This window comes from Tamandua tetradactyla, chromosome 6 (genome assembly GCF_023851605.1).
Source record: "Tamandua tetradactyla isolate mTamTet1 chromosome 6, mTamTet1.pri, whole genome shotgun sequence".
Classification (NCBI taxonomy): Eukaryota; Metazoa; Chordata; class Mammalia; order Pilosa; family Myrmecophagidae; genus Tamandua; species Tamandua tetradactyla.
This window is the reverse complement of record NC_135332.1, coordinates 177,991,698-178,063,786: the sequence shown is the minus strand read 5'-3', so window position 1 is coordinate 178,063,786 and position 72,089 is coordinate 177,991,698. Positions and strand designations below refer to the sequence as shown.

At 41.9% G+C, this 72,089-nt stretch overlaps 1 long non-coding RNA gene across 1 annotated transcript; it reads left to right on the top strand.

The window, feature by feature from the left end:
• Positions 1-50,030: 50,030 nt before the first annotated feature.
• Positions 50,031-53,224, top strand: LOC143686524 (uncharacterized). Its single transcript, XR_013177235.1, has 3 exons — positions 50,031-50,162; positions 50,549-50,675; positions 52,912-53,224. It is a non-coding gene; the product is annotated as an uncharacterized LOC143686524 (long non-coding RNA).
• The last annotated feature ends 18,865 nt before the right edge of the window (positions 53,225-72,089 follow it).

Genomic DNA, 72,089 nt, shown 5'->3' with positions numbered 1-72,089 from the left:
GGGAGGTATCTTAGTTGACCAGGACTTCAAAGACTGAAGACCGCAGAGTTGTGGTAACAGGAAGGAAAATGTCCACCATGGGTCATTGGGAGTATTGGAAAGTGGGGCTACGCTTACTTTCATCCTTGTGTCCTTGGACCTATATATTCTTCCCGTCGGGACGCACCACCACATAGACGTCTTTGATTTAGTGTGGACACTTCTTCCAGAAGGGTGCCACCCCCACCTTTGCAGAACATTTTTTCCAAGTTGACCCTTCAACTATACTCTCAGTAGACTATTCCAGGTATTTATGGCCTCCTTTTTTTAAAAAAATTTATTTATTAATTGAAAAAATAAGAAACAAAATAAAACAACATACATAATCAGTAATTCACAATATCATCACTTAGTTGCATAGTCATCATTTCTTAGAACATTTGCATTAATTCAGAAAAAAATAAAAAGACAATAGAAAAAGAAATTAAACGAACACAGGAAAGAAAAAAAAAGATTATACCTATCATACCCCTTACCCCTTGCTTTCATTGATCACTAGCATTTCAAACTAAATTTATTTTAGCATTTGTTCCCCCTATTATTTATTTTTATTCCATATGTTCTGCTCCTTTGTTGACAAGGTAGATAAAAGGAGCATCAGACACAAGGTTTTCACAGTCACATTGTGACAGCTGTATCATTATTCAATCATGGTCTCCTTTTATTGGATGATAAAATATGTGATATGACCAGTGGATCCCATATACATAGGCACATCCTATGTCTCCTTTTAAAGTCACATAGATGCTCTGGTCAGGTGCTTTGTTGCATGGGATTCCACACCTGTGGATCAAGCAATCTGTAGTTCCCAGGAGGAGTGTCCTCACTGGGAATTTTTGGGCAGGAAGGGCAAATCCTCAACAAGCATGGGTATTTATCCAGGATGGAAGGATAAAATTGTAGTGGCAGTTAGTCTCTATGTTACTTATCCATTGCTATATAACAAATTATCTCCAAATTTAAAACAGCATATATATATTACTGTTTTGGTTTGCTAAAGCTGCCATAATGCAACACACTAGAAATGGATTGGCTTTTAATAAGAGATTTATTTAGTTACAAATTTATAATTCTTCAGAGGAAAGGTAGCTAGCTTTCATCTGAGTTTCTTTGCCCGTGGGAAGGCACAGGGCAATGTCTGCTGGTCTTCTCTCCTGGCTTTTGGATTCCAGTGGCTTTCCCCAGGGTGAGTCCCTTCTGTATCTTCAAACATCTGGGCTGAGCTGTGAGTGCTGAGATGAGGTATGTTGAGCTGCTTGGGCTGTGCTATGTTGAGCTCTCTTCTGACTTCTCTCTTTTAAGCCTCCAGCTAATTAAATTAAATGTCACTCATTGTGGAATGCATGCCCCGTAGCTGACTGCAGATGTAGTCAGCCATAGATGAAATTCACATGTTGATTCAAGTCCGTAGCAACAGACCTAGGCACCATCACCTCGCAAGGTTTACACCTGAACCTAGTTGTCACAATTGTGTCTAATTTTCTGAGAATAGGAATTTCGAGAGCTGTTTTGTTAAGTAGTTTTGGATCTGGAGAGTTCACTTCCAAGGTGGCAATTCACATGGCTTTTTGAAGGAGGTCTCAGTTCCTAACTAGCTGTGAAGAAGGCCTCATCTTCTTACCTTATTGGGTACAGGAGTGCCCTGACATTATGGCAGCTGGCTTCCCCAAGAGTGAGGCTCTAGGAGAGGGCAAGGCAGAAGCCACAATGCTTTATATGACCCAACCTCAGAAGTGACATACCACCACTTTTGCCATATTTTATTGGTCCCAAAGATCAACCCCATACAATGGGAATGGGGATCACACAAGGACATGAACATATGGTCACACCAAAGGCCACCTGGATGATGGCCAGCAGTCTTCTTGAGAAATAAAGCCTTATTGGGGTCCAAGGTTTGGTCTCTGTTGCTCTCACTGTGGATATTCAGAGGCAGCAGGAGCTAGACCGAACTTAGGAAGTGGCGGTCTGTGCAGTTAGGTCCGTAGAAAGGCAATGGCAAGGACATTTTGTACTTGGTTGTTGAGTGATTCATTGGTAGATGCTTTAAACATGTGATAAAGGTATCTTCACACTTGCCCACTTTCACATGTCTATCCACATGACTTCATCCCATACTTGCTTGGGTTCAATATTCTAGACCTCTTTTTTCAGGCCATTTTCCACTGCCCAGGAGCCTTTCTATATTCTCATCTCAGGCCACTTCTCCTTCTACACAAAGTACATGATCAAGCTCTTCCAGTTGGGAAGATTTTCCCTCTCCACTGTTTTCTAGGCCACCCACTGAATGTAGTTATAATGCAGCCACCAACCACTTTTGGCTTGTCACATAGCGAGTCATCTCATCCATAAACCAAGCTTTTGCTTTTGTCTTCCATTCATCTGGTTGTACAGAGTCCATCATACTGCATAGGGATGAGGAAGGAGGGGTGCTGGTGAACCTGGGGTGGTTATGATAGTAATCTAGGGTTACTGCTTACGCAGCCTGTGCCCAATGTGGAGTTACTTCAACTGCCAAGTCATCCAGTAAAAGTAATTTGGTTGAGACTGGAGAAATGATCATTAGGTTAGTCCATTGAAGCAGACACAGTAAGTAGGAACTTATTACTTGGTGCCCATGAAACACCTCTCTATCAGGGGGCCATGCTGATGCCTCTGGTTTCTGGGTACTAATGTCAATGCAGATTCGGTATCCATTGAATATCTTCATTATGTATCTGGATATTTTCCTTTCTCCAGTGTACAGTGACTCGAGGAAATGCTATTGGTCCCTTTGGGGAAAGACCAGTGGAAATCATTATAGTACCTACTTGTGGTGCTGTGGAAGAGTCTTTCCTCCTGAGGAGCCAGCTGCTTCTTCAGTCAATCATTTCCCCGGGTCAAAAAATTGTCCCATATTAGGGAAGGGAGTAGGGGAGCATGATTCTTTTTTTTTTGGCTGCTACCCTCAGACTCCTGCTCCTCCATTGTCTTCTACCGGATATAGGTGTTAGGGAGAACCCTGTCTAATTTTCCCCTAGAGTTGTCAAATTCTATTACTTGTCTCTATGACCTGCTGTGGGTCAAGTCCCCCTGGCTAGGCCTCCAACTATTCTGGTCATTACAGCAATTATTGTCCATGGCATCTCCTCTCGGTTATTCACGAGCCCAGCTCTGTAATCCCCTCTCCCATCATTGACCTAGACCTGCAGAGGAGTCACCTCTGACCTTAGTGATGCTGATCCCATCTTACCAGCATGTTCTGAGGGCCTAGATGAAAGCCCCCTGGGCCTTCCCAAGGAACATTTCCCTTGGTGGGTTTGCTAGACTCACACACCGTAACTGTTGCAGCTTTCTTACCTCCCTGAGGTATTTCTTCTTTAACTGTTTGCAGTGGCAACTCAAGCATTTTCACTTGACTCAGAATGGGCTGTCAGTTTCTCCAGGCTTCTAAAATCATCATTGCAACGAGTGTGCCCCATTCCTCAATGTCGTTGTCAGGGTGTTAAATTTGTTGTCCTGAGAAGGTGATGCCAATTCAATGAATTTTTGCTTTTCCGCATTATGTTCCAGCACCCTTTATTAAGCAGCTGAAAATCTAGTCCTAGGTCTCCCTGTGCCTGCCATCATAGGTTGGCAAATCCTTGCAGCATCTGTGTTATAAGACCTCTTTCTTCCTTTATCAAACCCAGAATGTTTTCTGCTGGATTATGCTGAGATTTAACCCTAATTGTTTTCCTGGCAGCCAGAAAAGTAGGAGAAGGCAGCTCCCAAAAAGGGTGCCGATTACTCAGTGGGGGAGAAGACTCTGCAACATCTTCCTCTCCTGGGGAAGTACTAGCTATTAATAGGGAAGAGTAGGCCATGCTTTCTGGCTGTGATGGTTCCTTGGGTGCAGGGTCAGTGGAGTTAAAACTGTCAGGATCATCGACCCAGATATCCTCATCCAATATATCAAGGTCTCAGATTTTCATAACCAGGGCCCTGGCTTTAGCATAGCAGAGCTGCCTTGCCTGAGCACTTACAAGTTTCTGGAGCTCTGGGACTCCCTGCTTCTCAGTTCTGACCATTCCCACGTTAGGAGATAAGCATCCTTTGTAAACTCCCAAATAGACACTTTGGCTCTCACACTGAACCTTTAGCTCCTCATTAACAGCTCTTCAGTATCTCATTAACCTGCAGGGCTTAGACAGAGCAGTTATAACCCTAGCAACACTCTTCTTGCTGGTCTTTTTCTTCCTACATCTTTCAGAAGTTTGAATGGTTGCACCAGCAGGGGTGTTACTCCCCCAGGACGTTTTCTCAGACCACTACTGACAAAGTCTTCAGCCGATAGGCACCACTGTAAGCCAGGTGCTCTCTGGAACCCCCTTTCCACATAGGGTAAGGCAGCCTTGCAGCTCAGGATGTGGTGATCCAGTTCCCAAACCTATCTCTCCCCCATTTTCTCATTCCCCTCCGTTCCAGTCCTCCAAGACACATGAACCAATGTGGAATTAAACATGCAAAAGATATGTTGAGGGAAATGCCTGTGAGAGATAACAGGTGTAGGGATGGGCAGGGGGACTCTTCAGCCATGCCACAGTCCTGAGATCTGCAGAAGGAAGTGGGGAAGGAGAAGTGAATCTTGGGGTCCAGCACATTCTGAGAAAGACTCAGACTGAAGAGAATTCTCCAGCAGAGTTTGCCCATTGGGGTCACCCCATATGAAGAAATGTTGTGATTCTGGACCCCTCACCATGCTCGGTTATTGGCTGGGGCAATCCTGAGAGAAGCATGGCCTCACCTGGGACTGGCAGTGCACTGTGACCACCCTGTTCATCCAGAAAGTTCCATTAAGGATTCAAGTAGGGTGCCCCATGGCTGCTACAACAACTTAAAAATCACAGCTGGAGATACAAGAATAGCTGAGAAATATTTGAAAAATGAGAATGCAATTGACTTCTACTACAAGTTGGAAAATAGACTCCAAAGTGGTAAACATTTTAACAGCATAGATAATATGTAGGTTTGTCCTCTTGATGTTCATGTCTATATGCTCTCCCCACCCTCATTTTTTTTAACTTTTAAAATTGTATAGTATAACATATTTACAAAGCAAAGAAATAAAAAGCAATAGTTTTTGAAGCACTCTTCAAAAATATGTTACAGGATGGATACCAGAGTTTGTCAGGGGCTACCATACGATCCTCTCACATTTCTCCTTCTAGCTGCTCCAGAATATACGAGGCTAGAGGGCTTAAATACTTTATCATCACAGTCGACCTTTTTTTCCTTCTTTTTTTGTGAACATATTTACAAAAAAGCTATAAATTTCAAAGCACAGAACCACAATTAGTTGCAGAACATATTTCAGAGTTTGACATGGGTTACAATTACAAAATTTTAGGTTTTTACTTCTAGCTGCTCTAAAATACTGGAGACTAAAAGAGATATCAATTTAATGTCAGCATTTATATTCATTTGTTAAGTCCTATCTTCTATGTATAATTCCATGATCACCTTTGATCTTTCTGTACCTCTCTTTGGGGTTGTTTGGGCTATGGCAATTCTAAATTTTTTATATCGGCAGGGTCCGTCACTGATGTGGGGTAGGGAGATGGAACTAGCTGACGTTCTGGAGAGGCTGGGCTAGGTTTCAGGACTTATTTGTACTAGGGACCCATCTAGAAGTTGTACGTTTCTGACAAGTTACTCTAGTGCCTGAAACCCTTGTGGAATCTTATACATTGCCCTAGTTATTTAGGATTGGCTGGAATGGTCCTGGTTGGGGGTTGACAGGTTATGACAGGTAGCAAGGTCTGCCTGAAGTTTGCCAAGAACAACCCCCAGAGTAGCCTCTCGACTCTATTTGAACTCTCTCTGCCACTGATACTTTATTAATTTCACTTCCTTTCCCCCTTTTTGTCAGGATATAATTGCTGATCCCATGGTGCCAGGTCTGGATTCATCCCTGGGAGTCCTCTCCCATGTTATCAGGGAGACTTTCACTCCTGGATGTCATGTCCCACATAAGGGGGAGGGCAATGATTTCACTTGCGGAGTTGGGGTCAGAGAGACTGAGGCCACATCTGAGTAACAAAAGAAGTTCTCCAGAAGTAACACTTAGGCATGTCTATAGGTAGTCTAAGCTTCTCTGCTACCCACATAAGCTTCACAAAAGTAAGTCTCATGATCGAGGGCATCGCCTATTGATTTGGATGTCCCTAAGGTTTGACACAGTATCAGGGGATTCCCTGATGGTAAGGTTTAATAGTTTCATATTTTTCCTCCCCTCCCTCAGGCGACTTTGCCAATACTTTTTGATTATCTGCTTAATATACTCTGGGATGTTTCCAGGCATTGCAATAATCTATACAGGATTAAAGGACCTCTTTCTTATTCTATGTTTCCAATGTTTCAGTTGTTCAAATGAGCTATACAAATAGGTTGAATTAGATTATGCACTACAGAAAATTTCAGTTCCAGATCAAATAAAGCTTTCTTCCATTGGTCTCAAAGAGTATGTGTGGTTCTAAAATATAGACACTGTCTTCCTTACCCTGTGTTCTGAATTACTTTAACCCCAACCTGTTTGGCTTCATCCTTATCTCTAATATCAGGTTCTATATATCACACAGTCTCTTTATCATTCTCACATTCAGCTTTGTTAAGTATCCTAACATTATTGTGTTACAGTTAGGTAGTGAGAATGGTAGAGGAAGGAGGCTTGAGGGCACAAATGAAATCAGAAGGAAAGATAGATTATAAAGACTGAGATGATATAGTCTAGGAATGCCTAGTGTGCATAATGATAGTGACTAAATGTACAAATTTAAAAATGTTTTTGCATGGGGAGGAACAAAGGAATGTCAATACTGTAGGGTGTTGAAAATAGATGGTAATTAATATTTTAAAACTTTTACTTATGTGACTAAAGTAAAAAATCTTTATTTGGTACAAAATTTATATTTTGACTAGTGCATTTCCTAATATAACTTATGTGGACAGCTTAAATGAACACCGTATTACATGGGATCTTGAGTGGGGCATGAGATCTTGTTGGTTTGTCCACAGCAATGCCGTAATAAATCCCAGAGTGATTTGAACAGTGAATGAAAAAGTATTTGCAAAGCCCCCTTGGGGTAATGGTGAGAAAGGGGGAAATTTCAACTTCCCCAAGTGAGGAATTCTTGATGTTCTCACAAGCAGTGGGGACAACCAAAGCAATAGGCTGAGCCCCCAATTTTGGGGTTTGTTCATATGAAATGCAACCCCACAAAGGATAGGCTAAGCCTAATTTAAATTAGACCTAAGAGTCACCCCCAAGAGAACCTCTTTTGTTGCTCAGTTGTGGCCTCTCTCTCAGTCAATACAACAAGCAAACTCACAGCCCTCCCCTGTCTACGTGGGACATGACTCCCAGGGGTGTGACCTTCCTGGCAACATGGGACAGAAATCCTAGAATGAGCTGGGACTCAGCATAAAGGGATTGAGAAAACCTTCTGGACCAAAAGGCAGAAGAGTGAAATGAAACAAAATGAAGTGTCAGTGGCTGAGAGATTCCAAATAAAGTCGAGAGATTATCCTCGAGGTTATTCTTATGCATTATATAGATATCACCTTTTTAGTTAAGGTGTAATGGAGAGGCTGGAGGGAACTGCCTGAAAATGTAGAGCTGTGTTCCAGTAGCCATGTTTCTTGAAGATGATTGTATAACGATATAGCTTTTACAATGTGACTATGTGATTGTGAATACCTTGTGTCTGATGTTCATTTTATCTACCTATTGACAGACGAGTAAAACACATGGATTAAAAATAAGCAAATAATAGGGAGAACAAATGTTCAAATAAATTTAGTAGATTGAAATGCTAGTGATCAACGAAAGGGAGGGGTAAGGGGTATGGAATATATGAATTTTTTTCTGTTTTCTTTTTATTCCTTTTTCTGAATTGATGCAAATGTTCAAAGAAATGACCATGATGATGAATATACAACTCTGTGATGATATTGTGAGTTATTGATTATATATCAAGAATGGAATGATCATGGAAGAATGTTTGTGTTTGTATGTTATGTTTAATAAATTAAAAAAGAAAAGCAGCCTCTTAAAATCCAGAAATAATAATCACCACTCCGGACTTAATGTGTCTGCTCTAAAAGCTTAAAATCTAGGCCCCTGTTTTCTTATAAGCATTTTCTAAAGGTACTATTGTTGGTTTTTTGTTTCTGGCTTATTTTATCTCATCAAATGTCCCACCTGTCCATTCACATCGTTGCATGCCTCATGACACTATCCCTTTTTGTAGCAGCACAACCTTTGTTCATAAGTACGCACTGTTCGCCAATCGACTTCTCTGTCAGTGCACTCTTCAGCCACCTGCATTCATTGGGCATCATATAGAGGGCTCAAAGTTCACAGTCCATCAACATTCTCAATTTTGGATAATTTCATTGTTCTCAAGACACAAAAATCCAATAAACACACCCTCACCAAATAGGAAATCTAAACCTCCTCTTAACTTTTATCTCTCACTCCACTATTTACCTCTGCTGTTGCTGTGGTTATGCTGATGGCTTCCTTTTGAGTATAGCTCATGGCATGCAATAACAGTTTTACCCCTGTACCCTGGGCGTAAGCACTTTTTATACAAGAATCATATCTTTGAAGTAATTCTTACGAGGACTCATTCATATTTCTAGTGTGAGTCAGCGGGATAAGTAGGTTTATATAACCCCTTTCAAACTTGTTTATCTTCAGTATGGTAATATTATTTCTAGACCCACTAGAGAATCACTTTCACTCCTATCTATTTCCTTACTTTTGAATTCAACCTCATTGGCTACCATTAGAGATAGTTCAACCATCTCTAGCTTCTATGTATCTCTAAATCCCCTATCTTCTGTATTATAAGCCTCTGATTATATCTTTATGTTGGTCATAAAAGTGGAATCACAGTATTTGTCCTTTCGTGCCTGGTTGACTTTACTCAGCATTATGTCCTCGAGGCTCATCCATCTTGTCATGTCCTTCAGGACATCATTTTGTCTTACTGCTGCATAATATTCCATTGTATGTATACACCACATTTGATTGATTCACTCATCTGTTGATGGGCATTTGGTTTGTTTCCATCTTTTGGTGATTGTAACTAATGTTGCTATGAACATCAGTGCACAAATCTCTGTGTAGTTGCTTTCAACTCTTCTGGGTATATACAAAGTAGTGCTATTGCTGGGTCATAGGGCAACTTGATATTAGTTTCCTAAGCAACTGCCTAACAGTCTTCCATATTGGCTGCACCATTGTACATTTCCAACAGTAGTGCATGTGTCCCAGTTTCTCCACATCCTCTCCAACATTTATAGTTTCCTGTTTGTTTAATAGCAGCCATTCTTATAGGTGTTTTTATTTCTTCAGGGTCTGTGGTAATGCACCCCTTTTCATTTCTGATTTTGTTTATTGGCATCATCTCTCTTTTTTTGTTTGTCAGTTTTGCTAGTGGCCCATCAATTTTATTGACTTTTTCAAAGAACCAACTTTTGGTTTTATTGATTCTTATCTCATTGTAGTCTTGATCTGTATTTCCCTTATAGCTGGTGAAAATGAGCATCTCTTCATGTACTTTTAAGTCATCAGTATTTGCTCTTCAGAAAAATGGCTATTCATATCTCTAGCCCATTTTGTAATTGGATTGTTTGTTCTTTTGTTGTTGAGTTGCATGATTTCTTTGTATAATATAGGAAATCAAACCTTTGTCTGATATGTGATTTTCAAATATTTTCTCCCATTGAGTTGGCTGCCTCTTCACCCTTTTGACAAAGTCTTTTTAGGTGCAGAAGTATTTGATTGTGAGAAGTTGTCATTTATCTGTTTTTTCTTTTGCTGCTTCTGTTTTGGATGTAAAGTTTAGGAAGCTACCTCCCATTACTGGTCTTGAAAATGTTTCCCTACATTTTCTTCTAGAAGCTTTATGGTGCTAGCTCTTATATTTAGGTGTTTGATCCACTTTGAGTTAATTTTTGTGTAGGGCATAAGATAGGGGTCCTCCTTCATTCTTTTGGCTATTGATATCCAGTTCCTCCATGCCCAATTATTGAAAAAACTATTTTGTCCCCATTCAGAGGATTTGGGGACCTTGTCAAAAATCTGTTGACCATAGATTTGGTGGTCTATTTCTGCACTCTCAATTTGATTCTATTGGTCAATGCTTCTGTCTTTGCGCCAGTACCAGGCTATTTTGACCATTGGGCTTTACAATAGGTTTTAAAGTCAAGGAGTGTTAACCCTCTCACTTTGTTCTTCTTTTTAAGGATGCTTTTAACTATTCAGGGTCTCTTTCCCTTCCAGATGAATTTGGTAGTTAGCTTTTCCACATCTTCAAAGTAGGTTGTTGGGACTTTGAATGGTACTGTACTGAATCTGTAGATCAATTTTGGGAGAATTGACATCTTAACTATATTTAGCTTTCCTATCCATGAGCAGGGAATGTCTTTCCACCTATTTAGATCTCTTTTGATTTCTTTTAGCAATATTATGTAGTTTCTGTGTACAAGTCCTTTATGTCCCTAGTTAAGGTCATTCCTAAATATTTGATTCTTTTAGTTGCTATTTTAAATGGATTATTTTCCTTAACTGACTCCTCAGCTAGGTCATTGCTTGTGTATAGAAACATTAACTTTATATCCTGCCACCTGGCTGAATTTGTTTATTAGCTCAAGTAACTTTGCTGTAGATATCTCAGGATCTTCCAAGTATAGTATCATATCATCTGAAAATAATGAGAGTTTTACTTTTTCCTTTCCATTTGATGGGGGAGAGGAGTGAGGTGTGAAAAGGCACACAGGGTCAAAGCCATACAATAGGTTGTGGGAAACAGGGAAGATTAAGGCATTTGGAATGGAGGGCATATGGGGACAAGGGCAAGAGGTAAGATTGGAGAGTTAGGGAGGATCCAAGTGAGGTCTCAAGAGCCGTTCGGATAAGGGTCTTGCATTCATAATGCCATGAGAACCAGTGAAGAATGTGATTCAGACTGGCCAGCATCTTGGCCAGGAGGCAATATGTGAGGCAACCTGAAGGGACATCAGAGGCAGACAACATCTAGGGAGGTATATTTTTTCCTGGATGCTAAGATAAATACTGTGCAGTAGGTTGGTGTGCTGGTTTGAAATGATGTATGTACCCTAGAAAAGCCATGTTTTAATCCTAATCCCATTTTGTAAAGGCAGCCATTTCTTCTAATCCCTATTCAGTATTGTATATTTGAAACTATAATTAGATCATCTCCCTGGAGATGTGATTTAATCAAGAGTGGTTGTTAAGATGAGGTGGAGGCATGTCTCCACCCATTTGGGTGGGTCTTGATTAGTTTCTGAAGTCCTATAAAAGAGGAAACATTTTGGAGAATGAGAGACTCAGAGAGAGCAGAGAATGCTGCAGCACCATAAAGCAGAGTCCATCAGCCAGTGCTTTGGAAATGAAGAACGAAAATGCCATCATGAAACAGGAAGCCAGGAGAGAAAGCTAGCAGATGGTGCTGTGCTAACCTTGTGCCCTTCCAGCTGAGGGAGAAACCCTGACTGTGTTCACCATGTGCCTTCTCAGATGAGAGAGAAACCCTGAACTTCATCGGCCTTCTTGAACCAAGGTATCTTTCCCTGGATGCCTTTGATTGGACATTTCCATAGACTTGTTGTAATTGGGACACTTTCTCAGCCTTAGAACTGTAAACTAGCAACTCATTCAATTCCCCTTTTTAAAAGCCGTTCCGTTTCTGGTATATCACATTCCAGCAGCTAGCAGACTAGAACAGTTGTCTTAAACAATGGGGATTTATTGGCTCACAATTTTGAGGCAAAGTCCAAAATCAAGGTGTCAGTAAGGTGAGGTTTTCTTCCCAAAGACTGTGGCCCTCCGGGGTGGTCGCTGGCACTCTTAGTCCCTGACTGTTCTGTCACCATGAAACACACATGGTGGCCTCTCCTGGCTTCTCTCTTTGTCTGACTTGCACTTGGTCTAAGGACTCCAGTAATCCAGATCAAGCCTGTCCTAGTCTGCCAAAGCTGTCAGAATGTAGCACACCAGAGATGGATCGGCCTTTGATAAAAGAGGATTATTTAGTTAAAATAGTTCTTCAGAGGAAGGGCAGCTAGCTTCCCTCTGAGGTTCCCATTACTTGGTAGGCACAAGGTGACGTCTGCTGGCCTCTCTCCCAGCTTCTGGGTTCCAAGAGCATTGTCCCTTCCCCGGGACAATGCTTTTCTGCTTCTCCAAACGTCTGGGCTGAGCTGCGAGTGCTGAGATGGGGTGTTCTGAGCTGCTTGGGCTGAGCTGCGAGTGCTGAGATGGGGTGTGCTGAGCTGCCTGGGCTGTGCTGCTTCGAGCTTGCTTCTGACCTCTCTCTTTTGAGCCTCCAGCTAATTAAATCATACGTCACTCATTGTGGAAGGTGAGCCCCTTCGCTGACTGCAGATGTCATCAGCCATAGATGAGTTTGCCATGCTGAAGACTTGAGTCCACAGCAACAGAACTAGGCCCCCTCACCTGGCCAAGCTGACACCTGGACCTACGACCACTGCCCAACCTGCCTCCGTGGGCCACTCCTTAAGGGAAGTGACATCTTGAAGAGATTCTACTTTCAATGGGTCCACACCCCGCAGAATGTGGACCACGAACAGGAACTTGGCCACATGGGGTCCACGTTCAGTTCACCCCAGAGCGAAAAGAGAACCAGGCTCAGAAAGGAGTTACGGGAGGCAGAGGCAGAAGTGAGAAATAATGTTAAAGTCGGTTTTGCTGGCTCCCTCAGCGTCACACAAAGGAGAGCAGCAGGGCTGAGAGGACAGGAGTAACAACAGAAAGGAGAGCGGCAGGTAGAGAAGAGCGCAGCGCGTGTTCAGGGAACTGTGCACCGACATTTAGATACCTGACGTGCCCTCAAAATGAGAAGTAACCTTTCTGGTTACTTTTTCACATGCACAGTATAATTGGGTCTGGTTAAAATTATTCAGCCATCTGGATTTAGTGCAACTATGGAGTGTGGGAAGAGAAATGATCTTAAAATCAGACCAATTCAGAATCTAGGTGAAGATCACCTACTTTCTAGTAATGAAATGTAGGATAAGGTTCTTGACCCAGCAAAATTTCAGGAGGTTTACCTACAAAATGGGGAGAATAATAAGCATCCTGTCTGCATCATGGTGTTATTTTGAGGTTTAAGCCAAATAACATATGCAAAGCACGCTACTAAAGTGAAAATGCAATTTTAGATTTGGCTAAAGAGAAGTAAGCGATAGTATGTTTGCAATCCCTAAGAGTTGGAAGCTTGAGGTGAATCAAAATGTCTAACATCCACCCAAATGAGCACCACTGGTCCATGATCCCTCTTAGATTTTACCTTGCTCTATAATATTTCTGTCTCTAAGTAAGATAGGACAACCCTCTCTTACCTGTCCCTGCTTTTGTATCATTGCATACAGCCAAGCTCTGAGTGAGGGAGACACTTGTTTTTATTGAGCAAATACTACATACTAGGCATTGCGCTAGGTATTTTACATGTGTTACCATTGCATCTTCACCACCACTGTGTAACCTAAGGCTTGTTATTTCAGTTTCACACCCAAGGACATGCAGCTTTAGGAAGTGGAAATAATTTATTTCCATAGACCTTTGTTAAGTGGTGACGTCGGATACAAACCTGGTGTTTCTGACTCTAAAACTCACTCTCTGTGAGGGACTACAAAGGAAATTGCATTTAATTGCTGAGCTCCAGATGCCTCACAAGTGAGCTTAGGTTTATGACCTAAATTCTGTCCTATATTTTGTTGTGCCGTTTCCCAGGCTCTGCCATGCTGTCCCCTGGCCCCACTCTGTGAAAGAAGAAGAGGCTTTCTAGGGTGACCTACCCAATTAGAGGAAGAGCGGGTGCGCTATATATTAAGCTCAGAAGAGGAAAAGACCTCTTCTTAGTGTCTTCACAGTATGACGTTGTGTTTAATAATCCTGAAAGTGAAAAATCAAGACCATAAAAAGTCCTAATTAAAACTCTCCAGGCATCTATGGTCCAATAATTAGCTACTGTGTCTCAGTAAAAATGAAGAGCATTCGACCTCACGGGAAAGTAGACATTCCTTAGCACAAGAGGCTCTGCTTCCAGCTGAGAGGACTGCGCCCCGGACTGGGAGAGACCAGAGTGACGGATCAGCACACGCGGGTCAGCACAGAGCTGGGGCACAGCCCCGACCCCCGTCTCTCAGGAAACAGTCCTTTCCACACTGGGTCTTAGAAGTCCAAGAAGAAATATCAACCCAACGCAACTTTTAAAGGAATGAACAGAAACATTAACGGTTCTGTCATATTTTTTAGAAACTTCTCATTGTAATAACATATATACAGCCCACAATATCCCACTTGACTACTTTCAAGAGCAGAATTCGGTAGTATTGATAACATTCATATTTTCAACTTCTTCTGTCTCCCCATAACATTATCCTGCATGTGAAATGGGGGCTTACTATATTGTCGGATCATTTGACTAAATTACCCTATCAGAGTCTGCTCTGGGCATTTATAGAGAAAAAACAAGCCAAGTGGGTGGGGGGCAGAGTTCTGCTTACACTGTGGCTAAATAGCTCCCAGAAGATGAGACTTTCTCGCAGATACTCAGTACAGCATGGCATAGTCTCCAGAGAAGGAACAGAAGCCAGCGGACTCTAGAGGGAAGTTGGGGTAGCAGGAGGTGAGTTACCTGTTTTTCAGTGTCTGCCAGAGGTAGGCCAAAGCCAGCGGGACAACTGTAGTGGGTGCCAACACCTATGATTAAAATAACAATAACAGAAACAACAAAAACCTGGATCCTACCATCTTTCTGGTCTGTAGCACCAGAGGGCAGTGATGGGGCAAACACCAGAAACTGAGAGAAGAACCTGGGAGGAAAGTCCGGAGGTAAGGCAGAAATTCTAAGTACAAACTCTGTCCAAATCTCAGTGTCACTAATAAACTCCCTATGTGTGAGCTAATGAGAAAAAAAAGAAAACTGAAGTGGATTTGAGCTGCCACCCAAAAGCAGGAGCTAGCAGTTTGTTTCATTAAATTAAGTACTTGCTAAAACAAAACAAACAAATAAGCAATGAAAAATATTTTTCAGAAGAATAAAATAGAATCTAGAGTCTCCAAATAGGATATAACATGTCCGGGGCACAATAAAAAATTACTCATCATGAGAATGAGAAATGCCACCTGTTCTCAAGGGAAAAGACAATCAACAACAACCGATCTTGAAATGATTTAGATTTCCAAACAAAGATTTTAAAGCATTTCCTTTAATTAGCCTCAAAAACACAAGGAAAATAAGTATGCAATAAATTAAAAAATGATAGGATGTTTCAGCAGAGAAATAGGAAAAAATTTTAAAAGAACCAAATAGAATTTTTAGAAACAAAAAACTGCACTTGAAAAAAAAATAAAACTGACCCAGTTCTAAGATTTTCATATATTTATTACTAATGGGTAGGAAGAAGAGAATAAACATGGGTGAGACTCCCTGGACAGTAGAAGGATGGCGCTGGGATGGGGGCCTTGGAGAAGGGCACTGCGAGGTGGGAAGCAGACCCAAGTCCGTCATCAAAAAACATTCAATGGGGGAAACAAGGGTAGCTCAGTGCTAGAATCCTCGCCTGCCACACGGGAGACCCAGTTGCGATACCCGGCCCATGCACTTCCCAAAACAAACAAAAGAAAAAGCAAATAAACAACAAAAATTCAATAAACAGCGCTGCAATAATGGGATATTCACAAAAAAATAATGAAATGTGACCCTGCCATACAGCATACAAAACAACAACATTTAACGGTTTCCCTTTTGCACTCTTTTCTAAATCATGATCCCTGAGATGTTTAAAAAAAAAGATGTCTGAAATTAATAAAGGTTTTTAAAAGTCGCACTTTTGTTTTTACATGCAGTACTTCTCAGAGTCTGGTTAAACTGGCAAATGTGAAACTTGAGTCTCTAAAAGGAAGGCTACAGGGCAGGTTCCAAAGATATTCAATCGCAGGACATTTCCTATTTCAGGACTTGTAGAAGAACCAGTTTTCTGCAGAACAGACTTCAGCAAATGGCAGGTTAGAATACAGTCTTTCAGTAGAATTCAAAGCCCTTTGCCATCCAGTCCCAGCCATTCAGTATTATCACCTTCCATAATCCCTAAAGACTTTATGTTCTAGCAATTGTAGTGTGTGCATTCTCTGCCCCATTATACACAAGTGCTTCTACCTTGAACTTATGCAGCCTCCACCATACACTTAGAATATACTTCTATACAACTTGTTCAAATTCCATCTCAATTTTTATATTACCTCCTGAGAGATACAGGCTTAACAATAGCCATCTTTGCTCATTGTGAGATGGAATGCGTATGACACATACGGCATCTCCTCCCTGACCAAGGAGCGGTCTCGCCCCTGCCCCCCTCGGCTACCCCATCAGGCATCCTACTCTGAAATTCTCTGGAAACATGACCACTTTTAGCTGCTATAATCTTGAACATTGTCTGCCTTGAGCTCATCTTATTTAGAAAAAGGAGCACATACCCAGAGTTTTGCCCAAAACTTAGACGCACACCTCAGGCATTTAGCCACCTTTGTGCCCCAGCCCTGTGTAATCTAAGGACTGGTTGCCATAGGTATGGTCATACTCAAGTGAACTTCTTGCTGGTCTTGCTGTCCATCATGAGAGAGCTGCAGCTCTCTGTAAGTGAGTTCCCCTAATAAATGCCTAAGGCCTGATGCTGTGGCATTCAGTTCCTCCTTCTTTGGAATCTCAGCAGCCCCCAATGTAGGGTGGTTTGGGGCAGTCCTGGCCAGGTATCCCCCTATTTCTTCTCTGAGGACTCCCAGTCCAGCAGGTTGCAGAAGGGCACTATGCTGGGATTCAGGAATCCTCAGAAGACATAGCTGAGTTGAAAAGCTCTTGCTTGAATTCTAACTCAACAACAGATATTGACTTTTAAGAATCCAGCAGAGACTTGAGCTGCTCTAGCTGCCCATCCTGAGTGGCCAGGAGCATGCAGCCAAGGCCACGGGTTGGTGGGCAGTCAAGAGATGCAAAATACACTGAGGTTATTACCATACAGTTTTTGAAGAAGGAAGCTAGATTTAAGAGCCTTGTGTGTGGTCTCAGCTTTGATCTTAAAAGTCTGTGAAGACAGATGACAAGTCTTTTCCCTTCTCAAAGTATCTTCGATTATGTACCTGAATGAAAATTAGACAGACAGTGTCCTAGGTATTCTGGGCACGCAGTTCAGGACAATTGAGTGAGGTGGGGTCGAGGAGTAGAGAGAGAAGGAGCTGTCCCTGGCTTCGACCAGAGAAGATCTGCTCATTTCCTGCCTCCATGGAGATTCCACTAATGCTACTATAAAATGGCTTGCAGACCTTTGAAGGAGGTGATTTCCAGGTGGTTTCTGCCTCTGGCATCTAGAAGGATTATTTTTTAAACTACGTACTGTGAAGGGATCCTCAGAAAGGCCTGTGGTCCCTTATGCACCATAGTTTGTAATCAAAGAGAGGCAAAGCTTCTTAAACTCCAGTCACCCAGACTTCTTGTTCAAATCTATTTCAGAAAGTCTTAGATGAAGCCTGGAAGTCTGCATTTCTAACAAAGGTCAGGTAAAGCTGATGCTGCTAGTTCATAAAATCACAGCTTGGCTGGCAAGGTTCTAAGGGACACTGCATCCTCGTGAAACACTGTGGGGAAAAGGGTTCCATGGTCAAGTAAGTGTGGGAACTGCTGCATGCAGTAACTGCCCTGATAGACTTAGGAAGCACACTGAGATAACAGGGTCTCTGAGTAGGCTTTCAGAATTCTGTCTGCCTTTAACTTAGTGTTTCTCAAATTAATAGCACCACAAAATCCTTTTTTGAAGAAACACCTATTATACAACACAGGGAAGGCAATTTGGTGAGCACAATTTTGGGGAATTTTTATTGTGAGGAACTCTTAAAAGAAATGCATCAATCTGTGCTCTCACTTGCTTCCTCAAATCTCTGTTTCTGTGCTACCACTTTCAGGAAGATTTTATCTGAGAATCATTAAATATGCGGCTTCCTCAAATTCTGCTTGGAATTTCAAATGTTAAGTCTTTTGAAGCTAGAGAAAAGTATGTATATCAGGAGTTGCCTCACTTAGATGTAGTTAATCATGTCGATAGCCCCGGTCTAAATTGAAGATGCTGGGAAGTGCTTCCGCCTAGAAATACTTATTTAACTGATGCTCTAAGTACTCCACTCTTGGTGAATTATTACTGCAGGGCAGCCTCCCCCTGTCTCCTGTTTAGAATGAGCAGGGTCCGAGGAGGGCTGAACACTGGGCTGTGAACACATTCCTGGGGAAGAGTTGTGGTGATCCCCTTGCTTCCCATAAAGGCAGCCCGACAATAAAGGGAAGACAAATGATAGCACAGAGACACCACTGCGTCACACGGCTACGGCCAGCTCCTTTCCAATTAGACCCACAGAGCCCTTGACCTTCCATAACAACCAGCTGATGAAGCTGGGGCATGGATTATTATTCCTGTTGAACAGATAAGCAATTGAGGCACAGAGTGTAAGTTATTTTCTTGAAGGTGTCTGGCTAGTAGAAGAGCCACCGAGCTCATTCCTTTTCTCTCCAAAATAAAGGCTAAGGAGGCCTCCTGTGCCAGGCACCTTCTGTATTTGATTGTTTAACACCATTTTACAGATGAGAAAACTGAAATGGAAGGAGGTGAGCCACTTGTCCAAGTCCCCCAGTTAGCAGGTGGTGGGGTTCCAGCCCATCTGTTTGACTCCAGTACCTCCCGTGTAGATACCATCAGTATTTCTTCAGCTGCTTGAGGTGCTAGTAGCTGCCAGGCCCTGAATCCTCCACAAGGATAAAGAGATGGGATGTGACAGACCTGCCAAGTGAGCTTTCTTGAGTGCGCAAGTTTTCCCAAGTCCAGCCCAGCATTTCATTGCATGATTTCCTTATTTTCCTTTTAAATACATTATGCAACATATCATGCAAGATGGTGTTATTGCTGTCTCATTATTCCATAATGTTTTTTAATGAAGCAGTTTTTATACAGGATACATCTTCATATCACTCATCTGGGAAAATCTGAAGATGTTTTTAAAAAGCAAGAAACATAAAATCTCTATCCTGAACACACAACCCTCCAGACTTACCCCTACCACAACTTTGATTTTCTGAAGTTTTACAAACTTTTTTCCTAAGCAAAAATCACTTTCTAGCAGATAAAGAAAACAATAATAACAAAACAAAAACAAAAGACATAAAAAAACATTATAATGCCTTATAAAGATAAACAGGACTCTTCGACAAATCAGGCTTTGGATAAATTCAGGGGGAAAGAGCAGATTGCATCGACAGCACACACAACCCAAATTGTGGTGAAATTCCCTCTCCTGACAACACAATACAAGTATCAGAACAGAGATTGTGTTTCAGGATTAGCCATGGCTTTGCTGGGCTCATAATAACTTCAAACTTGCACACACACCTATGTGGGTCAGGCATTTTCTTGTCACTGGGTGTTTGATGGCCAATAAGACATGCAGCAGTCCTGCAAGCAATCATCTAGTAAACAAATAAGCAAAATGGATCATTTAAAATCATGATATGTGTGGATTGAGAGAGAAATAAGAGAGTAACATAATGGCAAGTGCCTCGGAAGGGAGGTTGCCCCTCGGACGTGGTGATCAGCAAGGGCCTTTCTGGGAAGGAGACATTTGAGCTCAGTTGGAGTGGCCTTGGCAAGGTGGCTCAGCTTTGGGATTTTGTTCTAACGCTATGAGGAGCCGTGGTGGGTTTTAAAAGGGGAGTGACCCTCTTCAATTTACTTCTTAGGAGCAGACAGCACAGACTGGAGGGGCGGTTAGGAGGGTGCAGACACAGCACCCACACCTTAGTCCTTCAATGTGGGACATGCCGATGAGCACATTCTGTCTCCCACAGGGCGGCGGGGCTTCCTTCCGTGGCCTGAGTCCTCCTGGTCACCTCAGCCTTTCCTCTCATCATCACGTCTCATGTTCAGCCTCGTCCACCAGGACCCCAGTGTGCCAATGTCCTCCTGAAATTGTGATGCCTGGATCTGAACAGAGCCCTCCAACTTGAGTCCACCCGCGGCAGAAAACAGTTGACGAGCACATCCCATCCCTGGAGCTGGACACTGAACTCCACGCTGCGTAGCTTCAGGAGCCATTAGGATGTTAGCAGCCAATTAAAAATGATGCATTGCATGTGTAATGGCAGGACCACCGCCTTCTGCTTGTGCACTAAACCACTTCACCCCCATTCCAGACCCCACAGTGATTTCTGCAAAGTTCTTCTAGGTGTAAGGAAGGTTCTAGAGGAGAGGTGGTGCTTATTCATGACATCATTCCCTGAGTTTTGTACATGAACTAAAATGTAAGGGTCTCCTGCTACATATTCATGAAATGAGTAAATATTTTAATTAACGTATAAATAAACGTACTTAATTTTGGGGAAAAAACAGAAAATATAGTCCAGTCAAAAGATTAAAACAATAATGACCCATAATTCTATGCTCTGACATTTTTTTCTATACATAGCCAACCTCAAGTGGTATCAAATTATTTGTATTTTTAGGTAACTTGAATTGTTTTACATAATATATTATGGCAAGAAATAATTCTACAGTCGCATTCAAAAGGCTGCAAGGTAATTTGTCACATCAACAATCTATAATATATCTAACAGGATTTATTTAAACAAACAAAACTGTTGCATCATTAGGTTATTTCCAGTGTTTAGGTTTTGTTTGTTTTTTAAAGATCTCTATACGTACATCCTCTCACATCTGTGATTATTCCCTTAGTGTAACTCTTAGAAGTAGAAATATTGGGTCCATGTTAATGCCTAATTTTACTTTGTTTTTTTGTTTTTTTCAAATATATATATATCAATATATGGTATATTAGTTTGTTAAGCTGCTGGAATGCAATATAACAGAAATGGAACAGCTTTTGTGAAGGAAATTTAATAAGTTACAAGTTTACAGTTCTAGTGTCAATAAAAAGTCCAAACTGAGGCACCAACAAGAGTTTACCTTTACTCAAGAAAGGCTGATGCCATCTGGAACCCCTCTGTCAGCTGGGAAGGCACGTGGCTGGCATCTGCTGGTCCCTTGCTCCTGGGCTCCATTGCTTTCAGCCTGTTTCCTGTGGGGATTCCTCACTTGGCATCTGTGGGCCTTCACTCAGCTCCTCTGGGACACAACTCTGGGTTCTGGCTTGCTCAGCATCTCATGGGAAGGCACCTGGCGCAGTCTGCTGGGCTCTGTATTTCCAAACATCTGGGTCTCATGTTGGACCTGTTACTTGAACTTGAAGCAAACTTCTCCAAGTGTCTGCATCTGCTCACATCTCTGTTGGCTCTGGCTGCCTCCAAAATGTTTCCTCTTTTAAAGGATTCCAATAAAGGAATCAAGACCCACCCAGAATAGGTACAGTTACGTTTCCGTCTAATCAAAAGGCCGCCTCCACAACTGGGAATGCCACATCTCCATGGAGATAATCTAATAAAAACGGTTTCCACCCTACAATATTGAATCAGAATTAAAAGAAACGGCTGCCCCCACAAGATTGGATCAGGATTAAAACATGGCTTTTCTGGGGTGCATAATAACTTCAAATCAGCACCTATGGATTTATTGTCAATTTGTCCCCAAAGGGTATGTGACAACATCTTTTCCTTACAACTTTTCTGAGACTAGGTAAAAAAAAGAGAGAGGAAAAAAAAATCACTGAATTGCTGAGAAAATTAAGTGAATTAATACAAGTTAAATGCCTAAATAGTGATTGTGTCTATTATTCATTCCAGAGTCTGTCACTTACGAAACGGAGATTGCCCTCATGCTTACTATTGTCATAATATTTTTTTATTACTTTGAGAACTAACACTCATCTGCCTTTGTCTTCATCCCCTCTCAGTCAGTCTTTGGGTAACTCTCACATGTCTGGTGACCCAGCACTGTCTTTGGGTGCTGAGCGAGGAGAATGGGCCCTGTGCTCCTGTAGCCACTCACCTCTCGGAACCTCCCCACCATTGCCTGCACTTGCCCTGACGTTGGAGGGACAGGGAGAGAACGTGTGCAAACCTCCAGGACAGTGGGGCAACGAGTAGCAGCTCAGAAGTGTGTCTTCTCTCAGTTTGGTTGTTCTTTTTCAGTAATCCTTTGCCATTTTAATTCCACTTTTCTTCCACTGTGGCAGTGCAGAGTGATGCGGAGTGGCTGTGAAATGCCACGGTGGGGGGGCGGCTACTGCAGACATTTGGGCACTTAGGAAGGAGGCGTGGGCCCTGCGTTCCCTCTGCTGAGGGGGCGCTGCTGGCCGGGCTCAGTGGGGTCAGGGAAGAAATCCTGAGGAGGGGGTCTAACCTGAGACCCGAAGGAATATCCCAACAACAGGGGACGGGGAGTTACTTGGGCTGTGCCAAGAGGGCATCATGAGCTATTGTCTGGAAGAAGAGAGGGTGTCAGCCATTTGTTCGACGGCAAGAAGGATGAAACAGCTGAAATGTAGGTGATGACAGGTGAAAGGGAAGACAATGAGGTTGGAGAGAAAATAATGGACACTCTGAATGGCCTTTTTATCCATGGAGAGCATTAGAGGATTTTTAAACTTCTGTTATGGCTTATTTGCATGTTATAAGAACCAGTCTTGTTTCATAATAAAATGAGGGGTTGGTAACTGCAGGGTTATTATTATGGATAAAATAATTTTATTATTACATAGAAGATGGTCAGACCCCTTAGGATTCCATGATGTTTGATTGTGGCTTTAAAATAAGCAAGGTGAAATGACAAGGACGCCTCTGGGGGAAATGTTGTCTAAGGAGAAACTTGAAGTAGAAGTAGAAGGTAGCAAGGCAAAGATGGAGAGTTGGGTAAGCGCCACGCACTGAGGATGGCATGAAATGGGAAAAAAATGTAATGTGTTCTAGGGCTACTACAGGAAAATGTACCTCCCTGAAACCTGATACAGTGTAATAATAATATTCATAAATCTTCCCCTTTATGATTCAATAAGTTTTGAACCAAGATAATTTATTCATTGTACTCCTAAAGCTATTCACAGGAATCTGTGATGTGAGGTTCCCAAGCCTCTTCCTAGATTCTCTCCTTCTTTTTTCTGGTAGACAACTTCTACCACTCCTTGAGACCAGTAAGAAGGTAAACTAATAGCCTCACCAGCAGCTGAGGTGCTCAGGAAAGCTGGAGCAGGCTGCCCTGAATGGCCACTGGTGTCATTGTTTTCTCAACAGCATTGCATGCTCTCTTAGGGCAGAGCTAGATTCTTAAACTGGGCTCTTGAATTTCTATGATTCTCCCAGCAGTTCCAAAGTAAGAAATTGCAATGATCAGAAAAATGCTGGGGGTGTGAGGGTAGTTAAATGGTGGAATTCTCGCCCACCCTGTAGGAGACCCAAGTTTGATTCCTGGTGCATGCACTTCCCAAACAAGCAAGTAAAACAAACATATGAAAACCCAAATCAAGCAAAAATTCAACAAATGGTGCTGCAGTGATGGGATTCTCACATGTATAAAAAGTGAAATGTGACCCCGCCATACAGCATACCAAAGAAAGAAAGAAAAATATTTATTAACTAGAATAAGAGTTGAGCTGTAAGGAAAGTCTGCTTATGATCCGGTTGGTACCTGGTCAGTGTATGATTTGGACTTGGAACCTGATAGTAAAGAGTAAAACCTGCTTGTCCTCCCCCACTTTCAGAAAAAGGCGTTTCCAAAAACAACCGGCATCCTCTGCACATTAGCAAATCCTTTAGGGTCACAATTTCCTTTTTCTTATATTTTTTTGTTTCTACTTCAATCTCCTCACTTACAGGAAAGGAAAGCATATCAAGATAAGAATGAAAAAGTTTGAGCCGTAGAGCTTGGTATATGTTTAAGGAACCCTGTTCCAAATAATTTAACAATTTCCTGAATGGGAAATTAAATTAGATTTTAGAAGCCCAAAATGGGACTAGAGATAAAGATTCATTAGAAGCCCCAAATTCTCTTATTTGAATAGATAGAATTAACCCTCTTTATCTTCTTTTACTTTGTATTCCTTATTTATTAGACTGATAGCATCTTGGATTATACAATACAATGTTTAGAGTTTTAAGAACTCGCTTATTTGAAGCATTACTTAGTTTTCAAAGCATTTTCCAACATCCTCATAATAATTATGTGTATTTGGTAGGGCAAGTTTTTAAAATTTGATTTTACAGATACGAAAAAATTCAAGTACAGTTTAAAATGTTCGTGAGCTTTTCTTTAGTGGACCAGTAGGGAATGGGTTTTTGAGTAAGGTTAAACCCAAGAAAGATGCTTGAGAAAATGCAAATATAAAAAAAGTCACACACCCTTCTTGTTTCTGAAATCCTCTCTTTTTTGGTCTGGTTGGATTCCGTTCTCAATTAAACAATGTCTTCGGAGAGTATTTGATAATAATAAAGATGCATTGCTATCTCCCACCCTCACCTTATTTATTCTCCAGTAGAAATTCCAATGGAAAATATGTACACCGGGAACAGAAACAGAAGGGGTAAATGAAATTGCGATGAACTAGAACTCTGGGATATTCTGGGTCCGAGACCTGAATTCAAGGCCTACCAGGTCTCTATTTCCCTTTTCTGAGTCCAACCCTGAGGCTCATGATTTTATCAAATCTCAGCCAATTGCAGGGAAGGAGAGAAAGTTAGAAAGCAGCAGTACAGGTGTGCAAGCAAGGTAGCGACGGTGGCACAGGAGGTTTCTCCCACTCCAGATGCAGAGAAGGAAAAAGCAGAAGAGAGGTTGGCCAGAGGTGAGATCTGCTGTTTACTCACCCCTGAAGCTCAGACGCAGGAGAAAGAGAAGGTAGGGGGAGGCTGGCACTGAACCACCAAGAAGGAAGTCACATGTGACCTTACCATTCCTTTCTGGTTGACAGAAGAAGGTGAGAAAGCTGTGCCTATGTAGGGGACCTTGAAGTGCAGAGTGACCCTGCCCACTTCTAAACTTGGTCCAACCAGCATCCTGGAATCTGACCAAATTCATACCCTCCTCCTTGGAGGGAGAGTCAAGGAAGAGGTGAGCTGGCCATCCTCATAGAACTAGCGTCCTACAGTTCTGATGAACTGAAGGATGTTTGGTCAGAAAATAATTAACCTGCATCTTTTTTTTTTCCTGTTTCACATGCTTGGTGCCAAAAGGTAAATTAATAATCCCAGCAGTTCTATTCCAGACAGTCATGGTCCAATCTCTGGAAACCAGCAGCAGCTGGAAAGAAATACTTATTTGGCATCCTCTCTGTCGTCAGGTGAGCTGGGCTCAGTCCTTTAGCAGCATCTTTTCTTGATGTGCCCAGAGTCCTAGGTCTGGATTCAGAACCACTTACCAGCAGTGGGCTCTTGGGCAAGCTTTAAGCTCTGCAGCCTCAGCAAGTCTCTATGCCTCCCTGGCATAGGAATATTCGTACTGTGTCTTCCTGACAGCTGACATGTTGGGAGCGAGAACGTCTTCTGGAACATGAGTGGACAAGCTGCTGCTGCATGGGACCAGGACTTGCCTGTTTGGAGAGGGAAGCTCTTACCTGGAGCCCAACATCATGAACTTCAGAGGGGCCCAGGCAGGTCGCCATCCCCTCCTGTGAAAGACGAAAGGGAAGAAGTGGAAGCTCACCACTTCTCATTGCATTTTGTATTTTGTCCCTTTTGTTGGGAGGCTAATATTCTTTTTATCTGAAAATGAGTTTTTCTTTCCCCGCCACTTCAGTAAAGATGGCATTATCAATCCTGGGCCTCAGAGGTGAAATACCGACAACTTTGGATGGCTAACCAAGTCTTCAATACAGGAAATTTGCTTTTCTTAAAAATAACCCAGTAGGCTTTTTTTTTTTTTGCAATGATTTCAGGCCTTATGCTGGAATCAGTTGTTATTTTCACACCAAATTCTGAATCTCACACAAATTCAAAGATTGCCTAGAGACTGTGATGGGAGCTTCCCTGGAAACATGCCCCATTCTCACAAACTATACCCCCCACTTTCTTTCTTTGTTTCCTCTTTTTAGCATCCACTATGAGGCAATATGGTGTTCTGGACAAGATATGAAATTTCATCTCCAGTTCTAGATTTGAATCTGTTAAAAGAAATAAAACAAAATAGAGATTCTATGGCTAAGAGATTTAAAATGGAGTCAGGAGGTACTACTGGAGGTGACTCTTATGCAGGGCTCAGCCACAGACACAAACTGCTGCAGTGGACAGAGCCTCAAGCAGCAATGTCACTGGAAACCCTAAGGATTTCTGGACACCAGAAACAAACCACAGGATAAAGGACCGAGTTAACTACCTAATTGTTCTGAAGCACAATTAGGGTATCTCAAATATCTACTGACCACAAATAACTTGTGTAATCTTCTTCTTTTCCTTAAAAACCCTTGTCTGGAAAAGGCAAGGTGGGACATGACTTGGGTGACTCCCTGAATCTCTGCTCTCCAGATTTCAATTCTAAAACTCCAAATAAATGTCTTTGTTGCCTTGTAGCTTACTTTGTTATTTCTCAGTTGACAAATCCTAATTTTGCCATGAACATACCTAGGACCTCTCTGATCCCTGCTTCTTTATTCATAAGAAGAGAATATGAGAAGATAAAATAATTTAAAGAATATAAGGATAGTTTAAATAAAATATAAAGTTGTTGTCACTTCTACAACCCCCATTTGCCTTGGTGTGACTGGATTTTCTATTCAATTTCTCTCCCCGAATCTTCACCACTGCTGTCATTTAACCATAGTGTGGCGTTTCTTCCAGAACCCAGTCTGTAGAGGGCTGCCCCCACCTGTATTCATTAACTACTTGTCTGGCCCTGCTATGATCAGATGGACCTGGGGGTCAGTGAGCAATGGCTCATAGGTCAAATCTGGTCTGCTCCCTGTTTTTTTTTTTTTTTTTTTTAATTTTTTTTATTAATCAAAAAAAGAAAAGAAATTAACACAACATTTAGAAATCATTCCATTCTACAAATGCACTCAGTAATTCTTAGTATCATCACATAGATGTATGATCATCATTTCTTAGTACATTTGCATCGATTTAGGAAAAGAACTAGCAAAACAGCAGAAAAAGATATAGAATGTTAATATAGAGAAGAGAATTAAAATAATAATACTTATATATATATATATAAAGGAAAAAGAAAAAAAACAAAAACAAAAGATACAAACACACAAACAAACAAACAAAAAACCATATTTCAGGTGCAGCTTCATTCAGTGTTCCAACCTAGTTACATTACACTTAGGTATTATTGTGCTGTCCATTTTTGAGTTTTTTTTATCTAGTCCTGTTGCACAGTCTGTATCCCTTCAGCTCCAATTACCCATTATCTTACCCTGTTTCTAACTCCTGCTGGTCTCTGTTACCATTGATATATTCCAAGCTGATTCTCGAATGTCGGTTCACATCAGTGGGACCTTACAGTATTTGTCCTTTAGTTTTGGGCTAGACTCACTCAGCATAATGTTCTCTAGGTCCATCCATGTTATTACATGCTTCATAAGTTTAGTCTGTCTTAAAGCTGCATAATATTCCATCGTAGGTATACGCCACAGTTTGTTTAGCCACTCGTCTGTTGATGAACATTTTGGCTGTTTCCATCTCTTTGCAATTGTAGATAATGCTGCTATAAACACTGGTGTGCAAATGTCCGTCTGTGTCTTTGCCCTTAAGTCCTTTGAGTAGATACCTAGCAGTGGTATTGCTGGGTCGTAATCCATTCTGCCATTCTATGTCTTTTGATTGGGAAATTCAGTCCATTAACTTTTAGTATTATTACTGTTTGGATAATATTTTCCTCTACCATTTTGGCTTTTGTATTATATATATCATATCTGATTTTCCTTCTTTCTACACTTTACTCCATACCTCTCTCTTCTGTCTTTTCGTATCTGACTCTAGTGCTCCCTTTAGTATTTCTTGCAGAGCTGGTCTCTTGGTCACAAATTCTCTCAGTGACTTTTTGTCTATAAATGTTTTAATTTCTCCTTCATTTTTGAAGGACAATTTTGCTGGATATAGGAGTCTTGGTTGGCAGTTTTTCTCTTTTAGTAATTTAAATATATCATCCCACTGTCTTCTAGCTTCCATGGTTTCTGCTAAGAAATCTACACATAGTCTTATTGGGTTTCCCTTGTATGTGACAGATTGTTTTTCTCTTGCTGCTTTCAAGATCCTCTCTTTCTCTTTGACCTCTGACATTCTAACTAGTAAGTGTCTTGGAGAACGCCTATTTGGGTCTATTCTCTTTGGGGTGCGCTGCACTTCTTGGATCTGTAAATTTAGGTCTTTCATAAGAGTTGGGAAATTTTCAGTGATAATTTCTTCCATTAGTTTTTCTCCTCCTTTTCCCTTCTCTTCTCCTTCTGGGACACCCACAACACGTATATTTGTGCGCTTCATATTGTCATTCAGTTCCCTGATCCCCTGCTCAAGTTTTTCCATTCTTTTCCCTATAGTTTCTGTTTCTTTATGGAATTCAGATGTTCCATCCTCCAGTTCACTAATTGTAGCTTCTGTCTCTTTAGATCTACCATTGTAGGTATCCATTGTTTTTCCCATTTTTTCTTCTTTGTCCTTCACTCCCATAAGTTCTGTGATTTGTTTTTTCAGATTTTCTATTTCTTCTTTTTGTTCAGCCCATGTCTTCTTCATGTCCTCCCTCAATTTATTGATTTGGTTTTTGAAGAGTTTTTCCATTTCTGTTCGTATATTCAGCATTAGTTGTCTCAGCTCCTGTATCTCATTTGAACTATTGGTTTGTTCCTTTGACTGGGCCATATCTTCAATTTTCCGAGCGTCATCCATTATTTTCTGCTGGTGTCTGGGCATTTGATCAGATTTCCCTGGGTGTGGGACCCAGCTGGTTGAAAGCTTTTTCTGTGAAATCTTTGGGCTCTGTTTTTCTTTTCCTGCTCAGTAGGTGGCGCTCGTGGCGCTCGTCTGTCTGCGGGGCAGTCGGCCCGGGAAACTGCGCATGGAGGCGGGGGTTGCTGGCCGCCGCGGCTTGGGAGAGTGCCGGTCCTAATTGCTCAGCTGGCCCGAAACGCCAAGCGTGACGGGAGGGCCCCGCTATCCAATGTTCCCAGTCAGACCGGGGAGCCACGTGCGTGGAGGGGACCCCAGTCGCCAGCCACCCCGGCCGGGAAAACGCGCGCCCCTCGGGTATCTCACCGCAGCAGATTCTCCCTGCCCGTTCAGCTGTTCCAGAATGGGGTACACTGTCTTTTTGGTCTCTGTCGTGACTCTGGGAGCTGTTTCATATTGTTTCTGTTTCTTTAGTTGCTTTTCTGGAGGAGGAACTAAGACCCGCATGTCTTACTAAGCCGCCATCTTCTCCGCTGCTCCCTGTTTTTGTATGGTCTACAAGCTTAGAGTGGTTTTTACATTTTTAAATGACTGAAAAAATCAAAAGAAGAATAATATTTTCTGACACATGGAAATTAAACTATATATAAATTTTGGTGTCCAAAAATAAAGTTTTATTTATTTAATAAATAAATACAGCTGTGCTCAATCATTTGCATGTTGTCTGTGGCTGCTTTTGAGTTACAAGGGAGAATATTGGACAGAGACTGTGCCAGTTTGAATATGCTGTGTACCCAGAAAAGCCATGCCCTTTAATCTTGATTTACTATTGAAGCGTGGAAAGCTTTGATTAGATTGTTTCCATGGAGACTCAATGGTGGGTATGATCCTTAGGTTAGAATATGTCTATGGAGATGTGACACACCCAATTATGGGTGTGACCTTTTGATTGGATGTAGATGTGACTCCTCCCCCCCCCATTCAAGTCTTGATTAGTTTGCTGGTGTCCCTTACAAGGGAGATGTTTTGGAAAAGCACAGTTGCTCTAGAGACGCAGATGCAGATACAAACTATGGAAATGTGGAAGCCCCAGGAAACGCCAGGGGCCAAGAGAACTGACAGAAGCTAGGCAGGAACCAGAAGTAACAAACATGCAGACACTTGGAGATGCTTGGAGCGCTGACATACAGAGCAGACGCTTAAACACAGACATTTGGAGATGCAGAGCCCAGCAAATGTTGCCTTGTGACTTCCCATGAGATGATAAGCAAGCCAGAGCCCAGAGTTTTGGTCTGGAGGAGCTAAGTGAAGGCCACAGATGCTTAGAGAGGAAGTCAATGGAATCAGAAGCTGGAAGTGATGGAACTGGGGTCAAGGACCAGCAGATGCCAGCTACATGCCTTCCCATGTAACAGACATCAGCCTTTCTTGAGTCAAGGTATCTTTCTCTGGATGCCTTAGTTTGGACATTTTTATGGCCTTAGAACTGTAAACTTGTAACTTAATAAATTTCCTTTTTGAAAGCTGTTCCATTTCTGGTATATTACATTCTGGCAGCATTAGCAAACTAAAACAATGAGCCTAGGTTGCCAGCCCAGACCACACTTTTCATTGGGACATTTTCTTTTCCAGATTTATAGCACCTTTTCTTGAAATCTAACCTCAGTGGAGCCATTCCAGCCAATTAGATGCATTTCAATAACTTTGGACTTCAAAGGGAAAGAGTTAGGTTGCCCTGTTCATATTTTGTGCTATTCCACTTCTATTCATAAAGGCAAGTAGATATCTAGGGGAGAAAAACAACCAATTTCAAATACCCTGTTTTCAATGGATATATTAGGTACTGGGGACAAGTAAATACAGTCATCAATAATGTCTCAACCTCCTGCCTTAATTTAATAGGCAATAGTCCATTGACATACAGTTTTATTTCTAAATTATTTGTTGTGTTTCACAAGAGCCATTGGAATATTTGGTATCAGAATTAGTTTCAGTATTAATTAATTAATTTAGTATTAATGAACTTATAACTTTTAGTAATAGTTCCTTAAAATGAACACCAAACAGTATTTATATTTAGCAAGTTTTATACAGCCATTGGGGAAATAGATAATGACAAAATGTTACTATGAACACTAAACGTGCTTAAATGACAACTATTTGACCAAACAGGGTCTAAATTTATTAGTTAAAAAATAATAATAGAAGCAGTGAGGATATTTGTGGTATATATTTTTTCAGTGAGCAGACAGCTATTTTGGGTGACCAGTGGACTTTCATGGTACCATGAGAGCGCAGAAGAGGGTGCCAAACCCGCACTGGAATGAGGGATGGTCAGAAAAAGTCAGGATGTGGCCTGCAGTGTAACAGATGAGAAAGGCTCCAGACTTGGCAGAAGAGCAGGAAGATGGGACCAGAAGCAAAAGGAAGAGGTGGAAACGGCATGGCACACATGGGAAATCCCTGGGAAACTCAAGTGCTGGAGGCAGCAAGTCCTTGATAAAGTAAGAAGGGACAGGAGGGCCTTGTAAGTCTAGCTAAGGAGCTTGGTTTTTATTCTTGTGCTCCAGATTGGGGTTGTCTCAAGAAAGCCACAGATATTATAGGGTAAGTAAAGCTATGATGAACTCCTGACCCTTGCCACATAGCGAAGGCCAGAGTGGGCAGCTGTCCACGTGTGACCTCCAGAGGTGTGTGCTTCATTTGAAATGTTCAGACTTTCCTTGAAACTGTAGCATGTTCTTTACTGCTATTATATCATGAATCAGAATTTGAGTAGTGGAATGCACTTTGTCTTTATGCTTTTTTTCAGAATGAAAACATTGTGTTTCTCCATACTTATTCTTAATTAGCAATGTCTTCAAAGGAAATGACCTTCTAGAAATTGCAACATAGGGTATTTTAATATTTAATGCAGAATCATGGAAGCTGTTTTTGAATCTGTAGTCAGTGGAATAAAAACAGAAATACTGCCTGGTATAGAAAGAAGGCTTTAATCATTTTTGTGCCATATCTCTGCTCCATTTCTGAGCAATAGTTCTGTCCTACATGGAGTTAAATCTTTTTGTTCCATTTCTACACTATATTTCCAAACAGTACATGTCTATGCTAACTATATTCGGACCATCTTAATTTCGTTTCTGCGATGCATTTACACATAGTGCATTTTTTCACGGATAAAGTGTACTCATTTATATGCCTTTTAATCTCAGTTTTGAAAAAGTGCTTTTTCTAATTTGTGAGCAGTGTAATCATTTTTGTTATTTTTACACCAGAAGATTTCTACAGTAATATTAATAATATTATGAATAACTACCAATTACCAAGCCATGTGTGCTAGGAAGAGCAATAAGCAGCAAGCATTCATGCATGTAATTTAATCTGTATAAACGACGTTGTGACGTAGTTCTGATTATCATCTCCATTTTAGTATTAGGAAGCTGGGGTTTGGAGAAATGAATTGACTTATGCAAGAGTACAGCTAGAAAGTGGTGCAGACAAGTCCAGATTCACATCTCTCTGATTTTAAAGCCTTCATTTTAAATACCATGCTTTGGTACAATATAGTGATGATGATGGTAATGATTATTATAAATTACACTGAACTTGTAAACATATAGTTACATTATGTAAGACATAAATTATTATTATTATCCCACACTTGAGGAATGACCCTTGGTATTCTGAGACAGTTTGAGCATTTCTGGTTTCTTGATCATGAATTGTCAGTGTATTCCATCAGATATTTACACTTGTGTTGTCATGTCCACCAGGTTGATAAATCCTAACATCACCTGGGGCATTTGTGTAACAGACTAAAGTCTCCGACCCTGACTCACGTGCTGCTCACAAAGACTTCGCATGTTTCCTAGAACACAGAAAAGAGCACCGATGTACAGGTGAAGGAGGTGAGAAAAGAGCACCGATGTACAGGTGAAGGAGGTGAGAAAAGAGCACCGATGTACAGGTGAAGGAGGTGAGGCTAAAAGAAGGGACAAAACTTGGCAGAATTTAATAAGTGTCTGTTCTCTGATGTAAAATGAGGATTTCTAAAACCAAATCCAGAATTTTTCCAGAGCATCTTACTCCCTAGTACAGTGCCTGGGACAGAGAAAGGATTCAATGTGTGCAGGTCAAATTGATGGAAGGCTCAGTGAAATCATCGTGCGTTCCTGTTGGCAGTGAATATTCGATTTGTCTTTGTAAATTCTCCAGTGCTTACACAGCGTTGCTTATGGTAGGCGTTCAATAGGTGCTTGTCAATCGGTTGAATGGATACACAAAAGAATGAATGAATGAGCAGACTGACTGCAGTTCTTTGAAGGTAGGGTTATTTTATTTCTTTTTAAAATACCCTTGCTTAGCCCTGTGCCTCGTTCACAGTAGCAACACAGCAGGAGGAAAAGTTTGTTGAATGTTTGGTGAATGATCAAGTGGCCACCACTGCCGCTGTTATATTGCTGCCCCTATAGCTACTATTACTAATTCATGCACCAGACACCATTCTAACTGATTTAATTCCCATACCAACCTTTCATTTTTAAAAAATGTACCTTATATTATAGATTCAGGGTACATGCAGCTTAAGCAACCTGCCCAAAGTTGTTCAAAATTGGAAACCAGGAATTAGTGACTCACAGTCCAAGAAAGGTGGGCCCAAGGCTCACTTTTTTTAAAGCAAGAAAACTATATGTTTTCATCAAAAGCGTGACTACATGGTTTTAAACTGAGCTTCCTAAATTCAAAACACCATTTCCCCAATACCAGCTTTCATCTCAGACTCCATCCAGCCTCGCATCTTCTGCTATTGATTCTCAAACCTTCTTTGAGCAGGGGTTAAATGTACAACAGCAGAAGAAGTAGACGGTAATCATGCTTCCTACAATCTTCCTAATGTCACATTATGCTTTTAAGTTTCCGTCTTTCAGTTGATTTTTTTGAAGAATGTTAGTGAGCGGAACTGACTATGCTCTTCTCATTAATTTAATTAAGGCAGCTCAGCTAATTTCCTTAGAGGTCAACACTGAAAATGAAGTTCCTGTAATATCAGAATAATAATCTCCATACAACACACAGATTTTCAACCTCAATGAGCTTTATGAGCATTAATGAATGGGTTCTAACTACCACTCTGAGGTTGAAAAGCATATACTTCCCTCCATGGTGACTGGGAACTGTGAGCTGGAATGAGAAAACACATCCTTTTTCTCCCTCTCTCATTTCCCTTACTAAACAAACACAGATGAAGAGAAAGAGAAATTTCATTTCAAGTAGAACTGAAATGGCTCACAAAAGATGACATTTTAGCTCTACTTCATTACTGCTAGCCAAACCATATCCCCCTACCCCACTGGGCTAGAAGCCACTGCTTCTGGCTGTGTTCCAGGAGAGAGCTGCAAACTAAACGCACCATCTCTGATTTTACCGTGAAATCTGAGCCACACTCACTGCTTGTCCAGAAGACTTCAACCTTGCCTTGAATTTCTTCTCAGCTGATGGCACCATCATTCTCTCACCTGCGAGTTGGCTTTGAATCTTCTTGATCATTAATTTCCTATACTATGCTGATTCTGTCTCCTAAATACTAATTGAATACATATCTTCCTGTCAAAAACTCACCGACACCCTTAATTAGAGCTGCCACCAGTCACCTTAGGATTGAAAGTATTTCCTCACTGGCCTCCTGGATTCCAATTTCACATCCCTCCTCCCTTTGGTATACATATCTGAGACAGTGATCTGGCACCATTGCTCCCCTGCTTACAACCTTCCATGGTTCCCAGTTGTCCATAGGATAATGCAGGAGATGCATATTCATAGGCCGTGGCAGATTAAAGATGTCTGAAATTTGAGGACACTCACCCCATTGAGACAAAGTATCTGTTTTTCCTCCCTTTTCATCTGGGCTGGTCTATGAAATGCTTTGATCAATAAGGTGTCAGAGGTAAGTCTTTCCAAATTCTGACCTATGATTTAATTGTCTTCAGCTTTGTACTCTTGGAGCCATGGTCTGTCATGTAAAATGGGCAATTACCTTGCTGGAGGAACTGCCTGCACAAGTCCAGAGACTTCACTGGGAAGGGAAGAACCTAGCTGAACCCAGACTTCCAACCACCCCACCAACGTGCCAGGCAGCAGTGAAGCTGTTGTGGACCTTCCAGATGGGCCAGCCACCAGCAGAATATCACTGACTGACTCCAGCCAACATCATGAGGAGCCAGAGGGTCACCCAGATAGGTCCTGCCAAAATTCTTGACCCACAGAATCATGAGGTATAATAAAGTGATAGCTGTTTAGATTGGTTATTTTGCAGCTATCTGTTGTCCAGAATAGATAGCTACAACAAATTTAGTTGCTGGGAGAAGTGCTACCATAGCACAAACTTAAAACATAAGGCACTAATTATGAGTGGTCTGTTTTGTGAACATGGAAGGCCCTGGAGAAGACTCTTGGTACCATAAAAAGTATAAAATAATGTAATGAGCAGGAGGATTTGGCTAAGGAGATTGATAGACATCATGTTGAATGTGCCATCTGAATATGTCATTCTGTTATAAAGTAAATTATGAATTGAAGAAGGAACTATTCAGTTTTCAAACAAAATTAAAAGGGACAAGAGACTTTGCAGGCAGCAAGATATTCTCGAAGTAAGAAATGGCCAAGAAGGAAAAGATCACATCCAGGATAGTAAGACATGGATGTAGGGTAAAGATGTATCAAGAATTTAAGAACCTTTGTAAGGACCTCAGAAAAATTTAGAGGCATACCTGGCAAACCCCTGGTCTAGACAACAGAAGTTCAAGAATCTTAAGAGTTTTGTCCCATAATGCTTCATGGACAGCTCAAAGTAGAGATTTACCTATCTCAGAATAGAACATGAGTCTAGCTTTTTTTCTGATAGAGAGGGGTTATACTGTGATACATGAGAAATCCACAAACTTTTCAAAAGGATTGTATTAGCTTGGACTGGAAGAGGCAGAAACCATGCAAAGTTGAAATAGCCCTTTGGATGCTCAACCTTCTATTTTAAGCAAGAAAGCTGAGAAGCCTCCTTCAGTTGAAGAAGAAGTTTATTTTGTAAAGAAAAGATGACACAGAGGGCAGGATCAAGAACCATAATGATGATTTGTGGAGAATGATTTCCTGGGGCAAAACTGGGCCCTAATTAAGGAACTAGTTTCAAAATCACAGCTGGGTTTTTAGAATTGAATGGTCTAGTGATTGTTATGTGATTCTTTTTTTCCCTGTGAACTGTAGTGTCTCTTGCAGTTATCTGCTGTACCATTGTGTGGAGGGAGAGGTCACCTGTTTATTTCACAGGACTTCAGAATTAGGAAGCGGTCTTTGGGGAACTACGCTCAAGAAACCTCATGCATATCTGGTCCTGCATTAAATGATGAGATCTTGCACTTCAAGCTGATACTGTACAGTGATGAGATTTGAGGATATTTGGAGGGGATAAAGGCATTTTTCGTGTGGGATAATATATATGATGGACTCTGGTAGATTAATATGGCTGCAATTTTTTATCATCCTACCACCAAGAAATGGGGTCCATGTGCTTTCCCCTGAGTTTGTTATAGCTTTGGCCAGTTGAGTGCAGCAAAAGCGACACTATTTCAGTGTCAACTTTCACCTTGGTTTCTTGGACCCTAACATGCCCTTAAAAAGTCTGACTATATGAAGAAGGTGAGGGGTCTGGCTGAACTTAGACTTTAAGAGAAGGCACCAGGCATGTACATGAAGTTATGTTGGTCCCTCCAGATTAATTCAGATACCAAGTGAATACCACCAAGGAACCACAGACAATGCCATGCAGATCAGAAGCTATCCATGAGTGATGCCTGAATTTCTGATACAAAAATCATGAGATAATAAAATGGTTGTTGTTTTGAACCACTAATTTTGAGATAATTTGCTTTATGAGAGTAGACAACTGGAGGAAGTGCCAACAGGACCAGACAAATAAATAAAATATGCATAGTAGGTTAAGTATCAATAATGGGGATTTAAAAGGTGGTGGTAGAGAGTATGGCAAACTGGAGAGGCCTTTTGGAAACTCTTTTGTTACCATGTGAAAAGTTGGGCCTGATAGAGGTACACCTTTCTTTTGATTTTACAGGACAATAAATTAATCTTTAACTTTACATGGGATCTCTGGATGTTTAAATGCCATAAATTAAAAAAATAAATACCTGGAATAGCCAAAAAAATAGTTCTGGCCCATGGCCTCCAATTTTAAGCCCACACTCTTTACCAGACAATAAGGTTCTACATGCTCCATCAGTGGGCCACTCCATCAGTGACTCCCATCATCCACTACCCCCCCTCAGTTAGCCTGATTTCCTGGAGGTTGATGGCAGGACCAGCATCCGAATCCACTGTTGATTTGAAGTTCAGTGTCCTTTCCACTTTAGCATTTTCCTCCAAGCCCTCAGAATACAAGAGCCACATATTCTGTCTTTTTCTGTTCATTTATGTTGAACTGAGGATTGGATCACTGATGTGTGCTTGGTAGTACTAATTGAAGGGAAAAGAGGCACCTGAATTTGTAGAAGACCAGAAAGTCATGTTGTCCATGGAGGCTGTTTGGAAGTGGAGCCAAGAATCTAAGTGGCATGTGTAATGATTGGAATTGATGGGTATATCCAATTAGAAATTCTGTCTAAACCCTGAGTAAGATTTGCTACGGAGGGAACCCAGAAACAACACCAAAAGTACTATTAAAGGAATGCCCAAGAATATGGAAAAGATTGCAAATCCCAGAATCTCAGTTTTGCAGGTTCTTGCATACCCATTGTAACGGTTAAGTTCATGTGTTAACTTGGCCAGGTGATGGTGCCCAGTTGTCTGGTCAAGCAAACACTGGGCTAACCATTACTGCAAGGATATTTTGTGACTGTCCAATAAACCAGAAAACTGGTTTATTAAATTGTCAGCATATTGATTACATCCATGGTTTATTATATCTGCAGTCAGCCAAGGGGAGTGTCTTCCACAATTAGTGATGTTTAATTTAATCTGTTGAAGGCTTTTAAGCAGAAGTCAGAAGACAGTCCTCTTTCCACTTCCACCAGACAGTCTGTCCTGGGGATTCACTGAAAACCTTCATTGGAGCTTTTCAGCCCATGGCCAGCCCCATAGAATTTGGAGTTGTGCATTGCCACAACTTCATAACTTTTATATAAAATCACATATTTATAGATATCTCTTATTGGTTCTGTTTCCCTAGAGAACCTTTATTAATACAGTTTGGTACCAGAAATGATTCTTGAGAAACAGAATCTTAAAACTGGGTTTTTACAATTAGTTTCCTACTCTGATTAGATGCAAAGGTACTAATAACTCTATCTCTAATAATCAAGATGGCACTGATAGTCCATAGCATGAGTTGGCAATAGAGATATGCAAAATATAACCATTTGTTTCTGCTACTTGTACACTTATATGAGGCACGGCTTTGGGTGACAGTGTTTTTGACACCTTAACAGGGTTTTGTGAACTTAAGAGGTGTAATGATGTTGGCTGGTTGTTTTTAGGTACCCTGGATACAGTCATAAGAGAAGCAGATGAGCTGAAGACTTCAAATTTGCAATTTAAATGGCACATGAAACATGTAAAAGCTTCTTTGTGTGTCCTGGAAGAAAATATTATTTCTTATGTTTGCAGACTTGAGATCTCTGAAAACCAGACACAGAGTCACATTTTGCAAGAAGCAAGTTCACAGAGTAAACTAAAATCTCAACCTTGCAGGGTATCTGCTGTTAAAAGCATTGATTGCTAAAGAATGGGGCCCTGAAACTAGTGATGGGGGCATACTGGTTGATAGCAATGGCTGTGGGAACATTAGAACCCTTGATTCTGCTGAGTCTTTGCTAGCTGAATCTCTAATTGTATACCCTGAGGAAACAGCCTCATCACATCCAGCCTGTCTTGAGGAAGCAGCTTCTTGACCTCCAGTCTGCTCTGAAGAGTCTGTCATCCAACCTCCACCTAAAGAGATTAACCCTTCAATGCCTACTAAACCTGTAACCACCTCCCCTGGAGAAACAACAGCTCTCACTCCTCTGTCATCATCAGTTTTACCAGATGAAACTGCAACAGAATGCCCTGGGGTAGTTGGCTTGAAAGTCACTTCTAATTCTCTTCCTGACCCACCACTAGTGCGCTTCTTTTCTTCAAAATCCGTAACTTTTTTAGACAAAAGTCCCAACAGTCCCTGAAAGGTGAGGTGCAAATCGTGACCCATGGGGAAGTGTGCTATACTCCAAAATAACTGCATGAGTTTTCTAATCTATATAGACAGAAATCAGGGGAATATGTGTGAGAATGGATATTGAGGCTGTGTGATAACAGTGGAAGGAATATAAAAATGGATCAGACTGAATTTATTGATATGGGCCCACTAAGCAGAGATTCTGCACTCAGTGTTGTAGCTTGAGGGGTTAGAAAGGGCATTAATAGTTTGGTGGGTGGCTAAAGCATGGATCAAAAGGTGGTTGACATTACCTAAGGTTGAAATACCAAAACTACCTTGGTACAATGTAGATGAGGGGAACCAAAGACTTAAATAGATTGAAATGTTAGGTCTTCTCATGGAAGACCTGCTCACACACCCCAATAATGTTCAGGGGACATAAATTTTACCAGGACTGTGAGGAATAAATTCATGAAATTAGCTCCATCATCCCTAAATATGTAGTCACCTTCTCTATAGGTCAGATATCACCATGGGAACTGCTGTAAATGAGCTGGAATCCTTGAACACAACAGGGATGCTCACATTCTAAATTTGCAGAAGTCATGTGGCAAGTTAATCTCATAGACAATGTGGGTGTGGCCACCATAATGGACAGCAGACTCAAAGCAGCAGTTAAAATAATCTGACTCACAGAGACTTGTGGTGTTGTTTAGTAGACCATGGGGTACCTAGAAGCAAAATATATGGGCAGTCTACTAAATTCTTTGATCTGTATAAGCAGAAGAGTTCTAGGTCAAGTGAATAAAAGTCTAACTTAAGCTACAAGACTAGAGAGTCATTACCCCTTAAACAATTTCCAGGCTTGAGAGTTTACAGACCCAGAGCCCCTTGAATGAGGGTAAAGCTGGGTATCCCTGGGGTAGGACATTGTTACACTGCCAAAAATTCATACTGTTAATCTTCCTTCCAGCCTTCCCCCAAGAGACTGATGGCCTTTTACCAGGGTAACTGTGCGCTGGGGAAAAGGGAATGATCTGATATTTCAGGGCTTATTAGACACTGGCTCAGAAGTGACACTAATTTTACAAGACCCAAAATGTCGCTCTAGTCCACCAGTCAGAGTAGGGGCTTATGTAGTTGAGGTAATTGATGGAGTTTTAGCTCAGGTCCATCTCAGAGTGGGTCCAGTGGGTCACCAGACCCATTCTGTAGGTATTTTCCTAGTTCTGGAATGCATAATTGGAATAGATATACTCAACAGCTGGCAGAATCCCTACATTGGCTCTCTAATTCATGGAGTGAGGGCTATTATGGTAGGAAAGACCCAGTGGAAGGCACTAGAACTGCCTCTATCTACCAAAATAGTACACTAGAAGCAATTCCAGATTCCTGGAGGGATTGCAGAAATTAATGCCTTTCTGAAGGACTTGAAGGAAACAGGGGTGGTGATTCCCACCACATCCCCATTCAACTCTCCTATTTGGCCTGTGTAGAAAACAGGTGGGTCTTGGAGTATGACTGTAGATAATTGTAAACTTATCAGCTCCAATTGCAGCTGCTCTTCCAGATGTGGTATCATTGCTCGAGCAAATCAACACATTCCCTGCTACCTGACATGCAGCTATTGATCTGGCAGATGCTTTCTTTCAATAGCTGTAAGTAAAGACCATCAGAAACATTTGCTTTCAGCTGGCAAGGCCAGCAGAATACCTTCACTATCCTGCCTCAGGGGTATATCAACTGTCCAGCCCTATGTCATGATCTTGTCTGTAGGGACCTTGATTGTTTCTCCTTCCCACAAGACATCACACTGGCCCATTATATTGATGATCTCATGTTAATTTCACCTAGTGAGCAAGAAGTAGCAACTAGTCTAGACAGTTGGTAAGAGATGTCAGAGGATGGTAGATAAATACAACAAAAATTAAAAATACAACAAAAATAAAGGGGCCTTCCTCATCAATGAAATTTCCAGGTGCCCAATATTGTGGGGCATGCCAAGATATCCCTTCTAAAGTGAAGGATAAGTTGTTGCATCTGGCCCCTCCTATGACTAAAAAAGAGGTACAAAGCATGGTTGGTCTCTTTGATTTTGGAGACAATACATACTCCATTTGATTGTGCTACACCTGCCCATTTGCTGAATGTTGAGAAAAGCCGCTAAGTTTGAATGGGAACTGGAACAAGAGGAGGGTTTGCAATAGGTCCGGTTGTACAAGCTGCTCTGCCACTTAAACCATATGATTCAGCAGATCTAATGGTGCTGGAAGTGTCAGTGGCAGATAGAGATGTTGTCTGGTGATTCTTGCAGGCCCTGTAGGAAAATCACAATGCAGGCTCTTAGGATTTTGGAGCAAAGCATTACCATCTGCTGTAGATAACTACTCTCCTTTTGAAAAACAGCTTTTGGACTGCTACTGGACATTAGTAGAGACTGACTGCTTAACCATGAACTACCAAGTTACCATGAGCCACCAAGTTACCATGAGATATGAGTTGCCTATTATGAGCTGGGTGTTGTCTGACTCACCAAGCGATAAAGTTGGGTATGTGCAGCAGCACTCCATCATAAAATGGAAATGGTATATGTAAGATATGTCTCAAGTGGGTTTTGAAGTCACAAGTTACATGAGGAAGTGGCCCAAATGGCCACAGTCCTCCCTCCTGACCCATTACCTTCTCTTTCCCAGACCAGACCTATGGCCAATTGGGGAGTTCCTTACAATCAGTTGACTGAGGCAGAGAAAACTTGGGATTCATTTACAGATGGTTCTGTACGATATGCAGGTACCATGCAAAAGTGGACAGTTGCAGGGCTGCAGCCACTTTCTGGAATGTCCTTAATGAACAGTGGTGAGGGGATATTCTCCCAGTGGGCAAAACTTTGGACAGTGTCCTTGTTGTTCATTTTGTTTGGAAGAGAACTGATCAGAGGGGAATTGGTTTATTGACTCATGGGCCGTGACTAATGGTTTGGTGGGATGGTCAGGAAGTTGGAAGAAACAGGATTGGAAAATTGGTAACAAAGAGGTCTGGGGAAGGTGTATGTAGATAGACTTTTCTGAGTCAGCAAAAATATGAAGATATTCGTGTCCCATGTAAATGCTCACCAGAGGATGACATCAGCAGGAGAACATTTTAATAATCAAGTGGATAGGATGACCCATCCTGTGGATACCAGTCATTCTCTTTCTCCAACCACTCCTTTCATTGCCCAATGGACTCATGAACCAAGGGATTATGTATGTTTTGTTCACCATTGCATTCCCAGCATCTAATAGTGACTGTTTTAAATATATAGCATATGCTCAATAAATATTTGTTGAAGGAATAAATTTGTCCTCTTTCAGAACAAATGCTCTTCTCTCTTTTGGTTTTTCATTTATCTCCTACTTATCATTCAGATTCTTGTCTGCTCATTATGTTATCAGGATAGTCTTCAGTAATCTGACCATATAAATTCAAATCTTTTTCATATGCTGTCCTGTTATTCAAGATTTCTCTCATAGCACTTATGATCATTGCATCTTAAATCTGTTTGGATGCTTGTTCCATTAAACCCTGTGTCTCATGCTGTATTGTAAGTACCATGAGGGTACAGATAATGTTTCCACAGTGGCAGCACCATTTTACATTCCCACCAATAATAAATGAATGTTCCTATTTCTCCACATCCTCTCCAATATTTATTATTTTCCATTTTTTTAATAGTAGCCATTCTAGTGGGTGTGAAATAATATAGGACTATGATTTTGATTTGCATTTATCTTATCACTAATGATGCTAAACATCCTTCCATGTGCTTATGGGTCATTTTGTATATCTTCTTTGGGGAAATGTCTATTCAAATCTTTTGCCCAATTTTTAATTGGGTTGTCTTTTTGTTGTTGAGTCATAGGATTTCTTCATATATTCTAGATATTAAACCCTTATTAGATATATGGTTTCCAAGTATTTTCTCCCATTCTGGAGGGTGTCATTTTACTTTCATAATAAACTTCTTTGATGCAGAGACCTTTTACATTTTGATGAAGTCCTACATATCTACCTCTTTTCCTTTATTTTCCTAAGAAACCATTGCTTAACACAATGTCTGAAGAATGCCTCACTATGTTTCCACTATGTTTCCTTTTAGGAGTTTTATAGTTCTGGTTCTTATATTTAGTTCTCTTATACATTTAGAGTTAGTTTTGTATATGATGTGAGGTGGGAGTCCACCTTCATTCTTTTGCATATGGTTATCCATTTTTAATAGTGCCATTTGTTGAAGAGATTGTTCTTTCCACACTGAGCTGGAATTAGTGCCTTAGTCAAAAACCAATTGGCTGGGTGGGCCACGGTGGCTTAGCAGGCAGAGTTCTCACCTGCCATGCCAGAGACCTGGGTTCAATTTCCAGTGCCTGCCCATACAAAAAAAAAAAAAAAAAAAAGAAAGAAAAAAATCAATTGTCTATGAATATGAGAGTTTTTTCCTGAACCTCCAATTCAATTCTTTTGGTCTGTATTTCTGTCCTTGTATCAGCATCGTACCATTTTGACTAATGTAGTTGTATAATAACTTTAAAAATCAGATTGTGTTAGTCCCCCAAATTCATTCTTTTTCAAGATGTATTTTGCTATTTTGAGTCCCTTACCCTTTCATATAAATTTGATGATTGGCTTTTCAATTTCTGTAAAGAAGTCAATTAGAAATTTAATTGGGAATACATTGAATCTATAAATCACTTTGGGTAGAATTTACATCTTAACAATATTTAATCTTCTGATCCATGAATATGGAATGTCCTTTCGCTCATTTGGCCTTCTTTGATTTATTTTAGCAATCTTTTTTAGTTTGCCATATACGAGTCCTTTACATCCCTGGTTAAATTCATTCTTAGGTAAATGATTCTTTTAGTGGTTATTGTAAATGGATTTTTTTTTTCTTGATTTCTTCTTTGGTTTGCTCATGGCTAGTGTATAGAGATACTGATGATTTTTGCATGTTGATCTTTTACCCCACATTTGGTGAATTCACTTATTAGTTCTAGCAGCTTTGTTGTGGATATTATCTTGTCATCTGCAACTAAGGAAAGTATTACTCTTCTTTTACAATTTGGATGCCTTTTATTTCTTTTGCTTGTCTAATCAGTACAACATTGAATAATGTCATTACAATACTGAGTAACTGTGGTAACAGTGGGCATCTTCTTATTCCTGATCATATAGGGAAAGTTTTCAGTGTTTCATCATTGCGCATGATGTTAGTTGTGGATTTTTCATATATAACCTTTATCATGTTGAGGAAGTTTTCTTCTATTCCTAATTTTCCAATTACTTTTATCAAGAAGGGGTATAGATTTTCTCAGATGCCTTTTCTGCATCAATTGAGATGATTATGTGTTTCTTTCCCTTTGTTCTATTAATGAAATGCATTACTTTAATTGATTTTCTTATGTTGAGCCATCCTTACAGCCCTAGGACAAATCCCACTTGCTCATGGCATATACTTCTTTTAATGTGCTGTTAGAGTTCATTTGCTAATATTATTTGAGGAATTTTGCATTTATATTAATAGATATTGGTCCATAATTTTTTTTGCATATTTCTAGGAATTTGCCCATTTGATCTAGAATTTCTAATTTGTTGCCATACAGTTGTTCACAGCATCCTCTTTTAATCATTTTTAATTTCTATGGTGTCAGTTTCTCGTTTCATTTCTTATTTTACTTATTTGCACCCTCACTCTTTTATCTTTGTCAGGTTAGTTAAAGGTTTGTCAATTTTATTGATATTTTAGAAAAACCAATTGTTGGTTTCATCAGTTCTCAATACTGTTTTTTTTTTAATTCTCTATTTTCACTTACCTCTACTCTCATATTTGTTATTTCTTTCCTCCTGCTTGTTTGGATTTAGCTTGCTCTTCTTTTTCTACATCCTCCAGTTCTGCTTAGGTCTCTGATTTGAAATCTTTCTTCTTTTTTAATGTAGGCATTTAGAGCTACAAATTTACCTCTCAACACTGTCTTTGCCACATTTCATAACTTTTGGTATGTTGTATTTTCCTTTTAATTCACCTCAAAATATTTTATAATTTCCCTTGTGACTTTTTCTTTGACAAATTGTTTAAGAATGTGTTATTTAATTTACACATATTTGTGAATTTTCCATTTCACTCTCTGTATTTGATTTCTAGTTTCATTCCATTGTGGCCAGAGAATATACACTGTACGGTTTCAACATTTGTAAATTTATTGAGCCTTCTTTTGTATCCTGACATATGGTCTATCCTGGAGAATGTCCCATGGACTCTTGTAAAGAATGAGTATTCTGTTATGTTGGATGAAGTGTTCTATATATGTCTGTTAGGTCAAGTTGATTTATAGTAGATGTAAGTTGTCTATTTCCTTATTGATCTTCTGCCAAGATATATTTGCCAGTATTGAAAAAGTGGTATGCTGAAGTCTCCTACTATTAATAAAGAATTGCCCATTTCTTTCTTAAATTTGTCAATATTTGCTTCATATGTTCTATATGTAACTTTCAGAACTCTCTTCTTCCTTGGAATTCAAGTTTGTCTAATATGTGTCTGGGCATGATTCTCTTTGAATTTATCCTTTTGACATTTGTTGGGCTTCTTTAATGTGGATAATCCCATCTTTCATTAAATTTATGAAGTTTTCTGCAATTATTTCCTTAAATATTCCTTTTACTCCTTTCTCTTTTTTCTCCTTCTGGGACTCCTGCAAGGCTTGTACTGCTATGCTTGACAGTGTCTTACAGATCTCGTAGGCTCTGTACCCTTTTTTCCCCCATTCTTTTTCTTTCCCTTCCTTAGCCTGAAACATTTCAAGTCTCTTTTGTTTAAGTTTTTAAATTCTTTAATCTGACAGCTCAAATCTTTTGCAGCAAACTTGGGAATTTTACATTTCTGCTATTGTGGTATTCAACTCCAGTATTTTTGTTTGGTTTTTAAAAAATTTTGTTTCTCTTTATTGAGATTCTCAGATTGTTCATTCATCATTTTCCTGGTATTTGTTAGTTCTTTCTCCTTGTTTTCCTTTATTTTCTTGAGCATATTGAAGATAGTTTTTTAAAGTCTTTATCCAGTACGCCCAAAGTCTGACTTTCTACATTGATGGTTTCCGAATTTTTATCTTGTTCCCTTGGAGGAGTCATTATTTCCTGTTTCTTTGTTTGTTTTGTGATCTTTTCTACTCACTGTAAATCATAATATTTTATGTGTTAATTCTGGCATTTAGTCTTTGAGCTGTCTATTCCATAGGCTTGTACCCAGATAGTGAAATAACAGCGATTTCCTTGAGTTCTGGGAGTTAACAAAAACAAATAAACCAAATCAAAGAAAAGAAATCTTTCACAGTCTTTGCAAATGAGCTCTGAGTTGGCTGGTGCTCTCCTTCAGAGTTTAGCCCTTGTAGCAAGGAGATCAACCTGCAGCAAAGTAAAGTGCAGAGTTTTCTCTATGTTTTTGCTCTGAGCCTTCATTTTTTCCTGGGCTTGGGTCCTCTCATTGTCTTAGGAATTCCCCTGTTAATAAGAATCTTAATAAAATAGCCCCCGATCCCTGCCCCGGGGGTATTCTACTACAGGTGTGTCTTAATGCCATAATCCTTTGTCTTACTGCTTCTGCTTGTAGGGCAAGTTCCAGAAGGGCCAACTATAAACAATTGTCCTGATTCAACCTTTCAGGATATTTCTAGATAGACTGGTATTAAGAGACAGTTACCCCACTATGCACGTAGGGGTTGCTCTGCTTCCTCCAGAGCAGTGCTGGGGTCCCCCAGCGGGAGTGTAGGCTATCTCTACACCACACTGGGGAGGGGGTGGTAAAGGGACAGCAAGGGCACCAAGAGGTTTCCTAACATTTTTTAAGGCTCTGGTTTCTTGATTCAGCACTTGCCTAGTTGCTATAACCCTTTAATCTGGAGTTTAGAAGACAAAGTTTCTGCCAGTTGTTGTTACAGTTCAAAGATTCTTTGTAGAAATGGCACCCTAAAATGTCTTATGTCATCATCTTTGTTGACCAGAAGTGTGAAAGCTCAACTTGATATGGATTATCCAATGACCAGAAACTTCCCAACAATCTTCTTTGCACAGGTAATGTGAGGAATAAATTTTCTTAGTTTAAGTCATGGAAATTTCCAGGCTATTACTGTAGCATAATGTAGCCCATTTTGACAAATACAGAAATTGGCACATAAAAGCATTAAAAAAAGTGATATTGGCTTAATTTGATGAGTGAACAGGAAGAAGTTATCATTGTAGGGTAGCAATGAAGATCTGTATTATACAGTAGCAAATATTTGGTAAAATTGTGTCCTGTGGAAATGTGGGATGCAGATTATATAACTAATGCACTTGAGTCCTAGGGAAAGCAGTCATAAACCATATTATTTCCCTTTTCTTAGGAAATCATAGGGAATGGAAGTACCTGGGGTAACTCTGGTGAAGTCCTTCCACTTTACCTCTTAAATTATTTGCAAGGCAAAGGACTTCAAAAAGTGTCTTCCCATTGGGAAAGGTGACCATGTTACATGTTTACCAATCAGTAGTGTGAACGTGCATAACAGAAGTGGACACAGACATATGTGTGCCTTAACAGGTTTTCAGAAAATATTCATTGAGCACCAACAAATTGCTTGCTTTGGGGAATGTGATGAAGACAGAGCTCTCTGTTCTCTGGGCACTCATGTTTCCAGAAGGGAAAAACAATAAATGACTTGACATCAGAGCGTGTCCTCACCAGAGGCTCACTGCACACTGATGGCGTGATCTTGAACAATTTCCTTTGCCCCTCTGACCTTCAGTTTCTTCCATCATAAAATGGAGATAATGCCATTGATCATAGTAGATCAGTGTGAGAGTTGTGAGATATTGCATGGCTGTTATTACCATTATATTTGACTTATAACAATAAGGATGACAAGTGTTACAATGGAGAGGAGCCAGGCATAATGAGAAAGGGCATTTTAAGTAAAGGGTTCAGCATGTGTTGGTCAATGGCATCCTGGGACAGCATTGCTTACACATGGGATTGCAAGGAGTTCCCTTGGCTGGATAAAGTGAGTCAGTTGACTGGGTAGTAATGGAAGTTGGAGAACTAAGAACTAACTTGACATAACTCATCCACAATTTTAGAAAGCATTTTCCTTTCCTCTGCAATGGGTGCTTCTTGAGGCAAGGTAAAAAAAAAAAAAATACATATACATTTAAATTAAATTTCCTTCCCATCACCATATTTTCCTATTAAAATTCAGATCTATTTTCCACCTAAATTTATGCTGTCTTGGGCAAGAAGGAGGAGGCTCTGTGACTTTGGATAGCAGTTGGTTCTTTGTACTCAGTGGAAAGATTCTTTCAAATGAAAATTCAGAGAAAAACTCTGTACCCTATTCTTAAGAGGGCTGCTATATTCTACTCCTTATCTCACTCGTGAAAAATGCTTCCAATTATCTGCCTGCCTGTATTATTTGAAATAATTTCCTATCAACCATTCAACCCAGATAATTGAGCTAAACCTTTAAAATGGGTTTTTAATGGAGGAACCAGGCAGTGAGGAGTAAGCTGATCTTAGTAAGTGAAGTTTCTCACAGGCAAACCACACAATTAAAGCTTGATGGCTTATGTGAATATGCACATTTAAAAAAGGTAATCTCTCTAGAGATAAAAGTCCACAGGGAGGTATATAAGCCGTGTCTATATCCTTTCTCCAAGGCATTGGAACATGGTGCTCTATAGACATAGAATTTTTTTAAAGCAGCAGAACATTTTTTAAAATAATCTTTTCAGAACACCAGTATATTGAAAAGATACATTTAGGGCTGCTCTGGGATAGGGGGAAATGGGTAAATCACCTTGAACTTTCCTTTGATCCATCCTTCGTACCGAGTCTGCCAGGCCTGATCTGAGGGCTTTGGAGCATGCAGGGATAGTGAAATAAGAAAGAGGTCAGGAGTTCTTTCTCTGATTTTGCTGTGTGATCTTAGGCAAAGCATTTTAAGCTTATTTTCATCATCTGCTAACTTAAGAGTGCTTGAATAAATGATCTTTGACACCCTTCATTGCTTCACTGTCATATGAATTCAAATAGACTTCTTATTGCTGTACTTACAGTTAATGTTACAGTTGCTTTTCAAGGTCCTGGGTCAGGTGCTTTATTTAAGTAATCTCTCATTCTTCTTTCAGCAAAAATTTTTAGATTCTACTGTTTCTACTTTATAGATAAGGAATAAGAGACTCAGTGATGCTTCAACACTTACCAAAGGTCACCTAGCTTGTAAATGAGGAAGCAGTGATAAGAATTTAGTTTCTCTCAGGTTGAAAACCAGCACTCTTTCCATTAAGCCATCATCTCTAGCTAGGTGAAGGCAAACTGCCAGTAGATGGGTTTTACGATTTTCATTTTATATGAGTAAGTGTTTGGTGCTTATGAGGTAATGAATTTTATACTCATTACATTGTCAACCAATAATAAACCCAAATTCTTGGTGTAAATTAAGGTTTTCCCTTTTGATTTAGCCAGAAGAAAACAGCTAGAGATTTTTGAGCCCTATCTTCAAACATGAAAAACTGATCATATGTAAGAGTGATTGGCGCACAGTAGGTGCTCACAAATATTTGTCAGATAATATATTATTTGAGGTCCTAAGAAGTTGAACCAAGACCAATGGTGAAAAATAAATTCAGAACAATTTAATGAAGCACTCTAGAAGGTTTGTCTAGTACATAAATGGGACATTTGGGGAGGTATGGTGCCTCCTGGAGGGGTACAAACAGAAGTCACTCGTCTGTTTGGTAGGATTATTGTTGAGAAAACCCAGACATTGAGTAAGTGGCACAGAAGACTGGAAGAGAAAATCTTTGGAATCCTTACAATGGGAGATTCTTTTGAGTTTAGAACCTTTGCAACTTGAAGGTTCAGGGACACTGGCTCTGAAGGAAGGAAAGGGCCACTGGACCTGAAAGAAAGGAGAGAAGGAAAGAAAGAAAGAAGGAAGGAAGGAAGGAAAGAGGGAAGGAAAGAAGGAAGGAAGGGAAGAAAGAAGGCAAGAGGATGGAGAAAGGCAGGAAGGAAGGAGGAGGGTGGGAAAAAAGAAAAGAGACAGAGAGAGGGGAAAGAGGGAGGAAAGGAAGGAGCAAGGAAAGGAAAGAGGGAAAGCTGAAGGGAAGGAAGAAAGGAGAGGCAGACTCTTCTTCAAGCCTAATGTTTACCTCTCTTGCCTCCAGGAGCTGGATTTAGTTTCTTCTCTGTAAACTGCTAAACTATGAAAAAAGATCTCCTCCCACCCAGCTATGTCCTCCTGGAGCTTGGACATCAGCTCCTGCCTGACCTCTTTCCCATCCCTGCCTCTGTGTGGTCCCTGCTCCCTAGATGATATACATCCTTGGAAAATGGAGGGAGAGATTAAATCCCTGTTCTGTCATTTATTAGCTGTGTGCCCTCGAGCAAAAAACTTCAACTCACAGGCTTGGTTTCACATCTGCAAGTTGGAGCTTCCTGTTTACCTCCAGACAGCCACTGGGAGGATGAATAGCAGTTGCCCAGTGCTCATTACGTGGTAAGCAGTCAACAAATTCATGACCATTTCCCTTCCCCATGTGATACTTTTTTTCTCATCCTCAAAGCAAATCGACATTGAGACATGACTTCTTTGGGAGGAAGGCAAAGGAGCCATAAAGAATGGAAGGACAAGGCAGGGAGCAGTTCTATTAACAGGTGCAGCCATCAGGAGCTAAGCCATTCTCTACTTGGCACCTTTTGCTACCTTCCTTTGCTGAGCAAAGATTTGAGCACCAGAGCTAAATCGAATTTGAGCCTTTCAATTTGCATGCCTTGGGAAAACGAAAAGAACCCTATTATGAAATGAAATGGCCTGTGATCTCATTGAGGGGCTGGAGATTGCTGCAGGGGAAAGGTTGCTGTTCCGTGCAGCAAATGGTCCTTGGAAAATAAAAAAGTGCAGCAACTTTTAAGAAAGGGTAAAAGTTGTGTTGCCAGGCCCTGGGACCCTGTGTGCTTTAGCAGGGACCAGACATGAAGCAACAATTCTTTTTGGGATGATCTGAGCAAAGTGTAGAAGTGGCAAATTTTCCCTAAGGTTGGCAAGTTTTGAGAAAGTTGCACCTTGTGAAAATCACTGCATTCTTGTAGACTCTTCTGGAAAGCTTTGGGAAAATTGACTTTCAGATTGAGACTCTGCTGCCACCATTTGATTAGCATGTGGTTCTATTATTTTCCTACTGCTGCTGGCATCCACTACTCATACTCACACACATTAGCAGGCTGTTTAGTGATATACACCTAACCTAAGCTTGTCCAACCTGAATCCTTTATAAGGGTTTCACTGAACTTCAATGGGGAAAGTCAGCATGTTGTTGGATATTCATTCAAAAATGTGAAATTTGTAAGCTGTCAGTCACCATATTTCCCACAATAAGGAGATTCGACTGCAAAGAGAATGCAGTTGGATTACAGAGAGAAGGAGAAAGAAGAAATGGGCAAATAGAGACTTGAATATGTTCAAATCCTTGATTTCAGTTCTTTCTGGTATCTGGTTGTATTCTCACATTCCCTTATGGAGTAGGAGAAAGAGCAAAGCAGCTGCAGATATCCAGGAGCTGGCTTGATGCTCACAGCTAGGTCCTGGTGTTTCCTTGTGGGACATACACAATTTCATGGAGCATTAGCATCAGGTATTGGCTCTCTGTGACCAGGATGGGTCAAGACTAAACAAGAGCACTCCCTGATCATGTCCAAGCACGATGAACATTGTCCAAACCACAAAAAACAAACAAACAAACATACCCTTATGCTGGCTAATATAACTGACTTAGGACCACTTCTTTGCTAATCATAGCGACGGCCTTGCTCTTGTTTGTCTTATTGTCTCGTCCTCTAGGGCAGCTGCAGCAAACGCCACAGGTTGGTCAGCTTAAAGAGGGATTAGTCTCACAGGTTTGGGGGCTAGAAGTCCAAAACCAAGGCACTGGCAGGATCATGATTCCTCTGAAGTCTGAAGAATTCTGGTGGAGGCTGGCAGGCAATCTACAACTCCCATGGCCATCTGTCTCCTTCTGCCTCTTACTATTGTGTCCAAATTTCCTCTGCTTTTATATAGATTCTGGTCTTATTGGATAAGGCCCAGCCAGATTTAGTTTGGCCTCACTTTAACTAGTAACATCTCCAAAGACAAGATTGACAAATGGGTTCACACCCACAGGCCAGGGGTTAGGACTTGAACATCTATGAATCATTTATGCTATGAGTCAACCCATAACACCTCCCTCTGGATGGCATTTCTTAGGATCCCCAAATATAGAATTACCCTTGCCTTTTGACAGCATCAAATCTAGAGCAAAGTCCTACTTCTTTAAAATCTTCACAAAATCATTCAACGAAAGCCAAATCCTATAGTAGCTTCTTTCCAATACCCTCTTAGCTTGATGCCCTAAGGTTTCCATGGTGAGCATTCTTCCATGATGCAATGAGTGATAAAACCAACTTGTTTAACCACAAGCGTGTTTCTGGTGGTCTTTGGCTGGAGGATGTTAGTGCATTGGTTAACCTAAGATTTGACTCCCTGGTGTAACCCCACTTTTGATCTAATCAATTTTCCTTTTGTCCTAAACTAGTTCAAATTGGATTTCAGTTTCTTGCAATCAAGGTGTTCTGACTAATGTGATTGCATACAATCTGAAAGTGTAAACCACAAGGCATCAGTGTTTTTTCTGGAGCTAATCAAGCAATTTCACCTCTCCACACCTATGCTCATTGAAACCTCATTCATTCCACAGATTGAGTTTCCACTGATACTAAGTATCGTTCAAGTTGCTGAGGAAAGAGCAGTGAACAAAATACCCAGAGCGCCTGCCCACATGGAGATGGCATTTCATTCCACTTTGGAGAGCTTTTCCTACCCTTCTGAAGGTCTTCTCATTCTTCAAGACTCCACTCAAATGCCACCAAAATTTTGAAACCCTCTAAGGTCATCAGAACTAATCATTTTGCGTTTATAGATTTTTTTGTTTTTGACATTGTGGTAAAAAGCCTATGATAGAGAGCTAAATTCAAAAAAAGAAAAAAAGCAGGAAATAAAGCAGGGAATGAAGCCCCAAAGTCTCTGGTCTGCTGGGGCTTATGTTCTAATGGGGAAACTAGATAATAAACGAAAACATATGACCTGTCAGGTGGGAATGAGGGTTATGCAGAAGACTATCAACCACAGATAGAAGCAGGAAGGCTACCTGCCTAGGTGGCATCTGAGGTGCAATAGCAAGAGGTACTCTAGCTGGGGAGGGTCTTCAGGCAGCACGTACTGCAAGCAAAAAGCCCTTGAGGTGGCTGCGTGCTTTGCTGTTGGAGAAATAGCCAGGATGCCCCTGGGGCTGGAAGGAAGGCAGCAACTGGCCAAGAGGGAGAAGACAAGGTCACAGAAGTAGTGGTGTATCAGGTCATACAGGGGTTGAGGGCCATTTTTAAGGCCTTTGGTTTCCTTATTAATGAGATGCTAACTATTCAGAAAGCAGAAAACATCTGACAATATTTTCATGATGGTCACTTTGCTGTGTGAAGTGTAGACAGAGAGGGCAAGGGGCTAAAAGTGGGAATGCAGGAATGAATTGGGAGGGTTTAACGGGTGTTCAGATAGAGGACGGCGGCTTGGCTATGAATACTATTCACATCATTCTAACATGGAGGTAACAGGAAGTGGCTGGATCTGGATGATAAAAACGTGGTTGATGTGGGTCTAGTTTGTGTTGGGTAGCTGGTGGCTGGTTAGCTGATGGCTGGTTAGGTGATGGCTGGTTAGCTGATGGCTGAGGGTAGGTGGCCATACTGAGTCAGTCACACAGACACAGAGCACACAGCACACGACTCAGGAGACAATCCTCCTGAGTGAGTGGAAGGCGTTTTCTTTATTGAGGAAGTGCACAAGCTTATATAGGTTGGGAGCATGCAGGGACACGTGTCAGATGGGGATTGGTGGCCGTTGTTGCTAGGGCGGAGGGCAGATTTCAGGTTAGCCATTTTGTGTTGCCTTGCATCAACCACGGCAGCCATGTGAGCGATATTTTATGGCTTCTCCAACAAATTTGAAGGAATAGCCAATACAATTTGCTAATACATTATATGCGGAGGTGAGGAAAGAAAAGGGGTTAAAGTTGAAGCTAAGAATGTCGGTCTGCCAATTGTAATGCAATTATGTTAAAACACTGAATGAAGCTGCATGTGAGATATAGGTTTTTTGTTTTTTTTTCTTTCTATTATTGTTTTAATTCTTATTCTGTTGTCTTCTTATTTCTTTTTCTTAATCGATGCAAATGTACTAAGAAATGATGAATATGCAACTATGTGATGTTATTAAGAATTACTGATTGTACATGTAGAATGGAATGATTTCTAATTGTTTTGTTAATTCTTTTTAAAAAAAAATGACAAAAAAAAAAAAGAATGTCGGTCTGTGCAACTGAATGAGCGGGACTGGCATTTGCTAAATTAAAAGAGTAGGATAGGAAACAAGAGTTTGGCTTGGAATATGCTGTGTTTGAGATGTCTATTCAATATCCAAGTATGCAATCAGTTAATCTATGCTAAGTAAGTGGTACTTCATTGTTTCTTAAGAAATGTAAGTTTCCCATTATCTGACACCTTTTTTTGTCCAATGCAAATACCTTTTCCATTTCTTTCTCCTTACTCAAATCTTACCCATTCTTCCAAGGAATATCTCAAAGCTTTCCTTGTCTGCAGCTACCACTTATTTAATATTTACTCTCTGTCAGGAACTGGGACAGTAGGAGAGTTAAGCTCCATGCAGTCATTCGTGGACTCAGGTTCCTTCCATTTAGTGGTCCCAACATCTTTGGAACCATAAAACATTCTTCTGGATACTGTATATCTGCTCAGCAAGTGGGGATGAGAAGAAGGAAGAAGAACTATGAAAGAGGTAGTTGGGGCCTGACCCTTTGACTCTCATTCTATGAGAACATAAACATATGGTGCAACCTAACTGCAAATGTGAATGGGAAATTTAGGTCAGATATGTGGATGGGGGAAAATGGGGTTTGGTAAACACAAAACATTATTTCAGCTGTAGTAGTCTATCCAGAAGTGCAGTAGAGTCTCTCAAGGTTGTACTAGAAGATTTTTTCATGCCCTTTGTGGACAGAGGGGGATGTTATGCTGACAGTATTAGCTAGGGTTCTCCAGAGAAACAGAATGAGCAGGAAATATCCATGGATATAAAATTTATAAAAGTGTCTCATGTAACGGTGGGAACATAAAGTCCAAAATGCATAGGGCAGGCTGAGGCAGAGGACTCAGATGAATAGTCTGGATGAACTCCACAGGAGAGGCTCACCAGCTGAAGCAGGAAGAGAGCCTGTCTCTTTTGAATCTTTCTTAAAAACCTTCCAGAGATTAGATTAAGAGTCACTTATTGCAGAAGACACACCCCTTGGCTGACTATAAATGCAATCAGCTGTGGATGCAGCCAAAGCGATCATGATTTAATTCTATGAAATGTCCTCATAGCAACAGACAGGCCAGAGCTTGCCTGACCAGACAACTGGGCACCACCACCTGGCCAAGTAGACACATGAACCTGACCATGACACTGTCTATAGTTGTTGCCTCCAGTGGGTGGCTCTGGACTACCTGGCATGGACAATGAAGAGGTACTTCTGCCCTACAGCACAAGGTACCTGGACATCTTCCCAGGGACTCTCCTTTCTATGGGCAGATCTGTCCTATGCAAATAGGAAGAAAGCAAAATCCCATGCAAGGAATTAAGTTCATTTGGGAGCCTTCATTAAGTGAAGCCTAATAAATAAGTCATTCCAAGTGGGCCTTTTGGATTTACAAGGTTTAATTCCTCTGCTTCTCTGGAATCCTTTGTGAGTAATTGCAGCTGACAGGTTTATGCTTCATGACGGGCATTTTGTCATTCAGCTCCAGCTTTCCTAAACGACTTTACACTCTGTCAAGCCCAAACCTCTTTAAGCTGCAGCAATTGATGTCAGATAATGTTCGTTGTTGTGATTCAAAGTGGAAGCTTACTCTGGCATGAAATAAACCGAACTTTACCAAGGAAGGAAATGGAAAACTCAGAGGAGAGGGAAGTTACTGCAGGGCGATGAACAGAGGCCAGCAAGTTTGTACCCACCTCTGTGCACCGCCAGAAAGGGGGGGCCCACACCGTACTGCCTGTACCCACCTCTGTGCACCGCCAGAAAGGGGGGCCCATGCCATACTGCTGGGAGGCCCGTGCCGTACTGCCTGTACCCACCTCTGTGCACCGCCAGAAAGGGGGGCCCATGCCGTACTGCCTGTACCCACCTCTGTGCACCGCCAGAAAGGGGGGTCCATGCCGTACTGCCGGGAGGCCCACGCCGTACTGCCTGTACCCACCTCTGTGCACCGCCAGAAAGGGGGGTCCACGCCGTACTGCCGGGAGGCCCACGCCATATTGCCGGAGGCAGATGTGGGCTCCAGGGCAGCCATCTCAGCCAGGCAGTCAGAGGACCTTTGTCCAACTCCCACCTTGTGCTTAGTGCTGATGTGAAGAGCTGGAGGCCTTTGGTGATGAAGCCTGAGACCACTCTCTTAACCTTACAGAGCCTTGTTGACATCTTCTAAAAAGCAGGGATAGAAATGGGATTTTGGGGAGGATAGAATGATTTAAACCATTTATTCACTTAACAAATATATATATTTATTGAGCAGAGGCCACTGACCAGGTACTCTTCCAGGAACTGTAGATATATTCATGAAAAAACAAATTCTCTGCTCCCGTGAAGCTTACTTACAAGCTATGAAGAGGGACAAAATAATGGCTAACTATTAAGAAAATGCATAGAATGTTAGATGGTGGTAAACGCCATGGAAACAAATAAGCAAGGCAAGGGGGACATTCCGGGACCTGCCGGCTATCATTTGGGGGACAATCCTTGCTTCCATAGTTGCGCACACTCCTCGCCCTGCTGCCAGGGCCTTAGGGGCCTCTGTGTGTTCCTTCATTGGGTCCTCACATCTCAGAGGCAGCCGCAGCAATGGAGTCCCCTTCCTGCTTCAGAGCCTCGGCCTCCCCTTCTGCCACATCTGTCTGGCCTGCAGGCAGAGAATGTTCTCTGCTCTTGAGAGCTCATGATAATCCAGGTGATCGAGGACAAACTCCCCGTTTTAAAGTCTGTAATCTGCACATCTGCAAAGCCCTTTTTACCAGAAATAACATCTTCCCAGGTGTCAGGGATTAGAGGGGTCATCTTTGATGTTGATCTTCTCACCACTGCTGGAGAGACAGAAATCAAGGTGAGGGCCCTGGGGCAGCTGGAAAGATTCTGCCATTGTATCCAGAGCAGCTTTATTGGATAATAGTTTTTTTTCCCTTTGGGCACCTTCAAGACACTATTAACTTTTCAGTGTAGCCTTCCCAGTCTTTCCCTGCTTCCCTTTCTATGGCCTCAATACCCGACTATTTCTTGCTGTCATTCTGTGCCAGCATATCATGCCTCTCTGTGCCTCACATCTTACCTTATTCATGTACTTAACAAATATTATTGAACAGGTATCATGTGCCAAGCTCTGGCAGATCACGCAATGTCCCTGCAGTCATGAAGCTGACTTCAGGATGCCCTTCTCCATCCCAGGCACGTGCTCCCTCCTGTGTGGAGCCTTCTTAAACCTTCCTCCGTAAAAAAGCAGGGCAGCAGCCCTCCGTGCAAAGAACTCAGAAGCAGTTCTCTCTGGGACCTCAAACAATGCCATACTAATCGAATTACAGGTTATGAAGAGATGCCACTATTTTCTTGGTCCCATTCCAAGAATCCCTATCAGTTCTAGAACTTTGGAAATCAAATGTTTATGTTCATTCCTGTATTATAAATGTGGCATCATCTCTTGTACCAAACTATAAGGTCTAAAGTGTCCAGTAGAGAGATGTCTAGCTTTCATCCCTTAATCCTATGCTCTGTTTAGTGATATTCAACTTTGCTCAAATTGGACAAAACCTTGACTTCTCGGAGTGTTGTTGGATGTGCCCCCAACTCCTTCCCATTTTCCCTGCGTGCCCCCTCCCCACACTGAACACCATAAACACCCCTCAAGTGCTGTCCATGCTACACCTTTGTTTACGCTCCCTGTGCCTGGACTGCACAAACACTATTGAGAGGAGGACAGGATCCAAATGAAGAATGCGTTTTCATTCAGATGAAATGGCACCTGCCCCTCTGTTTTTAAGATGTTCCTTTGCTGCCTGTTGGGCATTGAGCCACACCTCTCTGGGACTGAACCTTGAAGCTTTGGTTTCAGTTGTGTTTATAACATTTATTTCAGAATTATAAGGACTCAGATTTGTGACAAAGGCAAAAAAAATGGTGAAAGGAAAAAAGATGGGCCGTAAGAACATTCAGGGTAAACCCAACACTCCTCATGAGGGCATGTTCTAGTCCCAGAACTGAGACAGCGCAACTGCTGGAGCACGGCCCCTCGACTCTGCATGGTTCAGCCCTAATCACTGCCGCTGGGTCCCAGAGACACCCTGGACCTATTCACCGCCTGCCTCCTTCCGCTGGGATGACTCACGCCGTCGTACCTTCTCTGCCCCAGCCGGGGTGGGTGAGTCACGCCGTCGTGCTTTCTCTGCCCCAGCCGGGGTGGGTGAGTCACGCCATCGTGCTCTCTCTGCCCCAGCCGGGGTGGGTGAGTCACGCCGTCGTGCTCCCTCTGCCCCAGCGGAGGTGCCCTCGAGGTGTAGTGTGAGCAGTCACTAAGTGAGAGTCTTCCAGCCATGGTCAGGAATGTGGCTGTCTAAGGTCAATTTAGAGGAAAAACAACCTCCAACCTTCTGGGGAACGCCATGGCTCCTGTATCCAATTCGTTTTACAGATGAGATTTCTCAGTCTGAGGCATCTGCTTTTGGATAACTTCATTGCATTCGCAGTCTGCCCCCAAATAAAGGAAAGTTACACTAGAGGCAGAATCTGTTTATGGTTTTTAAAATAGAAATCTGGCTTCTAAAAACTTGGAATCCATTCTCTCTCACTTACATCTCTCTCTACAGATAGGAAGCTATAAATCATGCGTATTAGTATGAAGTTGAGTAATGTACGTATAGATAGCACATACATGTGTAATAGACACATATATGTCTACAATATATCCATCCATGCAAATATGGCATTTGGATTTCATATGGCCTTTGAGAATCATCTCAGCTCATTTTTAGCCCTTTGTTTTATGAAGTAGCCTTATGGCCATTTGTGACTTAGGCAACATGATTTTCTTGGGTTATTAAATCCATGCTCAGTGTATTTGTATTTATATTATGATTTTCTATTTAGGGCAAATAATAACACTGTTCCCACATTTCCTCATTTTATGTTGTTTTAGTTGAATTCTTGTGGTCTTACATGCTAAGCTATGAGCTCTTTAATAATAACTGAAGCAAATGAAAAATCTCTTTTAACCTGGTACTTGTCATCATACTTGGCACATAATAGAAACTCATGGGTATTAAATGAAAAAATAATTGATTGCATGTGTGACCCAGGGCAAGTCACTTAAAATCCCTGAGACCTTGTGTTTTCATATGCAATTTTAACCACTAATTTGTGTAGGGTCCTCACAAGTTACAAAATTCTTTCATATGCAGTTCTCTCGGGACACAGAACAATCAGTAAACGTTGGTGTACTCACTATAAAGATGAAGAAACTGAGGCTCAGAGAGGTTAAAGGGACGCATCGCATAGCTAGCTATGTCTCTAATTGCTATTACGTTTACACAGGGAGGTGGGGCGATGGGGTTGATAAGAGGAGGGGAAGTCGATTTGGCAACAAATGAAATGATTATTATAGTCCTTCTCTCCTACAACTGTTAAAGGAGAATAAGACCCATTTCCCATGCTGCAAATGCAGAATCCCATTTACTTTTTTTTTTTTTTTACATGGGCAGGCACCGGGAATCGAACCCGGGTCCTCTGGTATGGCAGGCGAGCACTCTTATCTGCTGAGCCACCGTGGCTCGCCCCCCATTTACTTTTCATTGCATCATCCCCTGATAGCATCAGGAGACCTTTGTGCAGAGATCAAACAGGCTGATTTGAAATCCATTTGCTTAAATCCACAGCTAGAAGTGACATGGAGATTTGAACCTAGGTCTCTTTGAGGTCAAGCCCATGCTATTTCAACTACTCTGTGGCCTTTTAAGGCCGGGGTGGGGGGTGGGGGGGAGGAATTTTGCTAATGCTAATGCTGCCTGTTTACAGTTCGAGGAGCTGACTGGAGTGGATGGCAAGTTGTATTTTGCTGGGGTCACCTGGCAAGTAGCCCTGCCCCTAGGCATTGAAAGAAGGCCAGCTCAGTCCTAGCTTCTTATTTTAATCACTAACAACTGCCTCCTACTACTAATTGCTGAAAAACTTCCAACCTTATTACCTCTTAGAGAGCTTTTGGCTAAATCTCTTGAGGCAAGCTTTATCTTTTTTTCCCTCCCTCTGCTTTTCTGTGATTAGAGACTTTCTGTCACTCGGCTGCTATTAAGTTTCTATTACTCGGTCGTGTAATCATGCAGAAGTAGGGTCCCTTCATTAACACAGAGTTCTGTGCTTTTGTAACCAGAGATAAGTATTTCAAATACCGCTGCTGGGCAGGTGCTGAGCTGGGCCTGGGCTCTGCCCTGGAATGGCCTTGGGGACCTGTGTTCTAGCACAGCTCCTGATGCAGACCCCGAAGAAAGCGCCCGTGTTGCTGGATCAGGGTAGAACAAGTAGCCGCAATTGCGTCAATAAGCTCCTTTGAAGAAAACATTTGGAAGGAATTGTTCTTTTGTAGGCCAAGGCAGGGTTACTTAAAGGGAATTATGAGCAATGGGGTCTCAGCCAATGCAAAAGCTAAAGCATTTACACTTCTGCTTGCCAGTTGACAACTCTGGGACTTGTAGCACAGGCATTTATTAACTACTACCTTCACCGTTCACATAATATGTATTGCTTTAAGTACATATGTCCAAGCACACGCACAAGCTTATTTGTTTTAGGCTATGCTTCTTTTTCTCCCCTCTGAATACTAATGAGGGTGGAGAGGGGGATTTATTAAACTCCTATTATGTGCTGGATTCTCTCTCTGTAAGATCTTATTTAATCTTCCTTGAGTGATGCAGATTTGTTATTCTCACTTAGCAGATGAGAAAACGGAAGCTTAGCTAGTGCAGAGACTAAGCCACAGCAATGACACTGGAATTCAAACCCACATCTCTCTTTTTTTTTTTTTAAGGAAAGACAGAGAGAAGGAAGGAAGGATAGAAGGAAGGAAGAGAGGAAGAAAGGGAAACATCTTTTAAACATTTTCTTGTTTTATTGTATTTTGTTTCTCTGTTTTCGTTACATGGGCTGGGGCCGGGAATCGAACCGAGGTCCTCCGGCATAGCAGGCAAGCACTTTGCCCGCTGAGCCACCGCGGCCCACCCCCCACATCTCTCTTATAAAGTGTATTTTCCACTCCACCACATTGCCACAGAGAGGTGCTCAACTGAACAAGGCCATTCTTGTGAGCTCTTAAGACTTGCTCTCCTTCTCCAGTGCCCCAGACAAGGGCCACAGCTAGTGTTCAGGGGGCACAGCTGGGGACCATCCACCCCAGGAATTAATGGATGATGATGTCAAGGTCAAGCTACGGAGAGGGTGGTCACCGTCCAGCGTGACGTCATTCTCCAAACAGAAAACGGCAGCTAACGCTGCTTCCCAGCACTGTGCATTGTTCTCTCTCCACCAGACTTCAAATAGCCTCAGCTCCCTAGGGTTTATGTTTACTTCCCGTCTGACTCAATGCTTTGCAATGAGGCCATATATCAGAGACACATTAGTAGAATTGAAATCAATAGGTTCAGCTCTGCTACTTACTAATCAAGTGATGCATCCTATTACTTCACCTGCCTGAGATTCACTTCCCTCAGCTACAAAATTCAAATAAATAGAAACTCTCAAACTTGCCTCTCAAGATTTTTTTTTGTCAAAGATTGAGTGAAAGCAAAGGTCACATGAATATGTGGCAAACACTGTCATATCATAATCATAAGTGTGATGGGTTGAAGCTGTAGGCATCCCAGAAAATATCACGTTCTTAAATGTAGTCCATGCCTGCGGGTCTGGACCCAGGTAAGCTCTTTTGGTGAGTAGAATCTTATGCTGAGATGTGTCTACCTCGTTCAAGGTGTGTCTTAATCCTCTTACTGGAGTCGTTTATAAGAGGAGGAAAGATGGAGAGAAGACATACAAAAAGGTCTGAGAGAAGCTGAGAGAGGATGCACAGAAGACAAAGAGGAAGCCACTGAAGCCAGAAGCTGAAAGCAACGAGACCCAGGAGGGAAGCACCAGCAGACATCGCCGTGTGCCTTGTGAGTTGACAGAGGAGTCCTGGATCACTAGCAACCAGTTTTCAGAGTCCAGGTATCATCTTGATGATACCTTGATTTGGGCATTTTTATGGCCTTAGAACTGTAAACTTACAGGCTAATAAAACCCTGTTGTAAAAGCCAACCCATTTCTGGCATAGCACATTTTGGCAGCTTTAACAAATTAAAACATAAGACTACCATCTTAAAAATCATTGATAGTTTCTTAATTTCTCAATCCATAAAACAAAGATTTGAAAGGTCGAAAATTTTTTCGACATATTTTTTTCTTATCGATGATTGTGTAAATTCCATCTTCCTCCTTACAACTTGAGACATAATTACAGCTACATCATTTTTCTTGTCATTATTTGTATTCTCCTCTCTCTCACTGTTCTAGTTTGCTAGCTGCCGGAATGCAACACACCAGAGATGGATTGACTTTTAATAAAAGGGGATTTATTTAGTTGGTTCTTCAGAGGAAAGGCAGCTAGCTTTCCACTGAGGTTCTTTCTTACGTGGAAGGCACAAGATGGTCTCTGCTGGTCTTCTCTCCAGGCCCCTGGGTTCCAACAACTTTCCCCGGGGTGACTTCTTTCTGCATCTCCAAAGGCCTGGGCTGAGCTGCTGGTGCTGAGATGAGGACTGCCGAGCTGCTTGGCTGTGCTGCATTGCATTCTCTCATTTAAGCACCAGCCAATTAAGTCAAATGTCACTCATTGCAGCAGACACGCCTCCTAGCCGACTGCAGATGTAATTAGCAACAGATGAGGCTCACCTACCATTGGCTCATGTCCGCAGCAACAGAACTAGGTATGCTCACCTGGCCAAGTTGACAACTGAATCTAACTAACACACTCACCCTCCCTCTCTCTCTCTCCTATACCTCTCCCTCATGTAGAGAAGAGGGACAGGAGAGAAATGCTCATATGATTACACTAAAGAAAAAACATGACACATGAACTAGGATGGTACTAGAAGAGGCAAAGGGAACTGACAGGAGGAAATAAGTGTATCTGGTTCTGTATATTATAGAGCACTATAATAAATGGATGACCAGGAAAGACCCCCCTCCAAAATGTAATATTCCAAGTACTTGATGAAAACAGAATTTTGTACCAGGTGTAAAGGTGGCCTGGGGAACTAGTTTTCACAAGAAATGAAACAGCATCATCCAAGGCCCAGCATTAGGAAGTGTGGGTCCGGAACTTTAACATACAGTCCAACACACTTTCTTGTGTGTTGAGATAAACTGGGACTTCCTTCAGAGGGTCTCCCCAAACAAACAACTCTCCCCAGGAAAAATGCTGAGGATAGCATATTTGCAGGTGGACAACACTGATGTAAAGGCCCTCTGTAATTACTGCAGGCTAAGCAAGGATGTGGCAATAAATAATATCGATAGGAGGGATATACTTTCCTTATAAGAAAGTAGGTTCTGTTGTCTTTGAAATGAAATTAAAACTCATTGTGGTGAACGTTGTTTATGCTAAGATAACCCAGGAAAAACACAGCTTTAGCACCCATGTCTTCATCCCACTTGAGAAGCCAGGGCCTACAATCGAACCCTAAAGAGCCAAAATTTGGGACAAGAAAGTCTTCAAGCCATTAGAATTTTCCAGATACAAGAACTATTCTAGGATGGACCCTTTTTCACAGATGCCATGTGAAGGACTGGAGTTGAGTTTTTCCTGGAAAGTGGGGAGTGTGTGAATAATTGCAATAGGGGTAAGGCGATTGACGAAATCGAGAGGACTTCTTTCTCTGGCAATTAGGTGGATATCTGATAACCTAAAGATCCTCTGGTAGAGGAAAAGAAAATTTTTCAAGGAAATGATATATTTCAATAAATATGAAAATAAGCTCCTAGTAAAAAGAATGGAATTCTAGGGTGCTAGAAAACCCAAGTGGAAAGAGCTGGTGTGGAGGCTGTAGCTGCCATGAGGGAGTTAGAGGTCCTGGCCCCGGCATGCAGGAGAATGCAGTCAAGATTGAACCAGGGGGGAGAATCACCATGAATGATAGAATAAGGAGGTCATCATAGGGATTTGAACTTCTGCAACTGTGGGACAAGTTAAATAGTCTACATAAGACAGTGCTGCATTTGGTCCAGGTCAGGGAAGGAGAGGGGACATGCAGTGGGGGAAAGCAAGGACAAACTGGAGATGGCAACAACTGGAACCCAGAAGGATGAACTGGAGCGTCTTCTCTCACCACCTCCACACCTTCACTTTCAATGATGCAGGGGGCCGAGGAAGAACCTAGTGCCCTCTGGCAGGGTGGTGCAGGAAGCAGAAGAAAAAGGTCCAATGGGAGTGGAGGGAAGGGCCAGCTGCTGCGCCATGTCAGAGTGGTGAACTGGCAGATCACAAGGTTACCCTATGGAACCTTCACTGCATAAGCATGGCTACCACTTCAATTCAATATTCCAAATCTTGCACAAAATGTTTCTTGGAAGAAATGTTAGCCAAGAACCACACAAGAAGAGGCTTCTGGGAAATGTAATCCCACTGACCCAAGCTGACAGAATGCACTGTCACTCCCGAAACCTGTGGGCTTTCTTAAAAGTAGTTGAAGGCCAAGGACGAGGTCTGGGTCCATGACACAAAGGTCTTAGAACTTAGATCTTTCCATAACCTTCTGTATCCCCAGTAGAGGGATTTTCAGGGCCAACTTGAGACTCCATATTGTATCTTCAAGTGAATCAACTTGACACCTGCTTTCCCTTGTAAATATATCTTAAAGGTCAGCTGTGATTTTCACTTTCTGCCTTATTTTAAGAATGTCTTGGGATTCTTTGTATAGGAATCAAGCTCATTAGGGCTAGACAAGTGATGTCATACTGAGATAACTATGGTGAGCCAACTTATCACCATGGCAAGTAGGTAGGATCAACATTCCATGACAAATGTGGCTTGTCATGTGACATATTACATAGTATTATGGTACATGCATTCTAATGCTCATTATATGGCAAATATAGTCAACTCTCAAGGTAGCAATCAAGAGCCTTGTAACTGGGGTATTGTAAAATACTTTCAACGTTATAAGAAAGGCGTTTGCCCATTTTAGCTACTCAGTTGGAAAAGAATTCAGCTCTATGAAGAAACAGAATAAATACGGATTTACCATAATGTTCTCAGGAACAGGTATGCCTCTATTTGCTAATATTTTCCTTCCTTATCCATGAAGATATATTCGCTAGCTTAGGGCTAATCTTCTCAACGTATCTGAGTCAACAGACTCAATTTTTAAAAGTTCTTTATTAACTGCAAACTTGGTTTCATTTAGATTCTGCCTAAGTTATATTTTCTGGCCAAGGATGAAATAAGGAATACAGAGTTTTTAATTCAAAGTTTCCATGGACTGGAGCAGAAAAACTGTCTAGAATATGGAGACTATGTCTGCCTAGGCTCTAGGAAGGAAAAAAAAAGGCTTCCTTGAAGATGGAAAACCCAGGACTCTGCTTCCGGGGATGTGGGACCTGATTTAACATTACTTAAACTGGTCAGGAAATTCCATGCTAAGAAATTAACAAAAAAGCTGGCTCTGGGCTGAAGGGACCCACTGCAGCGCAGGCTTTCTGAAAATTTGACATTTTATACATCATATAAAATAAACATTTAAAATGATTAAAGACATACGATTAAAAATTGGAAAAAAAACTAAAAAGACAATATGAAGAAAAACCAGACAAATTTGAAAAAAGAACCTAGTCAGTGTTCTACCATAAAAATGCTGCCATTGGATAGGGAACCCTCAGGGAATGGAGAGCTCAAACATCAAATTAGTCAGGGCTGAGGAAAGAATTAATGACCTGGGAGGTAAACTTGGGCATAATTATCCAGGACTTAGCAGGCAGGGATGGGAAAGTGGAAAATTTGATAAAGAGATTAGGAGATATAGAGTAAAAAGGTCCTACTTACCCTTAGGAGTTGCTGAGAGGACAATAGAGAGAATGGAGGAAAAGCATCTTCAAAGCGAAAATTTCTGAGCATTTTCTAATTACTCGTATGAAAATACGAATTCTCAGATTCAAAAAACACAATAATAAATACAGAAGCAATAAATAAAAATATATCCACATCTAGATATAGCACATTGAAACCACAGAGGACCAAAGGAGAGGGTAATTTTTCTGTAAAAGGAAGAAAAGAGAAAATAAAGATTCATCAAAAAAAAAATCAGCTACACTGAAAGTGATTTCAGTGATTTCCAAACAGCAACAACTGAGCCCAGGCTATATGATTATATGTCCAACATGCCAAGGGGATAGGTCAACCTGGACTTTTACACTGAGCTAAACGATCCTTCAAGAACAAGGGTGAAATTGAGAGATTTATTACAATCCTACCCAAACCAGAAAGCCTGGCGAGAACTAACCACTTGATCGGTGACTTGAGAACTTACCACTTACATATCTTAGCTGAAAGAATGGCAAAAGGCTGGACTATAGAAGGACTAGAAATTGAACTCTGCAAAGATATGAACTGAAAGAAGTAAGTAAAAGCAAAGAAATTGATAAGCATGCACAAAAGCCTGAACAAAAATCGACCCAATAAAACAACTCCCTGATAATGATAATGACTAATTTCAGCATTAAATACAAGGTGGAATTACAACACTAGATGCATGGCATGGTGTGGCAGCAGAGGGGTAATTGGAGTTAGCGAGTTCCAGATCCTTGTATTGGTCAAGAGGAGGAGCACGGAGACGGTGATTAAATTTAGATTTTGTTAAGGTTTACGGGCGTACACAAAAGGAACAGTTAGCACGTGTATGGATGTGGAAAACAGAATCCTTCTTAATGAGGAAAGGCTGGAAAGAAATGATCGGAAACCCAGAATCTCAGAGTCATCAGGAGATACTCCCAGCCCAGCCTCCACCCCCAGCCCGGCCTCCACCCCCAGCCCGGCCTCCACCCCCAGCCCAGACCCCACCCCCAGCCCAGACTCCACCCCCAGCCCAGCCTCCACCCCCAGCCCGGACTCCACCCCCAGCCCAGCCTCCACCCCCAGCCCAGACTCCACCCCCAGCCCAGACTCCACCCCCAGCCCAGACTCCACCCCCAGCCCAGACTCCACCCCCAGCCCAGCCTCCACCCGCAGCCCGGCGCCCGCAGCAGGGATGCCCACTAGGGTGGACGTTGTAAAGCTTCACTGAAAGATCCTTAGCTTTGCCAGACTCAGGCATGATTCTGAGAACTCTTAGGGTGAAATATGGACCAGTCGATGACATCCAAAGCAGGAAGGTGTTGACGGCTGCTTCTGCCGCTCTCCTCCCGTGACAGAGGGACCACTGGGCAGCTGCCCCCCTGGGGCTGCAGGGAGGACTGATGAGGGAACCTGCCTGTGGAGGTGCCCCCGGACCCCGAGCCGCTGGATGTGCGAGCTGTGAACCCCCTCACACCTTAGCCGTGGCGCCCGCTGGGGAGGAGGGAACAGGCTCTCAAACCCGACGGGTCCAACGGGGGGACGTCGGGGAGGGCAGGGGCTGGGAAGGGGGTCAAGCTCGAGGCAGGGTGCAGGGAAGCCGGGGACAAAGGCATGCTGTAGGACGGGCCGCACACAGATGTGCTGAAGTCCTGGCCCCTGGTAGTGTGAGGTGACCTCAGCTCAGACAGGGTCTTTGCAGGGGAGATCAAGTTAAAACGAGGTCACACTGGGTCAGCGCGGGCCTTAAACCGATGCCCCGTGGCCTCTGAAGGAGAGGAGGATTTGGAGACAGATGCAAGCAAGCAGGCTGTGAAGATGGAGGCCGAGCCGGCGGTGAGGCAGCGGCCGGCCGAGGGTCCCCAGGCCCCACCCCACCCGCTCAGCAGCGAGGCCAGGCTCACCCCTGCAGCCCTCTGATGGGCCGCGGCCCTGCCCACCCCTCGGACCCGGACTTCCCGCTTCCGGAACTGTGTGCGACTAGATTTCCGTTGTTTCTAATCACCAACTTTGCAGTAATTTATTAGGGTGGCCCTGGGAACCCAGGACAGGGCAGGCCCCGACAAGGCCTCCGTTCCAGGGCAGACGTCCTGGGAGATCCTTGACCTGCCTTAGCATACTCCAGTTGCCCCAAACTCTTGGACCCATATAATTTCTCCCCCCCCACAGGTTAAGAGAGTGAGGGACAAAGGTGAGTGTCCCCTGCCACCCAGCAGTTGAGTGACCTAGATGGGGGAGGCACCCATGGTGTTTGTGCTCAGACTTGCTCTCTCTTCCATTCCAGGCCGGGGCTCCAGCTCTCCTCAGCAGTTCTCACCTCTTTAGATATCCGTGTTCTCTCTGTCCTGTTTTTAGGTTAGAGAGTGGCAACACACACTCACACACTCAGGCACGCACATTCTCTCACACACCCATGCACGCATATTCTCAATCCCACCCATTCATGCAAACTCAGGCACACAAAATTTCACACACCCATGCACACATACTCTCAATCCCATCCATTCACACACACTTATACACACATGCTCATATACATACATGTTCACACACCCTCAGGTGCACACATTCTCTCACACACTAATGCACACATATTCTCATGCACATTCACACACCATCATGCACACACATTCTCTCACATACATTTGTGCACACACTCATGCATGCATATCCACATAATTGAAAATTCATGTCTGTTCAGCTAACGTAGTCACACACCACCACAGAGAATTTCTGTTTTTGGGGGGGCTTTCAATTATTTTGCCTTAATTTTCCACACCTACAGTGGGGACAGTGCTCAGAATTAGCAAGGATAACCTGAAGTAAATCTGGCTCTTTTCTGTCATGTTTTCTCTTTGAAACCAGATATAAGGAGGAGCAGGAGGCGGCAGAGGAACACACTTCTGCTGTGCCCTATGGGACTTGCAGACACACGCCCGACCTCACGACAGAAAATCCCCAATTAGGGAGATGAAAGCGGGCAGGTTTTGAAGTTCAGCCTGCTGCTGGTGATCCACTTAAAGGGAATTATAGGACAAACCATGGAAATGAAGCATCTAGGCTGAAAGGGACATTAAATGTCAGTATGAAATTGAGGACAAGGGGACAAGCCTTGGGGTCAGAAGGGCCAGATTTTGCATTCTGGAACAGTCTCCTATAAGCCATATGACGTCACTTAAATTCCTTAAGCCACAATGGAGAGTGCTTGCTCACTTCCTTAGACTCGTAGCTTGCCACCTCATAGAGCCTCTATGCTCATTCTCTTATTTATTCTTCGCCATAACCTAATGGCTCGGGTCTAATAGAAAATTCTTGTTTATCTTGCACTGAAAAATTTCTCCCAAATGGTAATGCAACTTGGAGCCAGACAACCTGTGTTTAAGTCCCAGCTCTCCCACTTATTGCCTGTCTAACCGTGGACAATTCACTCTCCAGGGCTATTTCTCATCTGTAAAATGGGGACCGTCTATACCTCATAAGGCTGTGACGATTATAGGAGATGGTATGTACAGAGTGCCTGGTAGGCCGCTTTGTAACCAACTGCTGCTCAATGTTAGCCAGTGGTCGCCTCTCACCGGGACATTTTAGCAGCCTGTGGCTGGCCTCTGAGTTCTCTTCTTGCTCCCTCCAGTCTGCAATCCACACAACTGTGACTCTTTTTCAGATTTGCTGCTCTGGATCGCATCACTTGCCAGCTAACTACTTTTATTGGCTCCACATTATAATCTGAGCTCTGCCCTAACCTGGCATTCGCAGTCCTCCCAGGCCTGGTTCCCACCTCTGGCCCTTCCTCAGACCAGCACACTCTGGGTTCTGAACTCATGAGCACTCTGGAATCTCATGCCCGCTGCCTCGAAAGTAATTTCTGCCTTTCCTGACCCACCACTCCTCCTATTAGACCAGGTCAGACATCAGCCCCGGCAATGTCTCCCACCTCCCCATCAGGACCCCCACAGTATTTTGCACTTCCCCCCAACCCGGAACTTGCTTCAGGTTGGTCTTTTCTCCCCTTCAGGAGAATAATGAAGCCTTGTGCACAGGTGGGAATTATAGTGGCTGCTCAAATATGAAGAACTTCTATTCCTGCAATCACACAGCATTCCCTCTGCAATAATCCGACTGGTGCTATTTGCATTTAATGATTATTCTGCAGTTTGGAGAATGCATCCGTGATCCCCTATTCTCTTTGGTCCTCTTTACGTTAATAGAGCCATTCTGAGGAACTGGCCTGGCTTCTACACTCACCCTTCGAAAGGATTTCCTGAAGGTTTTACCTGTTGTTTTAACTGGCAGACATGCTGCAAGAAGTCTAGAGTTGAGGAAGCTGGGAGCCTCTTAATCATAGAAGACCTGTGGGCTAGGATTGCAGATTCTGATCAGAGTTAGTGCTGCCCTCCATGAGCACTTAAGCCACCGAGAACTGCTTTTCATTGTATAACCTCCAGTAGGTCCGACTGACAGATTACACGTCCTGTTACTCTTTCACTCTAGGAATTCCCCAGAGTCGGTGCGAACTGCCAGACTCGGTGACACGACCGGCGTGACTTCCAGGTAAGTGGCTCTGACCCCAGAGGGGGAGAGGAACAAGGAGGTGAGTAATTGAACATGTGCACGTGAAAACCCTGATAGATTTTTCTACAGGCACATTCATCTGTCACTGGCTAATGTAAAGAGACTTGCAAGTAAAGTGTGTGGGCTTGAAAGGATTATGTACTCCAGAAAAGCCATGCATTGATCCTAATCCAATCTTGGGGAGGGAGCAATTTCTTTTAAACCCTGTTCAGTACTGCATGCTGGAAACGTGATTAGATTATATCTGCAGAGATGCAGCACGCCCAATTGTGGGTATTAACTTTTGATTAGATGAAATTGTAACTCCACCCATTCCAGGTAGGTCTTGATCAGTTTACTGGAACCCTTTAAAAGAGGAAACATTTTGGAGAGACTTCCTTTTTTAGAGTGATGAGACTCACGAGAGCCCACGCAGCCAGAGACCTTTGGAGCTACAGAAGGAAAATGTCCCTGGGGGAGCTTCATGAAACAAGAAGGCAGGAGAGAAAGCTAGCAGATGTCACCACGTTTGCCATGTGCCTTTCCAGTTGAGAGAGAAACCCTGGACTTCATCAGCCTTCCTTGAGTGTAGGTCACCTCTTGTTGGTGCCTTAATTTGGGCATTCTTATAGACCTGCTTTAATTTAGACACTTTCACAGCCGTAGAACTATACATTTGCAACTTATTAAATTCTCCTTTTTAAAAGCTGTTCCATTTCTGGTATATTGCATTCCAGCAGCTAGCAAACTAGAACAATAAGGAAAAATTTTCTTTAAGTTTTTACTTTAGCAGTGATCAAGATTTATATCATCTATTTCCAAAGCCCTTATACAGATACTGTCTCATTTAAGATTCTTCAAAACCCTTGAAGGGGAAGTTTTATTTTTATCTCTCTATTTTTGGATGAGAAAACCAAGAGTTCCAATGAGTTGCCTAGTCACATCATAGAGCTCTAATTCACAAATATCAAGTTTTTAAAACAATTTTAATAGCAATTATAAGAAATTGCAATTACATTTTTCAATTTGAGTACTTACTTAATGTCTATTACCTCCTGTACAATATGAAGGTCCAGAGGGCAAGATCTGACTCAATACCCATGAT